Raw genomic sequence first — 72,089 nt, 5'->3', positions numbered from 1 at the left:
GTATTGAGTTTTTTTATATTTACTATGAGGGAAAATAATAGTGATTTAGTTTACTTCTATTTTTATTTTTTCAATTTATTGTATTCTTATTCTTTCTAGTAGAGCCAGTAATATGGGTTAAGTCTACGAGATCAATTCACCAACCTATAAAAAAGTGGCGGGTTGGGTTGGAAAAAATAAGTTCAATTAGATGCAGATAGTTTTGGCCTGCCCTGCATAATTTGTACCCATAGCAGGCTAACCAGCGAGTTAGTGTGTTAGCTCATTCTTATATTTTTTAAAAAAATAGAAAAAAAAGCAAATGAGACTTAGTTTAAAATGAAGCATTTAGAGCAAATATGTATGGAATTGCAGTATAAGTATTAGACATTTTTATGTTTATTTTATTAAGTTTAAATTATGGCAGAAAATAATAAAAACATACTGCTCATATATTTAAATAGTGATATAATATAATTTGAATGTGATCAAGATAAGCAAGGGTAGAGACAGGGGGACTAGCAGAGGCCACGGCCCTCTTACTTTTTGATTTTTTCTTAATAAAATATAGGGGTTGTAAATTTTTAGCACCCTAAGTTGCCATATTATAGAAGCCTTGAAACATTAGAAAGAATTCTCATTTTAATTTTATAGTAGCCTTTTATACATGTATAATCTAACTGTTGCAGTGATTTGAAATTATAGTTGTCATATAATATTTTTATTTTGAACAAGATAATGTTACAATTGCTCTTAAAATATTGATATCATTTAATTTTGATTTCATTTAATATTTTATGAAAGAAATTATAAAAATTATTACTAACAAACTTTACAAAGTATTGCAACAAAAATTCTAAGATATATTGAAGAAAGAACATATCAATTGAAAGAATTATAGTAAATTTAATAAGCAAGTAATAGAGTTTTTTTATATTGGATAGCACTTTAAATTCTAATAATGCATTTAATATTCAATACTTATGGGGAAGGTGAAATATTTGCCAATTTAATGATAGTTTATATTGAGAAGAAAATTTTAAAAACTCTTATTGTAAATATGATAATTAATTATTCTTATACCATGAAAAATTAATGAGAAAAATTTAAAAATGAAGATATATATTATTATATAATATAAATATATAAGTTAAAATATTTATGTTATGTTAGTGATATATATAGATTTAATTTTTTTTAATTATCATATATGCTTTATCATTTTGGCCCCAAACAAATTTTTCTGGCTTTGCCCCTAGACATAAGTATGGCTTGATTAGAATAACTTTTACTATTATTTGGACAATTAATTTTTATAGGAAATATATAATTTTTTTACCAAAAAATTAATAAAAGAGATAAATTTAAAATTTTTAAAATTAAAAAAAAACTTTTTCACTACCTGCTGTGGGTTGGCAAAATTACAACTAGGATAGGATGTGAGTCATGTCAACCCACCTTGCCAAACCCACAATCTGATGCGGATCAATGGGTTGATCTATATTACCAACTTTATTTTTTAACAACCAAACCAAATTTAAATAAGTTTTTAAAGAGAGAACTGAAATGGCAATTCATTGAATCCCTGTTCATTATTTCCAGCATGGTTACCAATGCTTCTTTAATTTACTTTTTTGGTAGTTGCACATATGGCTTTCTGGCTTTGATATTTAGGGTTAGGGTGTGTGAAGGTGGTGTTGTTTTAGCTTTATAGGCCCTTTGTGTTTTGTTTTATGTTTAGAAACCTTTGATGAACTTTTTCTTTATATTCAATTAAAAAAAAATGCTTCTAATCCAAAAAGAGAAAAATATGACACTTGGGATTGTGTTGTTTAAGCTTTTGCCACGGGGACCATCATTATCATTTTTACCACCATTACCACCCCCACCATTATTATTATTATTATTTTAAAATTTAAAATAGTCAATTCAAACATTAAAATAAAAATCCAAACATACGAATCCACGCACATAAGCAAAATTTTCAACCTGTAACTTCACTCACAATCCCAGGACATTACTGAAGGTACGAATAAAAAATCCCATGTTTCCTTTTCAACCGTTGGTAAACATCATATCAAAATGCAAAATTTATTATTTGTTGCCCTTCCTTCTTTATTCATCCCTCCAAGTTAGACAGGGACGCGACCATTTTTTAAGGGTTTTTTTTTTTTTTTCACTCTTCTAAAAGTCATTGGGTGTGCGTTGCTTTTTGCATATCAAGTAATATTGAGTATTATTAAGTTCAATTAGAAGTAGTTTACTTTAAAATTTTTTATATTAAAACATGCATATAGACTTGAGACTTTTTTTAATTAAAAACACTTGAGACTATTTTATTAAAAAAAAAACTTGAGACTTTATGTTTAAATAATTGCAATAAACGCAGATAAAAAAAACTACAATAAACGCTATTAGTAATTTGGCCAAAAAAAAAAAAAACTCTACTAGTAACAGCGCTTGTGGTTGTGGGCGTTGATTTGGATATTTCATGTTATTAGTGGTCAGGAAATCAATATATCAATATATATATATATATATATATCATATAAATATGTAACTGTACAAGAATACTTAATTGATCATTAAGTCAAAAATTAAAATGTCATATTTGAGATTAATTAATATCGAATTCAACTACTTTTAATCTTTTATCATCACATCCAAAAATAAAATAAAAATTCCAATGTTTTGTCAAAAAAGTTAACATTTAAAGATTCATTGGTCATAGCGTTGACATTTAATTTTCAGAAAATCAAAAAAAATTTCAAAAATAATTTATCATTCATGCTTTTTACAATTATAATCATACTTCTTAAAAAAATTCAATCATTTAATTAGAGTAAACTTAATTGAAAGAGGCTTACCTTTTTCCTTCAATGTTTAAAGAACTATTGGGGGAAAATACTTTTGATTCATCAAAAAAATGTTTTTATTTACATTTAACAATAAATTCAAAATTTTTACAATATCTTGAATAAATTATCAATAATATGTCATCTTTATTATCAGTATTATGAGTTGTAAGTTCACGAGTGACACATTTAAATTTTTAAAATATATGTTAAATAATACTAAATTTGAATATAATTTTGGGAACAAAAATTATGCATAATCAAATCAAACCTGAGAAAAGAAATGTAATATATTTAGTTTTTTTTAATTGTATTGGGTGTTTTGGACGTTTTAGAAAAGGTCCAAAGGAGCCACGTTAGCTGATTCCAAAGGGCGTCATTTCTATCCACAATAACTCAATAAACCGATGCTTTTGACTAAGTCCATCTTGAAATTTTGATGTGCTTATGAAACCAAACACTCTTGATTTTTCTTCTTGTTCGTTTTCAAATGTTCCTTTATCCTTATCGATACTACAAAATTACGGTCTTTGTTCTTTTCTTCGCTATGATGCTGATGAGAAAATATAATAATATGGATTAATGTGAAAAACCATGATTTTATAATTACATATGATAATCAATAAGGTTGAGTCTAATAAAAAGAATTAATTCGTCACAATGCAATAAACTAAAGTTTGAATTTTCATTAGAAGAAGTGCTCCACATTCAATGCCCAACTTGCTTTCAAGATGAGGTACATGTAATTAAGCAATTTAAAAAAGAGTTACATTATGAGAAGGTATCAAAAAGAAAAAAAAGAATTACTTATGAGAAAGTTGGTAAAAAAAATGAGAATAATTGATTAAAATAATAGAGACCTAACCCGTATTTTCAAAACCTACAATTAAATCTAATTTCTAAAACCTTCAAAAATATTCTGTTAAATTTAAATATTTTAAACGCTTAATTTTATTAATTAAAATTATACCAAAAAATTTAAATTATTAAAAAATTTATAAGTGATCATTCTCAAATTCACAGATAACTTTTCTTAAATTTATAAATAATTTTCTATTATTTATTTTAATAATTAATTTTTTAATTATAACTAAAAATCATGGTCTTTCATGATAATTAATTATTCAAAATCTTCAATTATTATTAATTCTTTTTTACAAGAGATATGATTGCTATTTTTTCAAGTAACAAAGGCGAATCCATGTAAGCAGTAAGAAAATACACACAAGACAATTATCGCCATTAAGTTTTTAATATTTTTATTGTTAAAAGTCGAAGGGTAAAAAAGTAGATGAATTGTCAAATTTATCATTATCATCATTAAATTAATCTATATATATATCTATATAATTGAAAAATAACAAGCACTCTTCTAAGCTTAACGGGTATGCATTTTTTAAAATACTATCATTATAAGCTATTCGCATTACTATTAATTTCTAAACATATTTTTTTTTAAAAAATCAACATTAACTCTAAAACTGACAAAAACGTTTTCTCTTATTTTGAAATATTTTCTCCAATGATCTCAAACATAACTTCTCAACTAACTCACAATTTATAAATTTTAATTTTGAAAATATTAAAAAATTTTAAGTATCATCACTTCCTTAATTTATCTGATTAGTATAATAGATTTTATCATTCTAACAACTATCCCTTTTAATTTCTATTACTTTAAATATTTTAAATTTTAAATTTATAGAATTTATATTTAAATGTGAAATTTTTGAATAATGAATAACTTCCTATCCCATGATATCTTTTCCCTACTATTATAACCTTTTTATTTTCAAATTTCAAAATTTGTGATGTATCATATATTAAAATTATTTATGTTTAAATCAATCTATTTAATTAGTATAATATATTTTCTTATTTTAATAACTACCCCTTAATTCTTATTACTTTAAATATTTTAAATTTTAAATTTGAAATTTATAAAATTTAGATTTAAATGCAAAATTTTTGGATCAATAATAACTTTTATATCCGATCATCTCTATCATTTAATATCATCATATTCTCCTTATTTTTAGATTTCAAAATTTGTGATGTATTATATTTTACAATTATTTATGTTTAAATTAAATTAATTAATTAGTCTAATATATTTTTTATTATAATAACTACCCCTTAATTTAACTCCCCCTAATTTTTAGGTCCATGTTTTTATACATTACTTCTCATGTTAACCTCTCTACATTTATTTTAACTTCCTTGACCTATGATCTCTCAATTTACAAGATGTGCCCCTTAATGCCTCCTTGAACTATCATGATGATTTCTCCTCCCATAAAAAACCTCCTCCTCAAATTGCTCCATCCTTATCTAGAGGAAATATAAGGCATTGGGGTAGCAACTATATGAAGGCAATTGTGTGAACATGAGGGGATTATACACCAACTCTTTGGTTCCTTCATAATATAACATTTCATGACCCCACTATAAGATAAACTAATATATGTGATTTGTTATCTTATTTAGGGCTATGCAAAAAAAACCTCAAACCCAGTCTGTTTGGTTTGACTCGACGTGACTTGATCCTAAAAAACTCAACCCGAACAAAAGACTAGACTGAACGGGTCAGACCACACATACGGGTCAGACCAGACTAGAGATTGATCTTTTGGACTAATTAGTCTGGCCCAGTCCAAGTTAATTTTTTAATATTAAATATTAAATAATTATATTATTTACAAAAAAAATCTTATTTAGCTAGGCTCAGTACCCTCACATGCATGCTTCTCGATCTCTGAAGTCTGAACTCTGATGTGATAGTCTCATTAGTCATTTCTCCATTTTGCTTGCCCTAGCTGTAACTCTCTGAACTTTCACTCATCTCCCTACCTCTCCTTGATCAGCCGTCGAACTATCTCCTCAAGCATACTGATGAAGAAGAACATCACAATCGCTTGACTACTTCACTCAGCCTTCCGATTCATCATGCATTTTCCTCCTTCTTCTCCAATGATTGCCTCGGCTACTAAAAGGTATTCATATTTTGTGGTTTTTCTTCTGGTTTTACTTTCTTTGTTTCTAATTTTTCTTCACTTAGCCTTCCGATTCATCATGCATTCTGATTTTGCTTGCTTTAATTTTGGTTTTTATTGCTTTGTTTCTGGTTTTTCTTCTTCAACGACTTCTTTAATGGTTTTTGTTCCATTTTTGCCTACTTCTATTCTGTTACTTCTCTCTTTTTGGTTTTGCTTGCTTTTCGGTAAGGTTGCTATAAATGGTGAGAGATGCACTGTTGTTTCCATTTTCAAAAGTTCACACTTCCACCCTTTCGGTGAGAGACTCTTCTGTTGTTGCTGTAGATTAATCTTTTGTTGCTATAAACTGCTTTGGTTTTGGAGGATCATTCCTCATTTTTGGTTGATATAATTTGATATTTATTACATTTTTTGATAAGGTTGCTATAATTTGATATTTGAACCTTATATTAGTATTTTGAGGATAAATTTTTGCAACTACTTGTGCTTATAATATTAATTCTTGGATTTGATTTGCTGGTGATCATGACATAGAAGTGGCTCTATATATGTCATATTTCTTTGAGAAAAATCTGACTCTATACTTGTGTTTGTGATTTTATAAGTTAACATTGTGTCTTGTTTTTCATATTAGAGACATGGTGGACGAAACCTCTGCATTTGCTAGTATTGACCAACCCTTTCCAACATAATTAATTGGTTTTAGTCAAAATGAAATGCCACCTCCTATTGGCCCAACTCCACCAACTCCTTCTTCTGTAGATGTTGATCCTGCCTTTAACCTTACACAAGATTATGGTCTAGAGAATATGAGTAGAAAGAGAAAAGAGCCTGAGAAGAAAAGTAAACAATCACAAGTTTGGGAGCATTTTGTGAAGTTACCTTTGGAAGAAATAAATGGAGAGGTTAGACCTTCTTGCAAATATTGTCATGGAACTTATGCTTGTGACCAAACAAGCATGGAACAACATCATTGAAAAGGTACTTTCCAAAATGTCCTAAAAACCCACATAAGGCTACCATAATACTAAAGCAATTAATGTTAAACTATGTGATGCCAAGTGGGCAAGGAGGAGGCTTAGTTTCTCATGTTTTCAACTAAAAATGATATAGAAGGGCATTGGCTGAATTTCTTATTTGTGATGAGATGCCATTCAAGATAGTTGAGAAGTATGGATTTAGAAACTTTATGAGAGAGCTAAAACCAAGATTTTGAATCCCTTCGCGAACAATAGTTGCTAGAGATTGTTGGCAACTATACCTTGGAGAAATCAAGATATTAAAGCAAGTATTGAAGAAATATGCAAATTGTGTTTGCTTGACAACTAATTGCTAGACATCTACTCAAAATTTCAATTACTTATGCTTGACTTGTCATTTCATTGATCCTAAGTGGAAGTTGCATAAGAGGATATTGAATTTCTACATGATTGAGAATCATAAAGGTGACACAATTGGAAAGACAATTGAGAAGTATCTATTAGAATGGGGAATTGAGAAGGTATTTACCATAACAATGGACAACGCATCATCTAATGACATGGCTTTGTCTTATTTGAAAAGAAGGCTTAGGAATTGGAAGGGCATGGTTTATAAGGATGATTACCTTTAATTGAGATGTTCTGCACATATTTTCAACTTGGTGGTTAATGATAGGTTGAAGGAATTGAAGAATAGCTTTGATGCAATCCGTAATGCAATTAAATATGTTTGTTCTTCTCTTGCTCGTCTCTAAAAGTTTAAAAGTGTTGCTGAGTTAGAGAAATTGGACACTGCTAGCCTTGTTTGCCTTAATGTCAATTGGAATTTAACTTACTTGATGTTGGAATCTGCTTTGAAGTTTCAAAAGGCTTTTGAACGCCTAGAAGATGAAGATGAAGATTATATGGGGCAACTCATTGTTCCAATTTGATTGGAACAAGGCACGTGTCTTTCTCAAATTTTTGAAGGTATTCTATGAAATAAATTTAATGTTTTCAAGTCATTGAATGTTACTTCTAACACTTGTTTCCATCAAATTGCTTTTATTCATAAGTTGTTGGAAGAGAACATTGTGAATGTTAATCCTTTGTTTATAGAAATGTCCCTAAGTATGAGAAGCAAGTATGAAAAATATTGGGGTCAAACCGAGAATATAAATCCTTTGCTCATTGGGGCTGTGATTTTGGATCCTCGGTACAAGCTTGCTTATGTGAATCATATATTTGAGTAGGTTTTTCTTGATCTTGAAGTTTGCAAGGCCATGAAAATTAAGATCAAAGATGTCTTGTACCACATGTTTGATGAGTATTCTAAAGGACTAAAGACTAGTACCCTAAGCAATGCTTCTTCTTCTTCACTTCCAGGATCATTAACATGTTTAATGCTTTTAGGCTAAGGGGGTATAAATCTAGGTCGTAGGTGGTTAGCATCTCAAAAAGAAAAAACCTCATCAGACCACAATTAGAATTAGATAAATATCTTTCATCTAATTTTGCTGATGATACCCCTGTTGATGATGATTTTGATATATTAGCATAGTGGAGAGCCAATTCTAGTGAATACAAGGTTCTTTCTATGATGGCACATGATGTCTTGGCTGTTCCAGTATCTACAGTGGCCTCTAAATCGGCCTTCAGCATAAGAGGACGTGTAGTGGACTCTTATAGGAGTTCACTATCACCAAAGATGATTAAAGCACTTATCTGTGCTCAAAATTGGCTGCTTCCTGGGTAATCCATTTTTGAATTTGCATCCATGCTTCAAGAATTTGATAATTTTCAGGAGACCAAGGGTGTGGTGAAGACTAGTATGGTTGCAATGATGATATTAACTATTTATATTTTGTATGAATTATTATATGTTTCAGTTGTATTTTTTTGGTACATTGTATTTGTTTTTTTATTTGTGATGTAATGTCATTGACTATTTATATTTTATATATTTTTTTAGATCTTTCTAGTGTTACTGATGTTGGAGAGAATGGTTGTGTGAGCGTCATTTGATGTTGAATGGCACTTATGTTTGTTAACTTTCAAACTTTCGGATATTTTGGTTATATTTTGGGCATATCTCACTAACTTTTTGTTATGTGAAGAAGCATGATGATAGTTTGATAGACTAATACTTATTTTTTGGCTAGCTAGCTATATCATGTGGTTGGCTAGAATATGTGGATAGTCATTTTTTTGGATAGACTATAGAGCTTGACAATGAAATGTTGAATTGTTGACCAAGGCATTGTTTGGAAACATCACGTTTCACATCCCAAAAGTAGTTTTTTGATTTTTGAAATGTGGAATGTTGTTTGGGATTATTTTTGCACTGAAATGTGCTTTGAAAAAGGGCTTTCAGAATGGCTTGAAACTAAAAAAATCAAAAGCTCACATTTATAGCTTTTCAAACGTGAATGTGAGTATGTGAGCTTAATAAGTGGTACCTAATATTACAATTGACCATGATACCCTCATTGTTTTTTCCTTCTTCTCGTGCAACTGGCTCTAACTTGAATAATAGCTCAAACATTTTGCTCCATACTTATCATAATTATGCTTTTAGTATATAAATTTCAACTTAATTTCCATTTGTTTAGTGGCCACGAACAGCAGCAGAAATTCAAGAGAAGAATTGCAATTTTAACTATATCACATCTTATACTCGGACATTTTTTTTCAGGGAGAAGAAATCATGGTTTCTCATCTCAATGGCAACAACAAGATAGAGAAGAAATCTCATGCTAAGACACAAATAGAGAAGCGAGAAGACATATCAGAACTTAACAACCATAAAGAAAAATAAACTCACAACTGTATCTCAACATTGGTGGTTTATAGCGAGCACGGTGTAGGGATGAAGAAAATGAAGCTTGTGACTGAATAAAGGAGGGAAAGACTCGCTAGCAAAATCCTATAGCTCTGACGACTTAACTCACCATATAGCAGCGGCACAACGAACATGGAAGACAGGACAGAGGCGAGAGAGCAACGATAGAAGGCTTGAGCTAAACAACATTGAAGAAGTAGAAGAAGAGTAACGACAGCAAGCTTGTAGTAAAGTTAAGGCCCTCACTGGCGATGCTGTGATGATAAAGAAGGGAGAAGGAACTGACAGAGGGTGGGAGGATGATCAAAGCTTTGTCTCTGTCAGTGGGTTCGAGAGAAATTGGAGAAGAAAATGAGGAGAAAATGACACGCATGAGTTTTATTTTCTGATGCAAATAAGGGCAAAACGGTAAATGTGACCACAAGTTAAATTTTTTCCAATATTAAATTTTATATTTTTATTCTTATTATTTAACATTCTAAATTTTATGTTATTTTAAATTTATTTCACATTTTTTAAACATTTCTATTATATTATATTTGTATAATAAAAATTATAAATTATCATAAATTAATGTCCTTTTTGGTCATTGTATATTCAAAAATACATTTTAAAAGTACAAATTTTTATTAATCCAAACAACTTTCAATTTGTCAAATTAACTTTTGAAAATATGTATCCAAACACAAATTTGGTTACAACAACTGACTTTCACTAAACTAACTTTTGCCAAATAAACTTTCATCAAACTGACTTTTGGTAAACTGAAAATCGAACACACACTAAGTAAGGAGACTATGGCGAGATATATATTTTCTAAATATGAATATGTTAATGGGTTTATTACTTTATCATATAGTTGTTGTTTTAGAAGATGGAGTTCAAATTCGCACACTCCTACTTTAATGAATTTATTATCTGTTGTTCTACAAGGTTATCATGAAGTTCTAGTTTCTAGCAATTTGTTATGGCCCTTTATTTAAAAAAAATTGGCCAAAATATATATATATATATATATATTTTCAAAAAAAAGGAAGGCCTAGTCCTTACATAAGGACGTGCATATGTTTAATTTATTTAAGCATGAAATCTTGCTATTTACATCAGGTCCAATTAAGTAGGATATAAGGGCTTTTTTTGTTGAAGAGAGTTGGATTCAAGAAACTAGATTGGTCCAGTAACCTGGTAGACCAGGTCCAACTCGATCCAGGTCCCAGGTCCAATAAGACTGGACCAGTCCTTGGACTGAAAATTCTAGCCTGATTTTCATTTAGACTAGACTTCAGGTTCGCATCCAACTCAGTCAAGTTTGGTATTTGTGCAGCCCTAATCTTATTGTGAGCGCATTGTTAGATTTATAAGCTATATACTAATACTATCAACTTTTGAAGGGCATGTTAAAATTTCTTGATGAAGTAGCGCATATGTTCAATGATCTCCTCCAACCTTTTTCTATTATATAGTGTTATTTTAAAATTTTTATACTTCATTCTATTTGTAAATCTCTTCTTTTTTAGCACATTGATAAATAGTATTGAGAATTTATTTGTCTTCATATCTATATATCGTAGGAAGAAGTGCCGGTTATGGTAGAAAGAAACCTTAATGCTTATATATTTCATGTCTTGATCAATGATACAAGTCTTTTATTAATGCACGTACATTATATTGAAAATCATTCTATTGATTTTTAACATCTTCATACCTTTCACTTATTTTTTTTCTTTGATTTATATATTAATTATCTCTTGAGTTCTCTTTGTCATTTTCTGTTTGCATGGTCTTATTTTGATATATAATTATCATTAAACTTGGTAGGCATAAAAATTTCTTTGCAAATTTTCTCTTAAGGAGGGGTTAAGTGCTGCATAACTTCACTTTCTATTTCTTGCTATATGCAGCTGAGGTTGTCTAATTAATTCTTCAAAATTATTAAATTATGTTTTATCATTTCACATAATTAATAATAATAATTTTTTTTGGATATAATGGAAAAACTTAATAATAATTATTTACATATGACTTATATTAAAAATTACTCTCTCCGTTAAAAATATGAATCATTTTTTAAAAAATTAAATATTAAAAAATGTAAGATATTTATTGTCTTTTTAGATGTAATTATTTTTTTTTAAGTGTCCTTATTAATGAATATTTTATATTTATTATAAAATATTGTAGGGTGTTTAATAAGAATAAATATAAAAAGATAGAATTAATTTTAAAATAAATAATTATTTTATTAAAAAATAAAATTTAATTAAAAATGCTTTAAGTGGAGTGAGTATTTTTATACATCATGCAATGAACGACATACTTTTTTTCTTTTGTTTGTTTGTTTGTTTTTTTTTTTTTTGGAGCAAAAATGAACGACATACTTACTAGTTTCTTTAACGGTAAGCAACCTTACCCCAGAATCATAGAATCTTGTTGAAGATTCAATCTCCCGCTAGATTCCGTCCACGTGTATGATATCCATTGGCCATTAATGGGACGCGCTTCTATGCATCTCCTTTAAGTACGCGTCGCCGTCCTTGTTTGGTTCTCAGGGATGGAGACAGATTCCGCGTCACCAAAAATCTGACCTTTTTTTATTATAAAAAATTTAATAATTTAATTTTCTTCATTGCGGCAATAATGGCGTGTGCTTATAAAAAGAAAAGGCTTGTGTGCTGTGTCCAATTCCACATATCGAATCGAATCGAATCGAATCGAATCGCTGCCTTTCTGTGTGTTTCTTTCATTTCTGAGGCTGACTTCGTCACTCGTAAAGATCATCGGTGTCGGTATTGCTCTCTTTCTGCAGCTTTCTTGGACTCTTCTCTTACTCTGTTATTGGTTCTCCCTTTGTTTCTTCGGTAAGAGATTCAGTTTTTTTTTTTTTTTTCCCTCTTTGATTTGATCATCCCACTTGTGTTTTTGATCTTTCGTGTTTTGACGCAACTTCGTTCTCAGTTTTCTGTAATATATATATATATATATATATTTTGGTTTCTTGAGGCTTTTATATAACTTCACTTTGTCGCTCCCTATCTGAATCTCTCAATCTACCCTGTTTGTTCTCTAGCTCCTGGGAAAGTGTCGATATAATCCAGGCACTGACTTTTATATATTTTATATCGGTTAATTTCTCCCAATTTCTCGTTCTTTTTTTCTTTCTTTTTCAGTTTGTTTAGGTTTTCTAATCGCTGTTTCTTGATTGAAACTCGCAAATCTTCAGGTTCTGACGAGTGACGAGTTAACTTTCACCCTGTATTAAGTCCCAGTTTCCCCTGTTTTTAAGCTCTGACTCTTCTATTCCTTCCTGGTAAGTTCCTCGAGTACCAATTCTGCCTCTTCTTTCCATAAATCTCACACCTTCTTTTTTATTTTGTGTATTTTCAATCTACGATGTTTCTCTCATCTGGACTCTTCAATAAAAACCTGTGTCTTTGGAAGTCTGATTCCCCTGTTCCAAGCTCTGAATTGAACTTTCTTCCCCTTCTTCATAAATTTCTAAAGTCAGATTCCAAGTGGATTTTCAGACTTCTTAGCTTTTAGTTTTCTTCAGATCTGATCGACGAAATGGCCAAAAAAACAATAGAATTGCTTAAAGGCTGTGCATCAGCAGAAGAGATAATGGAAGTTCTGACATCGGTGGCTTTGCAATTGGGAGACGTAACAGATGATATGGATGCTTTACAGATTGTGCCTTTGAAGGGAGCCATGACCAATGAGGTCTTCCAGATAAACTGGCCAACCAGAAATGGTGATTCCCTTAGAAAAGTTCTGGTTCGATTGTATGGTGAAGGTGTTGAAATTTTCTTCAATAGAGAAGAAGAAGTTCGGACATTCGAGTGCGTCTCCCAGCACGGCCATGGTCCCCGCCTTCTCGGCCGGTTCTCCACCGGTCGGGTCGAGGAGTTCATCCATGCTAGAGTATGTAACTTTTTTTGAAATGCAGGATACTTTTAACTAACTTCACAAGGATTAAGAACAGTAGTTGAAACTAGGATATAGTTGATAAGGATATTTGTGAAAAGGAAGAATTTGATGTTGACTTTTTCTGCCTTACATTTTGAATCAACTCTAGCTGGTAGAAAATATCTTATATTTTGGATCAGAAAGAGTTTATGCTTAATTTGAATGTCTTTTCTCAGAGTTATTTAGTTTTGTCAGGTTTTTTCTTTGGTGATGATTCTTAGCTTCCCTTCTTTTTGTTACCCTTTTCTTTTGGAGAAATGAATGGATAGAATAGCTTTAACCGTTAAGTGCCTTTGAATTTATTAGGAGAAGTTCCGTTGAGAAACAAAAGTATCATGTGCTCTTAAGCTCTCAAGGTTCTTTATTTACGATTCTTTTGTGTCCTTTATTCCTTCTCTTTCTTTCTCTTTTTGCCCCCACCTTGAAAAGCTCTTCTGCATGGGCTTCTTTCCCTTGCTGTGATTCCTGCATGTTTGGTAATAGACAATGACATGAATAGAAGGATAAGTTTCTTGAAATTGGAAGGGCAAACGATACGCTTATTCAAACGTGGAAATATCAGCCCTGGAGAAAGTCTGGCTGAAGGCTCTGTGTCTTCTGTTTTCCAGTGACCACTTGCATTGATAAATATTTATAGATAATTAATGAATTAAGGGACCACTTACGTGTGTGTGTGTGTGTGTGTGTGTATTGGCATATTTTGCAGACAAGGTTCTATGATTTTGGCATTTATAGCTACTACTGAACAAGCAAAATGACTAAATATTCCATGTTGCCTCAAGTATTAAGAGTGTGAAATGCCTTGGACAGTAACGAAAGAGATGAAAACCATGCTTGAAACTTAATTTTGTAAATAAAAGGACTGGTCATGGAATTGGACAGAAGATTGTCATGTTACTGAAACTTTAGAAACTATCATTATATTTCAAAGGCAGCTAGAAAAAATTCTGTAAGAAAAAGAAACTAACTGGTCAAAACCAAGTCAGGAAATCCTAGTCAACCAAAGAAAGATTAGACAGATTTTGATATTAGCTTCAAATTGATCATGTTGTGCTTGTGTGTGACTCGTATCATTTCTTCTATTTTGGCTTTTCAGACACTCTCAGCTGCTGACCTACGAGACCCGGAAATATCAGCTTTAATAGCATCTAAGATGAGGGAGTTCCATAATCTTCATATGCCGGGTCCAATGAAAGTTCAACTTTGGCAGAGGATGAGGTAATTTATAATACATCAGGTCAAACTTATTCATAATTTTCAAAGCAAAGCAGAATGCTAAGTTGACTTTTACTTGTACTTTGTCTTCTAGGAACTGGCTCAGTCAGGCCAAACGTTTGTGTTCCTCAAAGGATATCAAGAAATTTGGGTTGAAATATCTTGATGAGGAACTAAATGTCCTGGAGACATCATCTGAAAGGTGTCAAGAGATCGGTTTCTGTCACAACGACCTACAATATGGTAACATAATGATGGATGAGGAAACCAGATCAATCACTATAATTGTAAGTTATTTTTCTATATTATGGCTATCTATCATGTTCATCTTTACTTTTTTTTTTTTTTTTTGGAATTACCAGGCCACGGTCAAAGCCGTGCAAAGAACAAAATGCATGACTAAGCCCAGTCAGATAACAGAAGATTCCTGCACCTTAAGGGCGGGTTGTTAATGATCCTAGTATCAGACTATCATGATCAGCTTGATGAACAAGGCAAGCCAGTTGAAAGGAACTTGTCCATCTGTACTAGGATTATCTACTCTAGAGTTTGAAGCAGAAAAAACTGATACTTATCTGGCTATGATTTATGCTAAGAGAACAGTAGAGTGATAACCATTAGTGGTTCATGATCTATAGGATTTATGAACTTGAGCTATAGGTTCTTCTTGCATCTGTTATATCCTTTGAAGAACTTGGTTCTTATTTATATGATTATTTGCATGTGATACAGGATTATGAATATGCAAGTTACAATCCTATTGCATATGACCTGGCAAATCACTTTTGTGAAATGGCAGCAAATTACCACACTGACACGCCTCATGTGCTGGACTACAGTAAATATCCAAATTTGGAGGAGCGCAAAAGATTTGTTCGCAGTTATTTAAGTTCTGGAGGTTAGTCCTTGACCTAACACACACTAACCTAGTCCTTTCTTATAGGAAAGAGAGGCACATGCCTCCATGCGCGCACAAAAACATGTCTATGTTAAGTTTGAACTTGAGACCTCTTCCAAGTGAGAGAGGTGGTGCTGCCATTAGGATAGCTTGCCACTGACACCAATCCGTATCTATTGGTAAAGATGATAGTGCTGATGAGTTAAACCTAAAGTGAAATGAATTTAGGGTGCTGAATTTCAATATAGTTGACTTCTCTTAATATAGAAAATTTTAACTTAAAAAACACACACACACACACACACATCTCTGTACATGGTTCAAGGAAGTAGAACCTTATAATAACAAAAATAAGTCAGATCATATTGCTTAGTTATAAATGGTTTTTGAGACTTCTTTAACACTTTTTAAGTTATCCCTGAACTACAATTCTTCTGAATTTAATTCATGATTCTAACTTGTTTGGAGACTCATGGTACCCAGGCAAGAAACCAAGTGATGAAGAAGTGGAGCAATTAGTGGAAGATGTAGAAAAATACACTCTTGCAAACCATCTTTTTTGGGGCTTGTGGGGGCTTATTTCGGTAATCATCATCATCATCAATGTGTATATAGATACGTATGTATATAATATGCTCAAGACAGAAAAACTGAGATGTTTGACATTTGGAATTGCAGAGTTATGTCAATAAAATTGACTTCGACTACAGAGAGTATGCAAGTCAGAGGTTTAGGCAATACTGGTTGAGGAAGCATATTCTGTTGGACACAACTCACTCCGCAACATGTATGGATTTGTGAATAGAGAAGTCTGCTTATGTCTTTAATACGTTAGTCATTTTTAAGCTTAGCATTGTATTTGATGAATGATAGAGGAACTGTAAAGGGCATGATTTTCAGTATCTGTATATGATACACGCTCACACACACACATATGTATGTATGTATGTGTGTGTGTATATATATATATATATAATCAGCAATGAGTGATGTTTTGTTTAGTTTTTACATAGGATTTTCGTATCATTCCCTGTCTTTCTGAAATTGAAAAGGAAGAGCTAGATTTATAATAATCCCTAGTTATACATGTACATTTCTTTTTCAATGTAGAAAAAGCACCAGGCAAAACAATTACATCTACTGGATATCCCTATTCATTAGTTAAAAGAACACATTACCCTCAACGATAACCCAAGCAGGGACAGAATCACGGGGGCAAGCACCCCATGTCACCAGTTTTTTTTTTTTTAATTGCTTTTTTTTTTTGCAAACAATGTTAAAACTAATTTTTGCCCCTCCTTTATCATGTGATCTTGTATTTTGACCTCCCATAGAGTTGTTCTAGATCTGTCCTTGATCCCAAGCCTTCTTAGCCAACAAACATATCGGCAACATCACTCCCCTGTGATCACGAGTGATCCACAACATGCAATAGCATCTCCGAACCTTCTATAAGTTCCATTGACATTGAACTATCTAATAAAAATTAATTCAGTTGGTTAAAATTTTGCTCATAATTTATAAAGTTGTGGGTTTAAATCTCATTATTAATATAAAAATTTTATTGTTGGGTGATTTGTAAGTACTTTTATAAGTGCTATTTAAACTTAAAGTTATGTCATGATCTTCATGATCTTGATGAATCTTCAGATCTGATTCATCTAAACTTTTTGACTCTTTGTTAGCCACAAAAAAAAAAAAAAATGAGACATTGAACTTGATGAACCCCATGAATGGAGCCCACCATCTGGACTTTACCATTTTCAGGAAACATAATGCAAAGCTTAATGTAAAGGCTTTAAAACAATGCTTAAAATCCGCCCTAATGCTTGTACATGTGCTAGAGTTTCTTGGATATCCGCTACCCTATCTGAAAAACTCCCATATTCACGTCAAGCCATGGCTATCTGCAAAGTATAAAGAACCAAACATCCCACCGAGCTCCTTGTAGTATAGTCTTTTGGCTTAAATTCTAATCAATCCAATGCACATGGTTATCAGTATAGAAAAGAAAGTGACCTGCAAATTAAATTACGAGGAACCAGATTAAATCAACACTCCAACGCCATGTTACAATCGTGCAATGGATGAATTATATCTTCTTTCCTTTCCATAAAAGCCAAACACTCACCGCCTACAATGTATTTGCCAAGGTCCGTTGCGGGAAAAAATCCCAAAAATTCACTAATGTCCTAAACACGAGTATGCGTTAACATTACCAGAAAGAAAAAAAAAATATACATATATATATATATACGGGACTTGGCACTACTAACCTTTTTTTCTAGAGTCTTCACAAATATAAGTCATCTACAAAATAACAAATGCAACAACGCTGTATTATTCTTCTTCAATATAAAAGGGAGCCAATCTCCAATAAAATTGTGCAGATTTCATGAGACAGCAGCACGCATGACCAAACTTCTGGCATGAAAACTTTGCATTGCGATGTCCGGTTGAGGAGATTTAAATACTCATATAAAGTTTATTCAAAAATCTAGTTAATGGAATAGGTTCTACAATAAAATAATATCATACGAAAAAATTGAACAGCCGGAACCAAACCTATCTCATTTTCACAACTTTACACTTACAGTGTCCAAATTCACTTCCTAATGCACCTTCCCTTTTATGCTTGGTTTTAGTTATATATATATATATATATTGGACTTTTTCTTTAAGAAAATAATATTGTTATCGCCCCCCCCCCCCCGGGGTTTGGTAAATTTTACAACGGAGTTAAAAACAACAAAGGGAGAATTGCATGTTAGTTCCCTGCATAGTGAAATGACAACTTCATTGTGTTATTATTTTTCTGTGCTCAATTGTTGATGTACTTTGTGATAATTAATTGTGCTGTTGGGGGACAAAAATGTAGATCTTACAAAAGTAATGGCTAAATAATGCATTAAAAAATACGATTAAATATCATTTGTTCCCTCAAACTTTTTGTTTGTCTGTGTCCTGAACTTTGATTTTTAGTTATTATTGTCCCTGAACATTTGGAATCACTTGCCCCATTACCCTCGTCCATGCGCCTCACTGGTCTGTCATTGGGTCCCATCTTGCACACCTGGCTTTTTTTAATATTTTTTTAACAATAAAATATTCCACCTCCTCTCCCTCCTCCTCTTCTCCCCCCCCACACACTCTCTCTCTCTCTTCTCCCCTCCCTCTCCCTCTCTACTCTATGGAACACCCTGCTCTCTACTCTTTCTGCCATCACCATGCATCACTGGACTTGGCTTTGCTCCTTTGAGGCTTTCCTCGGAGGAGTGTCCTGCTAAGACCCAATGAAATTTAAATGGTTCAGATTAATATTTATTTTTATTTTTATTAAAATAAAAAATTATAAAAATGATTTTTTTTTTTAAAAACCTTGTTATCAATATATACAGTTTAGATTTAATATTAATGTTTAAATTTAATATTTAATTTTTTTATATAATTTTTTCACAGTTTGATATAAAATATTTAACTTGTAATTTTTTAAATATTTTTAAAAAATTCTTTTTAATAGATATTTGCACTGTTCAAAGGATATCCAAATAATCAATTTATAAAAAATTTAATATTAAATTTGAACTATTTATATTAAATCTTGACTGTTAGAGTATATCTGTCTAGATAATTAATTTATAAAAAAAATTAAACATTAGATTTGGACTATTAATATTAAATCTAGGCTGTTTAGATTGTAACAAGATTTTTTAAAAAATTATAATATAATTTTTATAATTTATTTTAATAAAAATAAAAAATAAAATATTAAATCTGGTCTGGACGGTCTAGATTTGGAGAGGGGCCTCAGGGGACGCTCCTCCAAGGAAAGCCTCAGAGGTGCGAAGCCATGAACTTCCATCACCATGAAGATTCTAGTACCCATAGCATCATCGAGAAGGTCCATGATGTTGCTCGCAGCCGTAGCATCGTTGTGCTCACCATCCACTAGCCTTCCTCCAAAATACAGCTCTTTCTCGACGGTTCAAAGGGTGAGACAAAGGCATGTTGCTCTAAACCAAGAACCAGCAATTAATGATGCGAGTGTTGGGACTCTGCCTTAGCAATGTATCAACATGCATGCGGATTAATCCGGTTCAGAATGATGAGTTAGCTTTTGAAGAATCAATTCCTGATGCTAATGATCATGATGATGATGATGATTCGGAGACAGATTTGACTCTGAAGCTCTAGACAGGGTTTTTAGTTCTTATTCTTGTTGATGTTGATGTTGTATTGTTGTTTTGGCCTGAAAATGTCATAGGACAATGAGAGCCGTGGATTGTGGGCTTAATGGTTAAAATTGACAACTTAAAATATTTTAAGAATATATATATATATATATATATGGTTAAAGCTTCTTGGTTCCCCGACCTATCCCTGGTGAATATAAATGTATTCTTAAAATACTTTAATTTAATTTGTCAATATTAACATTTAAGCTACTATTCACAGCTCTCATTGTCCTATGAAACTTTCAGGTCAAGTTGACAACACAACAATGTAACAATAACATCAACAGGAACAAGAACTGATAACTGTATATTCAAAGTCAAATCTATCTTTGAATCATCATCATCATCATGATCACTAGCATTGGGAACTAATTCTTCAATAGCGAACTCATCATTTTGAGCTGGTTGATCTACATGCATGTTGATACATGGCTAAGGCGGAGTCCTAGCACTCGCATCATCAGTTGCTGGCTCTTGGTTTAGAACAACATGTGCTTTTCCCACCCTTTGAAGCATCGAGAAGGAGATGGATTTTGGATGAAGGTTGGTGGATGGTGAGGGTGACGATGCTGGTGAGGAAGAGATCAGATGAAGGATCTAATTGTGTGTTTCATTTTTCAATAGCCTTATATTTATACATGTATCGCCATACATCCATATTAATAGTTATGAATATGCATTGAACTTGAAATTAGCACAAGACACTCCATTAATTACTGTACAGTGTTCTTATTCAATTTTTAATAAATAAAAAGAAAAATATAAAACATTTACTTCCCCCTTTTTTGAATGAAAAAGGCTAATAAAAATCATAACAAGGGGGAAAAAACTAGTAAGGATGTACAAAACCAATTCAAATGGATCACACCTAACCTGTCAAAACTGATTATAATTAAATTCGGTTTGGTTTGGTTTTTTTTTTTTCATGAAAAAATTGATTAGTTCGGTTCAGTTCAAGTTTTTGCTTCGAGAAACTTGAGCCAAACTAAACCAACTTTGTTATATTTATTATATATATATATATATAGACATATATTATAAATTTGCCAAAGTTTTTTCTCTTCAACAAGTTTGGTTATTTATAAATTATGAGCAAAAATATGTTACAATTAGCTAAATATTATCTATAATTGTTTATGATGATTTTTTAAATTTTATAATCAGGTGTTTTAAAGATAATATATTAATTTTTAATTGTTAAATATGCTAACTAATTGTATAAAAAAATTCTTTTGTGGTCTTTAAATTTTTCCATTGCAAGTAGTAATTAATGGTTAAAAATTATTAGTGAATATGAATATATATTGATGATTATAAAAAATATCTTATGAAAAAAGTTCAAACTTAATCCAAACTACTTAAAAACCAAACCAAATCAATTAAATAAAAAAATATAACTAAATAGATCACAAACTTTAATGAACCAATTGGTTTGGTTTTTTTTTCCTCAAAACCGAACCTGTAAACACCTTCTAAAGTGTTAAGGAGACTATGTGTTCTATTTATTTAATTCAGGAAGTCATAAAATTATTTTGGGATTTTGTAAATGTTGTGAATTGAATATCGTTGTCTTGCATAGAATTGACAAGTCAATTAATATATCAAAACATATATATATATATATATATATATAAAAATCATGATATATTTTCTTTTCTTAAGTATCGACATAAATAAAGAGCTCGGTCCGATCCAATTCACTCAGCCAAACTGCTTAAAAACCGGTCCAAACCGATTAGATGAAAAAACCAAACAGATCCCAAACTTTAATGAATCAATTGGTTTATCGAATCTATGAACACTCTTACCTGCTAAAGTGTCAAAGAGACTAGGTATTCCCGTTTATTTAGCTGTGAAAGTCATAAAATTATTTTGCAATTTCCTGAATGTTGTGAAATTAATATCGTTGTCTTGCACAGAATTGACGAGTCAATTAACATATCTATAAAAATCACGGTATTTTTTTTCTTAAGTATGGATGTAAATAAAGAGCTTGTTCTGATCCAATTCACTCAACCATATCAATCCAAAATTAACCAAATCATCTTAATTTTGAAACATAATATTTTGTTTCTATATATACATATTTAATTTTATTACTATTTAAAAATGATTTTCAAGTCCTACATTCACTTGTAGTGCTTTCTTTGGTCCCCATTCATTTATAATAAAAATAAAAGAATGTTTTTTTAATTAAGATGTATATATTATCACATTAATTACAAAAAATGTGATGTTAGGTCTTTTAACAAATGGAAAACTACCTTTTACATGTTGCATCTAATACATTGTACTTTTAATTGTAATAAGCGTATAAACATAATCTATAAATACTCAATTATAATATACCACTTCTGATATTGAACAAGAAGAAACTCTATATGCTAAATGCATCAGATTTTGAAAATTGTAAGCTCTAAGATCAAATGGTCGATTATGTGATTTTGATGTTAACAAAACTACGAACTTAATTGTTTTAGACAATATTAAATTTTGATCATTATCAAGCATATAGCTCTTTTTTTTGTCTTTAATTTATTCCTCTACATGAAAGTATGCTAGGATCGGAGATCGTCCTAAGTATTTATATTTATTAATTTATTTTATTTATTCATATATATATATATATATATTTGATTCAATTATTATTGACTAATTTGTTTTCCATTGTAGTAGGGTATTGAACAGTTTTTGGAGTTTTATAATGCTCCCATTTTCTAAAAATAAAGACTTTGTTAAGAGTTATGATTGGCAAAATATTCTAATACATTCATATTTATAAGAATTTATAGAGTTTTTGAAAATAAATTAATTGGATTCATAAATTTACATGACCTTTTGATGATTTTTTGTTTTGAATTGTTTTCTAAGATTAGAAACAAGTACAAGATAAGCTTAATTGTATACATTGTCCTTGTTGGTACGTGAAACTTTTGGAACTTGTTATTGGATGTATCAATGACTACTACAAAAAAAAAAAAAAGCTTTTCATGTTACTTTTTTTAGGACATTTCACATCCCTATCATGGAGGACATACATTTGAATAATATATAAAGTTAACTTATTTACATTACTTTTATGAGAAATGTGTTTTTTGAAAAAATCATGTTGCTTTTAGTCATAAAAGAGACATGGTTTCTCTAGAAAAAATATATTAAAATAATTTAAATTTAAATATTTAAAAATTAATGTCTATAAAAATAACATTAACTTACGTGTTAAGCTAACGTTTAACATTAATATTAACTTGTAATTCCTATTTAACAATGAGAGACAAATGAATTTGACATTCTTGGATGTTTGCAAAGCAAATAGCGTGTTTATATTATTTCCTTCTTTAATCTAAACCAAGCAACTAGCTTTGCCTTACAACAAAATAATTAGCATACACCAAAATAAAAAACATGCAAGAGAGCAACTAATATAGAAAATTAATATTCTAGATGTTACCCACAGTTAATTTCATTTTTATTTCATCATCTAGCTAGCCATGAATTTTAATCTAAAAAACAAAATACAAGAAAAATAAAATCATACTAGATTAATTTCTCTCTCTCTCTCTCTCACACACTCCCATGAGCAACTAATTACTTGTAATAACCCTAAAAAATGAATGATGATGATGATGATGATGATCAAATAGTAATAATAATAAAAATAACATATATATAATAATTTGTTTAGAGTATATTTTATTTATGTTTGGAATCATTATGACAAAGTGAAATATTGGTAAAGTAAAAGTGTGCATGTCACCCATCATTATTATTAAGGTCCCATGTTCAAATCCTTGATGTTAAATGGGATTTTATTTTTTGTTTTAGCTTCTTTAAAATTACTAAATTGCCCTCTCTTCAATCTGGTTGCTATTCTCTTGTCTCCTATCCAATTCACGCGTACAGAGCCAAAGAGGGAGCTAGAAATTTCGTCTCTGAAGCTTCAAGGTTCGGACCCAAAAAAATTGCTGTCTATCATCTTCCTCTCCTCCGTTCTGTTCTCATCACCGGTGGAAGTGGAGGCTTGTCACTGCTCTGATACGTTCAGGTCTTTCTTCGTGCTCCCTATCTCTGTTTGCTTTTCTTGTTGCTGCTCTGCCTTTGTCGTTCACATCTGAGTCGCTGGTTGATGGAAGAAATCAGGTCGTTGGAGTTGGTGTACTGATCGCGAGCCTGATCTGGTACTGAATCTGTTCTTTCTATCTTCCTTCTTTCTGGTTCAGACGAAAATCTCGTCTTCTCTTCCTATTCGGTCGACAGCTTCTTAATCTCTCCCTCCTTTATTCTTTTCATTCGTGGTTGGGGAACGAAGGAAGAGCTGGTCTGGTGCTGTGGAAGGACTAACTCGTGGCTTAGAGGCTAAATTATTGCTGTCTTCTTCTTCCCCTGTTCAGCTGTAGGTTCCGTTTTCCTTCTTCCCTATGTGCGCGCTGTCGGCTGCCTGAGGTGAGGAGTTTTGAGCTCTTTCATTTGCTGGCTCTGTTGTGCATGTGAATGGATGGAATGATGGAGTTGAATGCTGAAAAATTGTTCTCCTCTTTGCTGATGTTCGTGACTGTATGTGTTGTTCATGGAGGGAAAAATTTGAATTAAGTTGAAATATACAGTAGGAAAAGGAAGATGATGATAGTGTTGATTTAAGTTTTCAATTGAAAATAATTGGATATTGATATTGTAAGACTTATGGAAGCTGAAATCTAGAAGCAAAGATTAGTCTTAGCTTGCGAAAAATATGCCCATGAAGTGTTCGAAAGAATGTCTAGTAGGAGACGTATGAACATAGAAGCTATTGAATTATGAATGAACTTGTACATTTCAAAGCAATGTAATTGTAAAATTGTATGTAACTATTTAAAATTTTTGGCATTTATATGGATACTGATAAATTGTTGGATATTTTAAATTGAATGGTTAGAAATAATACACATAAGGTGTTTGATAAAAATTACAAGAGAAATTCTACCTCAAGTAAATAGAAAGGCATGACTAAAACAAGTTGGAGGAGATTAATGATGTGAATGATAATCCTTCGTCCAATTTTCTAAAGCATGAATGTTAGTTTTAAAATTTTAGATGATGGTTGGTTGAGATTGTATTATAAATTAAAAATTTATTAAAATTATATTTATTTATATTCTTATAAGATGTGTGAAAGAATAGGACCTTGACAAGAATTAAAAAATATTTTAAAAATTTAAAACTTTGACGAATAAGTAAATAACATCCCATTTAATTATTTATTAATAATCTTTTATTGAAATATTTTATTTTTATGAATTATGTTAGTTTTAGAGACTTTGAAACAATGATGAAGGACAATTGCATTATGATATATGCATTTATTATTCCTCAAGAAATTTATTTCTAAGATTGATGAAGGTATCTTTATTTATTGAATTTCGAAATTTCTTAGTTACACAATTAATGCAAGTTTTTGCATTCGCTCTGATGTATTAATTTTGCAAGTTTTAAGATTTGAAACAATTCATATGAGTTTGGTATTGAGAATGAAAATTTTATTTCAAAAATAATTATTTCTCTTGCATTTGAAATGTGATTTCTAAGAGGGCTCTAAACAAAATACTATTGTTAATGGTAATTTCATTAGCTCGTAACACGCGATGACTAATGATTGGCTAGTTTGTTTCATGGACTTTGTTCTCACGTTTGTTATTCATGGGTTTCATACCTGCATTTGGATTTCACGGCTATGAACAGGGTTTGGTTAGTATTATCCTTGTAGACTGTGTGTCCATGTTTGTTTTATAGCTCAGGCTACGTTTGGTTATTTACTCTTATGGACTGTGTGTCCACGTTTGTCTTTGTGGTATTAGTCACATTTGGTTATTTTACTCTTGTGGACTGTATATTTACATTTATTATCTATTCTGTTAAGTCCTCACACAATTCTAAATTTGGATAAATTTATATATCTGAAATTTTAATGGTTTCAATCGTTAGTATGTTATTTTGATCCACATATGTATAAATTATTTTTTCTTCTACCATGATCATATAAAGTGTTTTCAATGTTTTAGTTTAATCTCATTTTGACGGTTATACTTAAGATTTATAAAGTTATTGCGTATATTATATTGAATTCTTATCCTTCCAACTAATTTACCAAATTGATTGAATTTATTATTTTAAATTTTATTTTTGGGGATGTTATTTATTGAGAAATTTATTTTGGTCTCGAATTTGTTATCTTATGTGATCTTACTACTGACCTTTAAAGGGTAATACAGCTATATTGGGTAAAAATTTTATTTGGTACTATTACCTTTTGATGTAAATATTTAAGTCTTATGTATTTTTATTTAGAAGAAAGATTAGTTGCTCCACATAGATTATGTTAGGACTTTATTTTGATTTATATACTGTTTTCTGGCTAGAAGGAGTTAAGCTCCTAATTGATATTATATTTTGTAAAATTTTGTGTTGTAAAATTTTTAGGAGATCCTATTTGCTGGAGAAGTTCTGCCAAATTTTTTACAAAAATATTAAAGCTTTACTATGACAATTGGTATTAATGTTAGAATTTCCATATAACATGATTATTTATTTTTAAAATGGAATAAATTTTTATTTTGAGGCTTATGAGAATGCGTGATGTAATTTACACCTATGTCAATCACCCTCTATTTCGAGCGTGACATGACTTCACCAATATCCTTTGTAGAAAAAAATCCATTGTCGAAACTACACTCGAAATGAAGCAATATAAATTTTAAAAGTTGCTTCACCAAAAATTCCCTTTATCTCCTTAGCCTACTCTCTCTCTCTCTCTCTCTCTTTAATATAATGGAAAAATTCATTAACTTAGAGGAAAAACTGTTCAAGGTTCAAAAATATTAACGTTGAAGCAAAAATGAATGTAGAAGGTTCAAGCAGAGAGGTTAGAAATATTTACAAAGAAAAAGAGTTTGTGAATGAAAGTAACACTAACCAACTATTGCTCGCTCAGGGCAAAAAGGAGGAGAAGCTGTGAGTCTTGAAGCTGTCTATCGAATGAGGAGAAGAGGAGAAGAGGAGAAGAGAGAGGTGTTTGTCAAATGCTCGCTATTGAATGCTAGCCGTGGGTCTTGATGCCATGAGAAGGAGAAGAGAGAGTTGCTGTGGAAAGGAAAGGAGAGATTTATAGTGGGGAGGAGAGGAGAGAGGTGCCGTTGTCGAAGGGAAAGAGGGAGAGGAGTTAGGTTTTGTAACATCCTAAAAATTTTAAGACTCAAATTTATTTAAAAAATAAATAAATAAAAATAAAATAAAATATCTATAATTAAATTAAAATTTAGAATAATTTAATAGAGGCCCAGAGTTTGAATTTTACTAAGCAAAAGTTTAGTTTTATTTGATTTTTAACTATGGGAAAAATTACCAAAGTTGACCCGGGCTTTTGTGCAATAATAAAAAATGTTGGGCCCTTTCTTGTAATTTTTCCCAAACTTTTTGACCAGCATTTTAAAGAGCAAACAGATGCAGAAAAAGCAAAAAATGAACAAGGGAAGGAAACGCACAAACGGTAGAGTGAGAGAGAGAGAGAGAGAAGAAGAAAGGAGAAAGAGAGGGAGTTAGGCTTGGATCTAGGAGTCTTTACGACCGTTGCGAGCTCGGCTACACGATAGGTAAACTCCCTACTTCAATTCTCTTCTCTTTCTCTTAATTTTCTTCAATTTTTGGAAGAGAAGATTTTGGATTTTGATCCCAAAGGCTTTATTCTTGTAAGCTTTTGTTTCTTTAGATCCTAGGGAGCATGTTTTGAGTTTCTATATAGTGATATAATGTTTTGAGTGGATAATTGGATGAAAAGAGGTGTTTTGAACACAAAATAAATCCTGAGAAATTGGGTTTTTGCTCTTCAATGGTTTAAGCTTATTGATTTAGTTATAATTTTGCTATTTGAGCCCAATAAGATTTAAATTAAGGTTTGGTTTTCATTATAAGGGCTAATGGTGAAAGTTGGTGACACTAAGTGAAGGTTTTTAATTGATAAAAAATTATATAAATTGGAAATTAGCCTAATGATGGCTAATAAATGGTTTTGGTGGTTAAGTGATACTATGTGAATGGTTGGTTAAATATATGGACCATTGGGATGGATTATGGCTCATAGACTTAAGTTGTGTGGTATGAGTTATAGTCTTCATTGATGCTATTTGTCATGATAAGTGATGTGGATCACTTATATGTTGTAGAAAATTGTTGGTGGAACTTATTGAGAAGTAAGGAACAAGCCGAGCCCTATTTTGTACAAGGAGAACCCTTTTGGTACCAAAGGGTTGAGGTAATAGGGGAAATTTATATTTCTTATTACTTTGTTTTAGCTATTTTTGAATAAATATTACTAGTTATCATGCATTACATGTTTTAAAAGATTAAATGTGCTTTATAAGGGGTTATGGGGTACTACTTTGATTATAGTGCAAATATGTTTTCTAATTGTTTAATAACAATGTTTTTATGAAAATGAGATTTATAAATATTATACTACTTTAGAGTGTTGAATGGTCAATACTCAAGAAAGGTAGATAAGAGTAAAAGGCATGATCTCGGTGGGAGTTCACCAATGAGAAGGTGTGGATTTTTGATATTTTATGGCACACTGTCAGTACTCAGTGTTGTCTTACGTATTGTGGGCTCAGTGCACTAAAGTGGTTAGTGTATTGAGTGTTCGACACCTCTCAGTGGGGGAGGGAATCCAACATATGAAGTGTGAGGTTGAGTGCCTAGGCCAAGGTAGCCCTCACATGGAAAGTAAGTTGGGCTGGCTCTGGGAGGGAGTTAGCTTCAACTGCTTAGGATTCACGTCGAAGGAGCATAGGAGGTTCGGTGGATTAGATCATGCCTTAGATTATGTTTTGTGCCTGTGGAGGTACAAGTAGGTATAAGGTTTACCTGTGAGTTAAAGAGTGCCAGGGGGCATTCTGTTGGTCTTAAAAGGCCATACCGGCCTAGGTCATGCATTCATACATTTTAAATGGCTAAATTATATACTATGTTGAATTTATTATTCATTTATTTGATTATGGCTTATTTTGTAATAATCAATGTAGATTTCTCTGTTACTGAGACTGTGGTTGTCTCATCCCTTTCTTTTCAATATTTCAAGTCCAGGTGAAGGATCTAGTGGTGGACGGGGAAAAGAGCAGAGCTAGGGGTTTGCTTGTGATTTGTAAAGAACTGCAACCCCTTTCTTTTGAGCAAATATATTGTAATGTATTTAAGATTAGGGTGCCAGTAGGATATGATTATGTGTGTGTGTGTGAATATGTGTGGATTGTGTGCTTGTGTATGAATTTTTGTCTGTTTGCAGACTTGTGGCTAGGAAACTTGGTTATGGTGTGTGGTTTTGATGGATTTACTTAGTAGACTAAGTTTCTATTACAAGCAGATCTTTATTTTGATATATATGTGATTTTATAAGCAAATGCAAAGTGGTTGCATTGCAAATGGTGTGCTATGGGCAAACATACAGCTTGGATAGAGAGAGTGGGTGTGTAGGCCCCACAAGGAGCTCTGAGTCAGGTGAAAATGTTTAGCATATTTATTTATATAAATACATGGTATTTGGATTGATTTGTGACCACTCTTGTATGATTTGTGCATTTTGGGGGTTTAGGGTCCATTTTGAGAAATGGCACCCGGGTGGTCAAATTTTGATATATGAGGTTTTTCCATCATTTGAATGTTCTATCAGGTGTTTTTAGTCTTATTTGATGTGTCCAAAGTATTTCCACAGGTTTGTGACCATTAGGATGAGATTTGGACAATTTTGAAAATAGTTTTTTACCAAAAAGCTGCACTTTGCATCCGGGTGTCCAAATTTTAATCTGACCGTTGGATCTTTTTGAAATTTGGTACACTTATAGTACTCTTTGAATGTGACGTGTGAGCTTTAAAATCACTTCGATCGCAGTCGAATGACGGAACGGCGCCTCCTGGAAGTTGGCTCAGGAGGGCTGTCATGACAGCAATAAATTACTGTCATGACAGCATCTTTTTATTCCATTTTCGTCTAGCTTGCTTCCGTGCGCTATAGGTAGAACCTATAATTATTTTTAAGGTTTTAAATGATTTATTTCTTAAGTTGGTTAGAGGATCAACTCATTAACCACACTTAGTTTGTTTGAATTATGTGATTTTTGGATAACACTCAAGGCAAGTGTTACAGGTTTCAAAACATAGAATGATGAAGTGAGGGAGGAACTCGATCTAATTTAAAAAAGTTGACTAAAATTCATGTTGCTTTTTTCAAAAAAATGATGTGATTTTAATCCAATATCCACGCCACTTTCTCTAAAAGCGATGTGAATTAGATAGAAAATTAATATAATTTAAAATATTTTATTTTCTATAATTCACATTACTTTTTAAAAAAGTGACGTAGATAATTTATTCATGTTGCTTTTTTAGAAAGCGATGCAAAAAATGTCTAAAAAATTAATAATTTAAAATAATTTATTTTTTACAATCCATGTTACTTTCTAAAAAAGTGACGTGGATACATACGTCACTTTCTAAGAAAATGACGTGTATAATGTCTAAAAATTAATAATTTAAAATATTTAAAAATTAATAATTTAAAATAATTTAGTTTTTATAATCTTCATCAATTTCTAAAAAAGTGATGTGAATAAATTATCCACTTTATCGACGTCTTTTTTTTAATAGAAAGTGACATGGATTATGTCCAAAAAATTAATAATTTAAAATAATTATTTTTCACAATTCATGGTATTATCTGTAAAATGAAATAGATTTAAATTTTGATGTCACTTTTATGAAAAGTGACATTGATAGTTTTACATATTCAATACTTATTTATAAAATTATCACTGTCTCTATTTTTTATTTCAATTTACAAAAAGTGACGTAAATTGAGGGTTGTAAAATGTATATTTTATAGTAATGCTACTTGAAAAATTAGATAGATAGATATAGTTGTAAAATTATTTGTTGTATTGGTTATAATAATATATTTTGTACTTTTTTGTGTATAGCTAGATTGATAATAAATATTTAAAAAAATAATACAAGAGGTGGCATTTGTAAGTGAAGAAAATGCCACCCATATTATTTAAAAAAAAAAATAAATTAGAGATGTGGTGTTTAAATAAAAAATAATTTAGAGAAGTGGCGTTTCTTCTGTCTGTTTAAAAATAATAATAAAGAATAAATTCAAGCAACAAAGGAAATTCCACCTATTTGTTTGTTTTTTAAAAAATAAGAAAATTAATTTAGAGAGGTGGTGTTTTTTTTAGGAGAAAAGGCCACCTTTCTCCTTTTATTTTTTAAAATTCAATTAAAGAGGTGGCATTTTCAAAACTAAACACTACTACTTGTACGACAATTGTGTGGCGTTTCATTATTGAGACTTATAATGTTTTGTAAATACTACAAAATTAAAATTTTAAATTCCATCAAAGCTTCTTTTTTTGTAGTGAAAAACTACAAGAAAGGTCTCATATAAGAAACTTATTTATAAATAAGTTTTAAGAATTCGTATAAATATATTCAGGTCTTATGGAATTTGGTTGAAATTAATTTAGAGATAATTAAATTTTTAGTCCTTTGAGTTTTTCTCAATTATCAATTTAATCCTTGAAATTTAATTTTATCAATTTGGTCTTTTACATTTTTATAAATTATCATGTTAGTTTTTTATGTTTTAGAAAAACAAATTGACTTTCAAATTAATCCAATATGTAATATAATTTAATGACTTGACATGTATGTATGATTAAATAAGAACAAATCAGCCCTCAAATAAGTAATGACCTAGAATTTAATTGAAATTCAAATTAATGATAAGGTATTTTGAGATATATATCTATATATATATATATATATATATAGTATTAATTTATTAAGGAGGTGAGTTAGCCTACTGGTAATTGAGCTATTCTTTCATAGGGCAAGTCTTAGATTTTAGACCCTTTCAAGGTAAGGGGAGAATTTTTATTTTAACCAATAACTTAGCTAAATTGCCATTTTGCCTCTTGGTGTTTTATGAAAAAAAAAGGAATCCAGAGACAAGATATCGAGAAGCTTCTACTTTATTTAGGGAGGGAGTAGACTGGCAGAGAGGGAGGAAAAGAGAGTGCGCATGAATCCTCCCTGTTGTTCTTCGGTCTTCCTCCGTCATTCTTCTTTGGTGTCGACAACCTTGAAAGAAGGTCTTCTTCTTCCTCCTCTATGTGCTGTCACGTGGAAGCAAGGGGATTCATCTTTCTTCTCGCTGCTTCCTTTCATTAATTGATCACCATCATAGGTTATCACAAGCTCATCCAATCCCTATTCTTCTACATCTTCGACGATGGGCCTTCAACTTCGGGTTGTGGTATTCATTCTTTGTTGCTGAAGGTTCGATGCTTTAGTTGTCTCCTTCCCCTGTTCAGCACCAACTCCCCTTCCTCCATCGTCATTGTTGCCTGTGGTGGGTATGAGGGAGCTCATCCTCCCATCTTCATCTCTAATGATTTTGTATGGTGTATATATATATATATATGTTAGTTTTCCTTGCTTGCTTGTTCGGTTGAAACTGTATTGTTTGCAATTGAAATTTTTCTGAGCTTAAATTGATTTTTGATAGGGAATTGGATTGGAAAAGCATGATGAATTTAATGATGGATGTATGGAATTTGTTGGGTAGGAGATTGAAGCTGAACAAGTTGTATTAAATGACTTATAAGTTGTGCACACAATGCATTTGATATAAGGCTTGAGAGAGAATCATGTCCTAATAGAATAATTAACTATGGCTAAAGTATTATGAAGAAATTGTGATATAAATGATGATATTTGGGATAATAAATCATTAACTAAATCTTTGTAAAATTGTGATGGGGGTTGTCTTCCACACCAACCTTATTAACCTACTTGCTTAGAGCTTTGTAGAAATTCTTAGTGTGTATATAATTAGTGCATGCTTGCATGTGTGTACATATGTGTGCCTCTATGTATGTCCATGACCATGAATTTGTTGATTGACTTTTAGTACATACACAAGAGCTGTCCAGTTGCCTTGCTTTTGTAATGTAGACCATTGAATCTTATTCATGACACTTAGAATAATCTATGCAATGACTAAATCTGTGTATAGAAGATATTAATTTTTATATAGGAAATTGAGATCAAGGACTTACATATAAGTGCTGAAAAAGTAATATGGGGTCGATGACCATTGTTTTATTTAATTATTTATTCTGGATCTACAGCTTATTGTATTTATTTAAACCTCCAAATATGTAAAATAAAATGCTATGGTTTCAAATTATAAAGTTGTGGAACGAGTGCAAGTGTAAACAATGGTATTGTTTAGTTAAAATATGTTAGTAGATTATTACAACTTGTGCACTAGAAAGGAATGCGAAGGATATGAATTTATTTGGAATGAAAATTAAAAGATTGGGATCCAAGAGCAATGCGAGAATATATTATAATAATTAAGTGAATGAACAATTATGAGTTTTTATAAAATTTTAAAGGTACAATTATTATTATATTGGATTTTTAGGAATAAATCTTGTTGTGAGGAATGCTAAGGGGTAAATTATGGTGTTGGGACTACCTCAGATAAGTGGATAACATCTCAATAAATTTATTAACAAAATTATTTTTATTGGAATATTATTTTTCTTTTCTTTAAATAGATTTCATGTACTATTTCTAGTGTTTAATATTTTGATAGTTTTATTGCTTTAACTCTTGAAGGTTGATGAAAAAGCTTTGCTAGCTCTAATAATATTCCTTGATTTGGTGAAGGCAAATGTAGAATAGTGAAGAATTTTATATTGACGAGAATTGAGGTTTTAAAACTTTCATGCGAATTTGATGTTGAAAGTACAAAACTTTATTTTGAAAATGAAAAATTAATTTTTAGAGGACTGTACGTAGAACACTAGTTGCTAGTAACAATTCCGTTAGCCTTTAGTGCATCATGGTCAATGACTAGCTAATTTGATTTTCATAAGCTTTTTTCTCACATTTGTATTCGTGGGTGTAAAACCTGTGTTTGTTCTCATGGCTTTAAGCTGCATTTGATTAGTATTACCTTTATGGACTATGTGTCCACGTTTGTTTCATGGTTTAGGCTACGTTTGGTTAGTATTACCTTCGTGAACTGTGTATTTACATTTGTCTTGTGGCATAAGTTGTGTTTGTTTATTTACTCTCATGAACTGTTTGTCCACGTTTGTTATCTATTTTGCAAAGTCCTCAAATTTAATTGATTGTGAATATATATATACTTGAATGATTTTAAACAATGATTGTCACTATTTTTATTTACTTCACTTATTTTATTTTACAAGATCAAGTTTCAAGGTTTTGTTATTATAATTTTACTAGTTTGGTATTTTTGAAGTGATATAGAATTTTTTAATTTCCAAGTTCAACTATCATATTGATGTTCTTTTTTAATGGTGCACTTTAATTGATGACTTTATTATTTTGAATCTTTTAATTTTATTATTGGAATGTTATTTACTAAAATTTTTTTTGCCTAAAATATTGCAGACAGCTGTAGACCTCCAGAGGATCATTGAAGGGTATATTTTCAAATTGAGATTAAAGCATTAATTTGGTTAAATTTCTATTTGTTGTAAAATTTGAATTTATATAATGTGATTTGAAAATTTTATTTTAAATGCTCCACATAGACTATACTTAGGATTCTTATATTAATTAATTATTCATTTGTCCATTAATAAGAGCAAAACTCATTATTGCTGCATGTGCTGAAATTGTTGTTGAAATTTTTGGGGGACTCTACTAAATTTCCAAGGAAAATTTTATGACTTTTGTTATAAATAAAATAAAGAGCCTTACTTAATAGCATGAATGTGTTAAAATTAAAATATAGCTGGTATTAAGGCTAAGGGATGTATGTTCCTATGCATATTCTGAGCTGATGATGCCTAAATTTTGGGGCATGACAAAATAAGTTTGTTTTTTCTTCCTCAAATAATTACACTTCTTTTCAATAATCTACATGGTTATTATCAATATTTTGTTATTCTTTTCAGTAGATTTCAAGAGTATTACCCTTTTTTTTAAAATAATAAGGATAAAATTGATAATTGAGTCAAATTTAAAGGACACAATTGATAAAAATTAAACTTGAGGGACTAAATCAATAAATGAGGCAAACTTGAAGGAATAAAAATTTCACTATCCCATTAATTTATCATGTAAAATGATACAAATGCTCTTAAACTATAACCCTTTTGACTAATGTTGATTGGTGTTGACTGACCATTGGCAGTCGCTGACTGATCATTGATTAGTGTTGACCAATCATAAATACTTTTTTAAAAGTACTTTTATCAAAAGATTAACAAGTAAATATTTAAAATTTACCAGTAAGACTTCTTGCATTTACAAGTCAACCTTTTGCAATACTAATACTTTAATATTTACAAATTTACAAGTTAGATTTGCAAATTAAGATGTTTAACTTGCAAGTGTGTGAAATTTAACTTGCAAATCTGCGAAGTTGACTTGTAAAACATTAATATGTTAATATTGTAAGAGGTCAATTTGTAAATGCAAAATTAATGACCATCAGTGATCGGTCAATGCCAGAGAAAGGAGTGGAAGCCTAGCGGCATTTGTGTTATCTTACATGATAAATTAATCATAACCAAGACTTATGGGACCTGCTTGTATTTTCACACAAATTCATGGGACCTTTTTTGAAATAAATTTTTTATTTGGATCCATTTGTATATTTTTTTCTTATTTGTTTGATGGTAGAAAAGGAAAGAATACCATGCTTTGGTTATGAATGGAGAGAGGACATGATAAGAAAACGGATATTGCTAATGATTAATTGAGAAGATCATTTGGTCAAGCTTGATCATCTTAACAGAATATTTTGGAGAATTTGTGTAACACTTGCCCCGAGTGTTATCCAAAAATCACACAATCAAATAAACTAAGTGTGGTTAAGGAATTAATCCTAAAACTAACTTAGGAAACAAACCATTTAAAGCCTTAAAAAAATTTATAGATTCTACCTATAGCATGCGGAAGCAAGCTAGACGAAAGTGAAATAAAAAGATGCTATCATGACAGCATTAAATTGCTGTCATGACAGCCCTCCTGAGCCAACTTCCGGGAGGCACTGTTTCGTCATTCGACCTCCGATCGAAGTGATTTTAAAGCTCACACGTCACATTCAAAGGGTACTATAAGTATACCAAATTTCAAAAAGATCCAATGGTTGTATTGAAAATTAGACATGTAAAAAAAATAGTTATTTTTGCTGTCATGACAGCTAAAAAGCTGTCATGACAGCACTTCCGGACTAACTTCCGGAGTGCACCATTTCATCATCTGATCTCCGATCGGAGTGATTCCAAAGCTCACATGTCACTTTTAAAGAATACTATTAGCATACTAAATTTTAAAAAGATCCAATGGACGGATTGAATTTTATGCAGGTTACAACATCAATACTGTAGCTGTCATGACAGCAATTTAATGCTGTCATGACAGCACCTCCAGACCAAATTCCGAAGTGCGTCGTTTCTCCGTCCGATATCTGATCGACGTGATTCCAAAGCCCACACGAAGCTTGTAAAAGGTTTTACTTGTGACCTAAATTTTAGAGAAATCTAACGGTTGGATTAAAATTTGGACACCCGGATGCAAAAGTGCAGCTTTTTGGTAAAAACCATTTTCAAAATTGTTCAAATCTCATCTTAATGGTCACAAACCTGTGGGAACACTTTGGACACGTCAAATAAGACTAAAAACACCTGAAAGAACATTCAAATGATGGAAAACCTCCATACATCAAAATTTGACCACCCGGGTGCCATTTCCCAAAATGGACCCTAAACCCCCAAAATGCACAAATCATACAAGAGTGGTCACAAATCAATCTAAATACCATGTATTTATATAAATACATATGCTAAACATTTTCACTTGGCTCAGAGCTCCTTGTGGGGCCTACACACCCACTCTCTCTATCCAAGCTGTATGTTTGCCTATAGCACACCATTTGCAATGCAACCACTTTGCATTTGCTTATAAAATCACATATATATCAAAATAAAGATCTGCTTGTAATAGAAACTTGGTCTACTAAGTAAATCCATCAAAACCACACACCATAACCAAGTTTCCTAGCCATAAGTCTGCAAACAGACAAAAATTCATACACAAGCACACAATCCACACATATTCACACACACACACATAATCATATCCTACTGGCACCCTAATCTTAAATACATTACAATATATTTGCTCAAAAGAAAGGGGTTGCAGTTCTTTACAAATCACAAGCAAACCCCTAACTCTGCTCTTTTTCCTGTCCACCACTGGATCCTTCACCTGGACCTGGAAATATTGAAAAGAAAGGGATGAGACAACCACAGTCTCAGTAACAGAGAAATCTACATTGATTATTACAAAGTAAGCCATAATCAAATAAATGAATAATAAATTCAACATAGTATATAATTTAGCCATTTAAAATGTATGAATGCATGACCTAGGCCGGTATGGCCTTTTATGACTAACAGAATGCCCCCTGGCACTCTTTAACTCACAGGTAAACCTTATACCTACTTGTACCTCCACAGGCACAAAACATAATCTAAGGCATGATCTAATCCACCGAACCGCCTATGCCCCTTCGACGTGAATCCTGAGCAGTCAAAGCTAACTCCCTCCTAGAGCCAGCCCGACTTACTCTCCATGTGAGGGCTACCTTGGCCTAGGCACTCAACCTCACACTTCATATGTCGGATTCCCTCCCCCACTGAGAGGTGTCGAATACTCAATACACTAACCACTTTAGTGCATTGAGCCCACAATATGTAAGACAACACTGAGTACTGACAGTGTGCCATAGAATATAAAAAATCCACACCTTCTCATTAGTGAACTCCCATCGAGATCATGCCTTTTACTCTTATCTACCTTTCCTGAGTATTGACCATTCAACACTCTAAAATAGTATAATATTTATAAATCTCATTTCCATAAAAACATTGTTATTAAACAATTAGAAAACATATTTGCACTATAATCAAAGTAGTACCCCATAACCCCTTATAAAGCACATTTAATCTTTTAAAACATGTAATGCATGATAACTAGTAATATTTATTCAAAAATAGCTAAAACAAAGTAATAAGAAATATAAATTTCCCCTATTACCTCAACCCTTTGGTACCAAAAGGGTTCTCCTTGTACAAAATAGGGCTCGGCTTGTTCCTTACTTCTCAATAAGTTCCACCAACAATTTTTTACAACATATAAGTGATCCACATCACTTATCATGACAAATAGCATCAATGAAGACTATAACTCATACCACACAACTTGGGTCTATGAGCCATAATCCATCCCAATGGTCCATATATTTAACCAACCATTTACATAGTATCACTTAACCATCAAAACCATTTATTAGCCATCATTAGGCTAATTTCCAATTTATATAATTTTTTATCAATTAAAAACCTTCACTTAGTATCACCAACTTTCACCATTAGCCCTTATAATGAAAACCAAACCTTAATTTAAATCTTATTGGGCTCAAATAGCAAAATTATAACTAAATCAATAAGCTTAAACCATTGAAGAGCAAAAACCCAATTTCTCAGGATTTATTTTGTGTCCAAAACACCTCTTTTCATCCAATTATCCACTCAAAACATTAGATCACTATATAAAAACTCAAAACATGCTCCCTAGGATCCAAAGAAACAAAAGCTTACAAGAATAAAGCCTTTGGGATCAAAATCCAAAAATCTCCTCTTCCAAAAATTGAAGAAAATAAAGAGAAAAAGAAGAGGATTGAAGTAGGGAGTTTACCTATCGTGTAGCCGAGCTCGCAACGGTCGTAAAGACTCCTAGATTCAAGCCTAACTCCCTCTCTTTCTCCTTTCTTCTTCCTCTCTCTCTCTCTCTCTCACTCTCCCGTTTGTGCGTTTCTTTCCCTTGTTCATTTCTGCGTTTTCTGTATCTGTTTGCTCTTTAAAATGCTGGTCAAAAAGTTTGGGGAAAATTACAAGAAAGGGCCCAACATTTTTTATTATTGCACAAAAGCCCGGGTCAACTTTAGTAATTTTTCCCATAGTTAAAAATCAAATAAAACCAAACTTTTGCTTAGTAAAATTTAAACTCTGGGCCTCTATTAAATTATTCTAAATTTTAATTTAATTATAAATATTTTATTTTATTTTTATTTATTTATTTATTTTTTAAATAAATTTGAGTCTTAAAATTTTTAAGATGTTACAATTTGAATAGTAGATGAAGATATGAAGAACATGATGTATCAAAAAAGAAGAGATTACAAACTATACTAAGTTATTCTATTATGAGCTTTTGTTGTAATTAGTTCAGTTAAAGTAGGGTTTGAAACCCTATAGGTTTTGTTTGCTTAATTCTATACTAGCAAGCTTGCTGTTAATTATGGGTTAGTTGTTGAAGAGTTTGAGGTTAAAAAAGGGGAAATCACATCTAAGGATCTCTTAAAAATATTATTAACAAACAAGGAATAAATGATTCTAAAATTGCTCTGTAGAAGTAAATGACCCAAATGAAATTTAATTATGTTGTGAAAGGACAAAACTACCCTAAATATTTTTTTTTTAAAGTCTACCACCATAGTCGCTGGAGGTGGCTACCAAAGATCCTTTGTCTTTAGTGAGGTCATTAGCTGTGAAATCTCTGATCGCTAGTGCACTTTAGTTATAATAAGCAAAAAAATAAATATATGTAATTTTAACAATAGGCCAATTATAAGTAAAATATTCAATCATTTGAAAAATAACAAGTCCCTTTTCATTTTAACAAGCATCAATTTTGTAATTAACTTTGAGTGTTCTAAAAGTTGCAAAAGCCCTTTCATAAATTCAAATAACTACTACAGAAGTAGGATTTAATAGAATATATGCTAATAGCATTTGATTGAATAAGAGCTACTAAAATCAATTAGGTAACATTTATAAAACAAATTAAAATGCTATCTCTTGAGAAGGAATTATGTTAAATTTAAATATCAAGTAGCGTTTATGAAAGAAACTCTATTGTTGGTCCATTTAAGTAGAAATGCTATTACTTTTATTTTTATTTTTTAAAATTTAAATATCATGTAGCGTTTATGGATGAAATGCTATTGGTTTACTTTTCCCTTTTTATAAAAGGGAGAAACACAATTTTTGATCCTCATAATTTTGATGTGTTTTGTTACTATAGTCCATGCACTTTGTTTTTGTTGCTTTAGGTCCTTATAACTTTTTTGATTTGCAACATTAGTCTGTCTATTTTTAAATATGTTTAAGGAAATGATGATGATGTGGCACTAATAATATTAAATTATCTAATGTGTAACTAACAATGTAAATTGAATGTTAAAATAAGAAAGAAAAGGATAGATTGCTTACAAAACATGGAGTAATGAAGATTAATTGGTGTGGTGAACAGAATTAAAGTATAGGTGATGTATATGGAAACAAATGAAATAAAACCTAACCTCTGTTTGACAAGTGGTGAAATAATGTTAGTTACATATAAGATAATTTAACATTGTTAGTGCTATATTATCATCCCTCTGAGCACATTAAAAATAGAGGGACTAATATTATAGAAAGTAAAAAATAGAAGAGCTTAAAACAATAAAAAAAAAGGTGTAGGAACTGACAACAAACATGATAAGACTATAGGGACTAATAGTTATCTTTTCCTCTTTATAAAATAGGGTTACACTGTTTTGTTTTTAATTATTTTTTAAAGATAGGGGCAGGCTTCTCACTTTCTCTTTCCGAATCATCATACTTTAAACCCTAATCTCTCATCGTCGTGGCCGTCCTCTCTTCCTCCGTTGCTCCCCTCATCCACAAGCAGCGCCTATTAATAATTAATGAATATAGATATATTCAAATTAATTACATATTACTTCTAATATATTTTTAACTAAGAGTAACAAAGTCATCAATAAATACCCAAAAATCACCGGCCATTAGATTATAATCATAATGTTTAATACTATCCTAGTCCTATTTATAGGGTAAATGGAAGATTGATTTTAGTTTTATTTATAAGACACTTCACTATTTTATATATTCATTTTTATCTTTCTACCCTTATTGAATACTAGGAAAAATTATTAAAAATAATTTATTTTGTCCTTATAAAAGAGTAGAGATTGAATCTTTTAAATTTTAAAATAGAGCTAATGAGATTTAAGGATTTCTTTCATTTCAGTGAAATATGCTGTAAGTCATTTAGAATATTATGTTCACCCGATTACATTGGGTACTAAAAAAAATTACCACAATCACAATATTGTAATATAGCAGTCGCTGTGTCCTCATCCACTAGATATATTTAATATAAAAAATTAAAATAATAGTATAAACAAGAAATATAATATAAAATTAAATATGTCTTTTGGGTGCTGCAAAAAATTGAAAATAAAATCCACAATATTAGTTACTAATAAATAGTTGGATTCTTTCATAATGTTGTGCGTTGATTCTACAACAATTGATTATTAACTTTTGTATATGTATATGTAACGTATTAAGCAATAAATTAATTTCAACAAAAAATGTGACTAGTGATATACCATAGATAATAGATTAACATAGAAATTAATAGCATAGATTACCAAATGTAAATGGGAGACTCAGACATTGCACCAATTAAGCAAGTAACAGAAGCATGTACAACATTGAAATATATATATATATATATATTTTGTTTGTGACAGAAATAGTAATATAGTTTCTGCTGTGCAGAGGATACATTGCGAATCCAGAGTTCATGCTACCAGAAATCACATAATCCAATTTACTCTGTAATCATAATTATCATTTGTGTCATCCAAACGCTACTTAAATTATTAAATCAACATGTATTACTCATGTTGTACCATAAATCAAGATCCCAAACCCAATTATATTCGACATGCTTAATCTCACAAATCTAAACCATTTAATGATGTGTGTGTCTACGTACATATATATGTACGTCCATGTGTACATGTGTGTGTGCAGGTATGTGAAAAAGTGATTTAAACCATCCAATCTTGGTTCATTTAAAGGATCTATACAAAAATCGCCTAGTGGCATATAAGCTCTACTATTACTGAGAGGTCGTGGGTTCAATAATCCTGCTTTGTAATTACCTTGGGTTGTTAATGTTTGTCCCTCCAATTGGGAAAAAAAAAAGCTCGCTTTACTTCCTAAATAGTGACTACACAGTAGAGTTGAAAATAAAGGTGGAGCCTGAAGGGTTGAACTTGGAGGCACTATTTAGATAAAGGTTTGAACATGAAAAATGAGTAGTTTTTTTTTTTTTTGTGAAACCGAGCTTCTTGGCCCAACCTTGATAGGCTCTAAAAAAAGGGTTTGACTCGAATGGCCCTTCAAGCCCTATTTCTCAAAAGATCAACTACTTTTCAAGTATTTTGCTATCAAAATAATTGATATTGGTTCTTTTGCCATTTATTTTAACACAATATTGACAAATTTTTTATTAAGTTCTTAAATACGGTTACTTTGTAATGTCTATTTCTTGATTTTGATTAACATTGTACTCTATGATATACAAGTTTTTTTATTTATCGAATTTGATAAGGTTGATTTGGATTGAAAATTTTAATCTTCATTTAAAAATTTGATAAAGATTCTGTATCTTTATTTATATTTATTTATTTTATTAAATTTTTATTTTTTAATTTTTTAAAAAATAAAACGTATTTACAGGCCTGGCTCTGAACCCTTCAAATAAAAGTCGAGCTTTAAAAATTGATCATTTTTTAAAAAATAAGCTCAAGGGCCTAAGCTTTTAAGGGTTGGATCTGCCCATTTTCCCACCTCGACTACACAGTCAATGATTTTAAAAACTTTGGCTGCACTTCTGGGAACCTGCCACATTTTAGTGAAAAGCTGTACCCATTTTCATTACTTGATCATCCTGTCATCTTAAGACCTCAATATTCTTCCTTATGCTTCAATAAGTCACTTGAAATCCAAAATTTTGGACCTCAAGTAGAATATAATTTTTGAAATCCAACGTAAACTCCGTAAACCCTCTTTTTATAAAAATCTATATGAAACACCTAGAGCGCAATGATTAAACACTTAAGCACGGTTGCTTTCTGGCTAGAACCTCCACTTGGCTAGAAATATTTAGCCTAGGTGATAGTATGCTACTCATTGAATACATAGAGGATTCCTTTATTTAACTTTTTAGTCTTGTAACTTTAGCTATATATTCATTGAAAAATAGTGAAAAAATTCCTTTTTTTCCCAGAAAGCTTGCTATGTCTATTTTTCAATTCTAATCTAGGCCGCATAACAGTGGAGGACGTACATACATTTAGGGTGGGCAATTTCTCCCCATAATTTTATTGTGATACCTTATGCAAATATGAATTAGGTTTTAATTTTCCCCCATTGGTATGTTAGTTTTGAACCTACTGATTGAAAGAGGAACAAGGAAAAAGAATAAATAGGGAGGAGATAGGTGACAATAACCTAAGTCTGGGTTGTGTAGAGTTTGTCGAAAGAAAGAGGAAGTATGGTTGGATCTAGAATTTTAGACTCAAGATATTAGGAGAAGTGAAGTTGACAATGGGATTATGAAAATTTGGATCAGTGGCTAGTAATTAAGAGAGCATTGAGATTTTAGAAAATATTTAAGTATTAAGAACTTTAATTTCAAACCTTTTTATTCTTATGTTGTTAGTGCAATCATATATTTTTTTTTAATATTTTTATAGATTTTTACTAAAATCATTTATATAGTTTGAACTAATTTTGACCTCCTTTATATATTAAATTAGTTAATTTTTTTAGGAAATTAAGGTTTTATATTAGGAGAGGTCTCATTATTATTTAAGCAAGTGATTAGGATTTAAAATTCAAGTTTGGCACGGGTAAAAAATACACACTGTCCCCATTAGCCTTGGGTTCTAAATCCCTGACTGCCACTGCCACTGTCACTGCCACGTAAGGTAACATTTTAACTAACGGCAACTATTTCAATTGAAAGATTTTAAACTAAAAGTTCCTTTTTAACCTTGGAGTACAAGAGGTGTCTTTTGGCTTCCCTTACGTGCCTTCTATCAAAAGTGTGATGTATATAACGGAAATTGTTTGTGATGTGTGTTTTTCTCAACAAACTCTGTTGGGCGTTTGTTGGGAAGATCTTGCAAGAGTGAACCTTAATTTCGATTTTGATGTTTGTTGTTTATATACATTAAACATAGTGAAATGACAACCATTTTTTTTTTTTTTGCCATGAAATGATAACCGGTCATGTTGTTATTTTTCTATACTCAGTTGCAGTGTAGGAGCCACATACATGTACATGTGAGGGAGGAAATGCACCCTCTCACATGAGAAAAATTATAGATGTAGCATGAAAAATTTACAACCTTATACCTTATATTTTTAATATTTTAAATTCTCTAGACTTAATAAAAAAATATTTCAGGATCCAAATTTAATTTCTATATCAATCTTCTCAACATATTTTCGGTAAAAAAAATCTCAACATATTGTGCACAAATAAAAATATGTGCAATTTTACTTATGCTATTATATTTTTTGCCTAATGTAATTAATTTTAAAAAATTAAAAAATTATTTTAAATTATATTATCCTGCACCCCTGACTTAGGGTCTTGACTTTGCCACTGCTTAGTTGTCAATATATAGTGTGATAATTAATTATATCGTATGGAACAAAAACGTAATTTTGCCAACAACAAAGGAAAATTTATTTAAAAAAAAAATCCCAAATAAGATATATCAGAGATTTCTTTGGGCACAAAAATTGGACATTTTGTTGCCAAAAACGTTATTGGATCTTTCGAAGTGGCCTTCTTAGTTACTCCTCAACTAATTGGGCAAGTCAAGCCCACAATCCTTCAAAGGCCTATTTCAGTCTTGTCAGAAGGTATTGGATCTGCTAGCCTTCAAGGAAGTTCACAACAATCTCCTTACTTGGATTAAAAACAATATCTTTCCACAAATTCTGATACGCATTGCCATTCAGAACAGCCTCAAATACCTTAGTAGCATCAATACGATGCAATCCCCAGGAAAGCTCATTATTGATTCGACGTATCTTTGAAAGTTGCACTTGAGCCAGTGTATGAGTGTTCTTTTTCATTCTTTGAAGAGCGTCTTTGAGCAACTCTTGCTTGTAACTATCGTCAACATTAAGATCACTCTCAACCTTAAAATACTCGTCCAATTCAACAGCACCAATTGCTCTTCTGATTCCAGCAGAATAGTCAGCCCCAGGCATGAAGTACTCTCTAGTCTCATCCACAAGCCCTGCGTCCACCATTTCATCAACCCTTTTGTCCAGATACGGAAAGAGGACATCCAGAGACACGTCAAGCCAGAGGAAGCAACAATCATATTTGGAACGAAAGTCTAAGGTGGGATCTTCCACAAGGCATTCGAGGTAGGTGTTGGAGCCTCCGACGATGATGGGTATGTGTCCTTGTTTGGTGATATGTTCGATTGCAGAGATGACATGGTCGCAGAAATGGGTGGGATTGAAGTCAAAGTCGGGATCTTCGATGATTCCGAGGAGGTGGTGGGGGATTCCTCGTCGTTGTGATTCTGGGATCTTGTTGGTGATGATGTCCAAACCCTTGTAAACTTGGATCTTGTCAGCGTTAATGATTTCAGAAGGGAAATGTGAGCCTAGGTCAATCGAAAGCTTGGTTTTTCCTGTGCCTGTCGATCCCATTATGAACACAACCTTATTCTTGCAAGGAGTCATATTTTTGTTCTTGACCTTTGCTAATAACCTTGAAAAACAAATAAACAACATAATAAAGGTTGATTTAATAAAAAAAAAATTCAAGAACCATTTAACTGCTTCTCCATATTGTACCAGAAGAAATTGACTGTCTAAAATGAATATTTTCTCGATGAAGAGAGGAAATTGCATTTAAATAAAACAGATATATAAAATTTCAAGAAGAAAATTCATTTTAAAAAAATAAGTATAAAACGCATGAAAGAATAATTTAGATGGAAGAGGAGGGAGGAGGCATTGAGAGCAAGATAAATCACCTGAAACTTCAGGTGAAATGCTGATGAGGAAGAGATCAGATCAAGGAGATAATTGTGTGTTTCATTTTTTCAATAGGCTTATATTTATACATGTGTCATCATACATCCATTTTAATAAATTGTGAATATGCATTGAACTTTAAATATAGTACAGGATTCTCAATTAATTACTACACAATGTTCTTATTCAACTTTTTGTAAATAAAAGCAAAAATATAATGCATTTACTTCTTCTCCCCTTTTGAATGAAAAGGCTAATGACAACCATAACAGGAAAAAGAGAAATAAGGTAAAGTGTGAAAGAAACTATGTATTCGGTTTATTTCATTCAAAATATTGTCATAACATTTTTTGGCGGTTTAGTAAATTCTATGAAATGAATATCGTTGTCTTACACAGAATTGACAAGTCAATTAGCGCATCAAAATATATACTAAAATCGCCATATTTCTTTTTTAAGTATCGATATAAATAAAAAGCTTACTGTGTTCAATTCACTCAACCAAATCAATCCAAAATCAACCAAATTATCTTAATTTTGAAGCTTAATGTTTGATACTATATATACATATATATAATTTTTTTACTATTTAAAAATGATTTTCAAGTCCTACACACAAATTATGCATTTCAATTGAGAAAAATTCACTCACTGTAGTGTTTTCTATATAGGTTTTGGTCCCCATTCATTCATAATACAAATAAAAACATGTATGTGCATATGCGTGGTTCAAGGAAGTAGAACCTTATAATGACAAAATAAGTCAAGATCATAATGCTCAGATATTCATGGTTTGTGAGAATTATTTGACACTGTTCAAATGCCTCATTCTCTAATTTCAACTCTACAACCACTTACAAGACTTGTAAGCAATAAAATACTAAGGAAAATCTTAGGATAAGATTTTTTTTAGAAGTAAAAATAAGCATTTCATATCAAGAACTTTCAAAAGAGTAAAATAGAATAGATTGAAAGCTCATAAACAAGTGAAAACAGAGAGCTTTTCAAAAATATTCAATATAGTTGGTAAAACAATAAATACAAGAAATTAATCTCTTACCCACGCATTTAAATGATATTTTATATAAAGTATGGGGATGATTCTAGCTGTTAGAGATTTCAACCATTTGTTTGAAGACATTAAATTTCGTGTTTAGGAGCAGGAACTAAGTTAAATCACTTTTTTGTGTGAAATACATTAAATACTAAAACAACACGTTGCCCCCAACAATATCCCTAGCCTCATTAGCTGACAAACATACTGGCAACACTACTCCGTTGCGATCAACTTTGAATTAACTAATAAAGATTGATTCAATTGGTTAGAATTTGGCTCATAATATATAAAGTCGTGGGTTCAAATCTCATTGTTGATATAAGAATTTTATTTGTGAATAATTTGTAAGTGCCTGTTTGGATTTCAATTGGGTATAATAGATTATAAAAATAATTAATTAAGTGATAGATTTTAATCATAATTTATTATGTTATAACGCAATCTGTTTGGATACTGTTTTTTTAAAATTATTTTAACATAATTGAAGATGTTTGGATAATTTAATCAAAATCAATTTTAACTATATAAATTATTATATAATTTAATTCTTAAATATCACATATCAATTTTTTGAGAATATAAAATTTAAATTTTATTAAGAAAAGAAAGAAAAGGGAAGAGAGTTTGGTTTAATTTTTATTAAATTATGTGTTTTTTAATAATTTTTTCTTGAGCCTTTTTTTGTAACTTTCCCCAAAATTTTTGGCAAGCGTTTTTGCAAACACTCGATTCTCAGCTTTGCGAAAAAAATTAATTTTTTTTGAAAAAATTAATTTTTTGAAAAAGTTTCCATTTGGATAATTTAATGCAAAATTGATTTTTTTTTCTTGAAAAAATTGATTAATATGCTATCCAAACACACGCTAAGTATTTCTATAATTACTTTTTGAACATAGAGATATGTCCTAGCTCTAGTGAGTCTTCAGACCTAATTTACCTAAAAAAATTGAACTTGATGATGAACCCCATGATTGGAGCCCTCCATCCAGACTCTACCATTTTCAGGAAACTTCACGCAAAGCTTAATATAAAGGTTTTAAAACATAGCTTAATATCTTCCCACACACAAATGCTCGTACATGTGCAAGAGTTTCTTGGACACCCACCACCCTACTCAGAAAAACTCCCATATTCTTGTTAAACCATGGCTATCTGCTGAGAACAGAGAACCAAGCATCCCACTAAGCTCCTTGTAGCATACTCTTTTGGACTAAATTCTAATCAATTCAATGCATATATGGTTATCAATAGAAAAAAGTGCCCTGCAACTTATGAGGAACCAGATTAAACCAACACTCTGACGCCGTGTTTACAATCACGCAATGCATGAATTATATCTTCTTTGCTTCCCATACATGCCAAACACTCACCGCCTACAATTTATTTGCCAAGTTCCATTGTGGGATTAAGTCCCAAAAATTCACTAATCTCTTGAACACAAGTATTTTTAACATTACCAGGAAAAAAATAAAATTACGGGACTTGGCACTGCTAACCTTTTCTCTAGAGTCTTCACAAAAATCATAAAGGGATGCCTTAATGATCCCATCTTCATTTAAGCTTGCCTCAGCAAATAAAAGTAAGTCATCCCAAAAAAAAAAAAAACACAAACGCGACACCACCGTACCATTCTTCTACAATCTAAATGGGAGCCAATCTCCAATAAAATTGTGCAGAGTTCATGAGACAACAAAACCCGTCACTAAACTTTTGGCATGTACAACTTCCTGTTTTGACATCCAGCTGAAAATATTTAAACACCTGCATAAAGCTTATTCAAAAATCTAACTAACGGTATAGGTTTCACAGCAAAATAATATCATACAAAAAAATTGAACACCTAAAACCGAAACTGTCATTTTCAAACCTTTACACTTACAAGATGTCCAAATTCACTACCGAACGTGCCTTTCCTTTTATGCTTCGTTTTTTTATTATATATATATATATATATATGACTTCATCTTTAAAAAAAAATAACATTGCCCCCCCATGTTTGGTCAATCAACAAGGTCAAGGCTCAAGCAAATTTTACAACGGAATTAAAAACAATAAAGGGAGAATTGCATCTTAATTAGTGCCCTACATAGTAAAATGACAACCAATTATTTTTCTATGCCCAATTGTCAGTGTACTTTGTTGTAATTAATTATGTTATTAGGGTCAAAAATAGAATTCTTCTAACAGTAAAGGCCAGTATTGATTTATTAAAAAAAGTTAAATGCCACTTTTGTCCTCAAACTGTTCACGGTGGTTGCTATCTGCGGGTGACTTGGATTTGATTTTGAGTCATTATTGTCCTTCATGGTTAAAACCACATGTAACGTTACCCCACTGTCCACTAGGGGCCCCATCATTTTGCACAAATGACATTTTTAATATCGTTACAATAAACTATTCCACATCCACTCCCTCCTTCTCCCTCTCGCCTCTCTCTCCTCCCCATATTCTTCCTTTCTCTCTCTCCAATCTCCATCTCCCTCTCTCCTCTCTCTCCTCCGCATCTTAGCTTCATGCATAGTGTCACGAAGAAGGTCCCGTGTGTGACTCCTTGATGAAGCACCCCCCTCTCTACTCTTTCTTCAATCACCATGAAGATTCTAGCACCCATTGCATCATCGAGAAGGTCCACAACATTGCTCGCTACGATAGTATCGTCATCCTCACCATCCACCAGCCTTCCTCCAAAATCCAGCTCCTTCTTGACGGTTCAGACTTCAGAGGGTGAGACAACCACGTGTTGTTCCAAACCAAGAGCGTGCAATTGATTATGTGACTGCTGAACTCTGCCTTAACCATGTATCAACATGGTACATCAACCATCATAATGATGAGTTTGCTGCTGAAGAATCAGTTCCTGATGCTGATGATCACGATGATGATGATGATTCGAAGACAGATTTGACTCTGAAGTTCTAGATACAGAGTTTTCAATTCTTGTTTTTCTTGATGTTAATGTTACCTTATTGTGTTGTCGTCTTGACCTGAAAACTTCAAAAGACAATGAGATCCGTGAATAATGTGGCTTAATGTTTTATATGACAACTTTAAATATTTTAAGAGTATATATGTGTGTGTGTGGTCACAACTTCCTTCTTCCCTGATCCTCGACCTATCTGTGATGAATGTATACTCTTAAAATACTTTAAGTTGTCAATATTAACCCTAGTAAAAAAAGTTGTCAATATTAACCTTTAAGCCACCATTCACAGCTCTCATTGTCCTATGAAACTTTTAGGTCAAGACGACAACACAAAATTGTAACAGTAAGATCAACAAGGACAAGAACTGATAACTCGATCTAAAGCTTCAAAGTCAAATCTATCTTCGAATCATCATCATCATCAGCATTAGGAACTGATTCTTGAGCAGCAAACTCATCATTTTGAACTGGTTGATCCACCATGTTGATACAAGGCTAAGGCGGAATCCCAATATCCGCACCATGATCATCACTTATAACCTTTAGAAGAAATGCTAGTGAGGAAGAGATCAGATCAAGGAGCTGATTGCGTGTTTCATTTTTCAATAGCCTTATATCTATACATGTGTCACAATACACCCATATTAATTAGCAATGAATATGCATTGAACTTGAACTATAGTATGAGATACTCAATTAATTGCCATACAATGTTCTTACTCAATTTTTAATAAATAAAAGGAAAAACATAACACATTTACTTTCTCCCCCTTTTTTTTAATAAAAAAGGCTGATAAAAACCCTAACAAGAAATAAAGAAATAAGCTGAACTGCTAAGTGTCCAAAAGACTATGTGTTCTCATTATCTTGCACTGAATTAACAAGTAAATTAGCGTATTAAGACATATCTGTTAAAATCATGATATTTTTTCTGAAATGTCAATAAAAATAAAGAGCTTGTACCGATCCCATTCACTCAACTAAATCAATCCAAAATCAGCAAAATCATCTTAATTTTGAAACTTAATGATTTTTATTATATATGTGTGTGTGTGTGTGTGTGTGTAATTTTATTACTGTTTAAACATGATTTTCAACTCCTACACACAAATTATACATTTGAATTGAGAAAACTTGCAGTGTTTTCTATCTGGGTTTTGGTCCCCATTCGTTCATAATAAAAATAAAAGAAATTTTATCAAATAAGATGCTTACATTTTCACATTCATTACAAAAACTGTGATGTCAAGTCTTTTAACAATTGAAAACTAGCTTTTACATATTGCATCTAATACTTTGTACTTTTAATTGTAATTAAGCGTATAAACATCATCTATAAATACTTAAACACCATCACTCCATTATAATCACCACGTTTGATATTGAAGTAGAAGAAACTCTATACTAAATGCATCATATTTTGATAATTGTAAGCTCTAAGATCAAATGGTAGATCGTGTGATTTTGACGGTGACAAAACTATGAATTTGTTTGTTTAATAATCTATTTTGCTTGACGTATTGCACAAGACTCTATGTGATGATAACACAAAATTTGAATATTAATGCATGGGATTATATGTTGGGAAAATTACAAACATGTCTCATATCATAGGAAACTTATTTATAAATAAGTCCCACAAATTTGTTAAAATATATTCAAGTCCCGTGGGGTTGTGTTGTAATTAACTGGGTTAAAGTGCATTTTTTCTAATGAACTGTTCTTTGAGGAGCACCTAGTTTTTTAAACTATTTGTCATAGCAATTTCAAAAGTAATTAAAATGTGGCATGTTTTTCCCTGACGTTAAATACCCCAATGTTGACTGTTAAAAATGTTGACTGAAACTTAAGTTGGTTGAATTATGCCACTCATCTATTTGGTGGATCTGATTTAAGGTGAATTTTTTTCATGAACCATTCTTTGAGGAGTACCCAATGTCCTAAACTATTTATCATATAGAAATTTTATCCTTGAAGTAATTAAAATATAAAATATTTCTGAACTTGTCTGGTATCACAGGAGGTATTTTTTGTCTAACTTATGTCTCAGTTAGAGTTTTTTGTCTACCACGTGGCATTTTTAATGGTCAACCATTGGGTATTTAATGTTAGGGTAAAATATGCTATGTTTTAATTAACTTAGAGGTGAAATTGCTACAGAAAATAGTTTAGGACATTGGGTACTCCTTAAAGAATAGTTTAAAGCTAAAAATGCATCTTAACCCTAATTATTTTAGAGATAATGAAACTTTTTGTCCTTCAAGTTTACCTTAGTTATCGATTTGATCCTTTAAATTTAATTTTTTTTTACTGATTTGGTCCCGTACATTTTTTAAAATTATCATGTTAGTTCTTTTAGTTTTAAAATACAAAATTGCCTTTCAAATTAATCTAATGTGTGATATAAGTTAATGGCTTGGCATGTATATATAACTAAATAAGAATAAATTATCCCTCAAATAAGTCTGTCTTTTTTTTTCCTTACGTTTGCAATATTAATACTCTAATATTTACAATAAGTTAAACTTGTAAATTACGATATTTAACTAGTAAATCCGTTAAAGTTGACCTATAAATATTAACATGTCAATATTGTCAGAGGTTGAGTAAATATTAAAATATAGGAGTACAAATTCAATAGAAATATTTTACCAAAAAAATATTTTACCTGTCAATGACCACAAGTGATCATTCAATACTAGTGAAAGGAGTGCAAGTCCGAAGGAAATTGTGTCATTTTACACGGTAAATTAATTATAACCAAAATCCATGAGACTTGCCTCTATTTTCACACAAATTCATGGGAATTTTTTATAAATGACCTATTTTGTAATTTTTCTTGTTTGATTGTAGAAAAGGAAAGAATATCATGATTTGGAAATGAATGGAGAGAGAGGGCATCAACATAAAATGGATATTGTTGATTAATATATTGAGAAGATCATATGATCCAGCTTCAACATCTATAGAAATGTTTTGGAGAATTTGAATTAAATCTTCTTTATTTTTCCATAGAGGAGATGGATGTTAAAATTGATCATAACTTTCACAGCAGAATTCAAGAAGTTGATTTCTAATGTCCTCATACCTTGGAGGAGCTTGTTGGATTTTCATTATACTTGGAATATCTGTGTACCCTCTAAAGAACTGTTTAAAGCATATACCTCTAGGAAGTATTTGAAGATCCTTAGTTTCTCTATACACATCAAATCCAACAAGTATATCCTTGGGAGGGAGATTGCTTCCAAGAACTTTTGTCCAATAAGTGCATCCAGGGTAAAAAAAGAGATCACTTAGACACACAAAAAAAAAAAAAAACAGAGAGAAGAGATTGCGTGCTATGCTAAATTATTATAATTTTATTGTATTATGAGCTTTTATTGTGAAACCATTTAGTTGAGTTAAAATTTTGTTTGAAACCCTGTAAGTTTTGTTTGCTTAATTCTATACTTGCTAGCCTCTTGTTAATTATGGGTTAATTAGTTGATGTAGAGTTTGATGTTAAAAAGAAAAGGAAAATCACATCCAAGGACTTCCCAAAAAAAAAAAAATCTTGAACAAGGATCGGATGATTTTGAAATTGCTCTATAAAACCAAAGAACTTAAATTGAATTTAATTATGTCGTGAAAAAACAAAACCACCCCTTATATATATTTTAAAAAAGTCTGCAGGCTGAACCTCCCGGTGACCAATTAAATCATTAAAGGTGTCTAGGAGGAGTTTGAACCCTAGATCCTTTGGCCAACCAAAACGTTAATGACTATCAGACAACCAATGCACTTTAGTTAGATAATATGAAAAAAATAATATATGTAATAACTTTAATAATAGGTCAAATAATCATTCAAAAATAACAAGTCCCCGAACGTTTCATTTTAACAAGTGCCAATTCTGTAGTTAACTTTGAGCTTTCTACAAGTTCCAAAAGCATTTTCATAAAGTCAACATTTTTTTGGTCTGTTTTCGTAAAGTCAAATCACTACTATAGAAGTAGAATTAGTAGCATATATCTAATAGAGTTTGATTAACTAACAGCTACTAAAATAAATTAAGTAGCGTTTATAAAACAAATTAAAATGCTGCCGCTTGAGGAGGAAATAATGATAAGTGGTAGCATTTTAAAGCAGAAACTCATATTTCTTTTAAATTTAAATATCAAGTTGCATTTTAGGGTGGGCAATTTCTCCCCTTAATTTTATTGTAATACCTCATATAAATATGAATTGGGTTTTAATTTTCCTTTACTGGTATGTTAATTTTGAACCAACTGGTGGAAAGAGGAACAAGGGAAGAAAAAAAAAAAAGGGAGGAGAGAGATGACAATAACCTAAGTTTAGGTGAGGAGTTGGGGTTCATAGGAAAGAGAAAATATAATTGGATCTAGAATTTTAGATTCAAGATACTGGGAAGAGTGGAGTTGGCAATGGGATCGTGAAAATTTGGATCAGTGGCTAGAAAGAGCGAGCATTGAGATTTTAAAAAAATATTTAAGTACTAAGAACTTTTTTTTTTCAAAACTTTTTATTCTTATGTTCTCATTGCAATCATATATTTTATTTTTAATTTTTTTTATATTTTTACGAAGATCATTTTGACCTCCTTTATATATTCAATTTGTTATTTATTTATTTATTTTTTTTTTAGAAAATTAAGGTCGTAGGTTGCGTCCTTGGTTCTTGTCCTTCACGGACGTAGGGCAGTGGGTGAGTTGGAATATAGGTCGGCAAATGGAGGTGGAGGGTGTTGACTGGAAGGTATGCTTTGGCATTGCTTGTCAAAACATATGGTTATGTGCGGTTTCTTTAGATCGAGCAAAGACAATGGCATGTGAGGCATTGGTCTGTGAGTTGGTATGGGTCAGTTACTTACAGGGTTGGGTTCCACCGCGGGAAGGGTGTGTCAAGATAAACGTTGATGGGGCTTTTAGCCATGTCACGAGCTCGATGGCAGGAGGCGGCATTATATTGCCCGTGACTCGAAAGGGCCGGCGTTAGGTGGGTTCATGGTCAATATACGAATGGGGAGTTTGTCTTATGGGGGGTTTAAGGTGCTGTAGGACGATGGAGAGATCGAAACGGATTGCACTGAGGCGGTGATAATTAATTATATAAATGTATGGGGCAAAATTAGTAAAAGAAAATTTATTAAAGAGAACAATCCCAAATAAGATATATCAGATTTTTCTTTTGGCATAAAAATTGGATCTTTCGAAGTGGCCTCGTTAATCACATCTCAACTAATTGGGTAAGTCAAGCCCACAGTCCTTTAAAGGCCTATTTCAGTCTTCTCAGAAGGTATTGGATCTGCTAGCCTTCAAGGAAGTTTTGAACAATCTCCTTACTTGGACTAAAAACAATATCGTTCCACAAAACTTGATATTCAAAACAGCCTCAAATACCTTAGTAGCATCAATACGGTGCAATCCCCATGAAAGCTCATTATTGATTCGATGTGTTTCTGAAAGTTGCACTCGAGCCAATATACGGGTGTTCTCTTTCATTCTTTGAATAAATACCATCTTTGAGCAACTCTTGCTTGTAACCATCGTCGACATTAACATCGTTCTCAATCTTAACATACTCGTCCAATTCAGAAGCACCAATGGCTCTTCTAATTCCAGCAGAATAATCATCCCAAGGTACAAAGTATTCTCTAGTCTCATCCACAAACCCTGCGTCCACCATTTCATCAGCCCTTTTTGTCCAGATAGGGAAAGAGGACATCCAGAGACACGTCAAGCCAGAGAAAGTAACAATCATATTTGGAACGAAAGTCTAAGGTGGTATTTTCCACAAGGCATTCGAGGTAGGTGTTGGAGCCTCCTACGATGATGGGTATGTGTCCTTGTTTGGTGATATGTTCGACTGCAGAGATGACATGGTCGTAGAAATGGGTAGGAGTGAAATCAAAGTCGGGATCTTCGATGATTCCGAGGAGGTGGTGGGGGATTCCTCGTCGTTGAGATTCTGGTATCTTGTTGGTGATGATGTCCAAACCCTTGTATGCTTGGATCTTGTCAGCGTTAATGATTTCAAAAGGGAAATGTGAGCCTAGGTCAATTGATAGCTTGGTTTTTCCTGTGCCTGTTGATCCCATTATGAACACCACCTTATTCTTGCAAGGAGTCATAGTTTTCTTCTTGACCTTTGATAATAACCTTGAAAAACAAATGAACAACATAATAAATATTGATTTAATAGCTGGTTCTCCATATTATACCAAAAGAAATTGATCGTCTGAAATGAATGTTTTCTTGATGAAGAGAGGAAATTTCATTTAACCAAAACTGATATATAAAATTTCAAGTATAAAATTCATTTTTTTTTTAAAAAAATAAGTATAGAACGCGTGAAAGAATAATTAGAAAGAAGAGGAGAGGGAGGAGGTATCACGAGCAAGATAAATCACCTGAAGCTTCAGATGAAATGCTGATGAGGAAGAGAGATCGAGGAGCTAATTGTATGTTTCAATTTTTCAATAGGCTTATATTTATGGGTCGCCATACATCCATATTAATTAGTAGTGAATATGCATTGAACTTGATATATAGCACGAGATACTCAATTAATTACTACAAAATGTTCTTGTTCAACTTTTAATAAATAAAAGGAAAAATATAGCTTATTTACTTTTTTCCTCCTTTTGAATGAAAAAGGCTAATGAAAACTATAACAAGAAAAAGAGAAATAAGCTAAAGTGTCAAAGAGACTATGCGTTCTGTTTATTTAATAATTCAAAAAGTCATAATATTTTTGGCGGTTTCTTGTGAAATGAATATCATTATCTTGCACAAAACTAACAAGTCAATTAACATAATCAAAACATATATATTAAAATCGCCATATTTTTTTAAGTATTGATATAAATAAAGAGCTCGTTCTGTTCCAATTCCCTCAACCAAATCAATCCAAAATTAACCAAATTATCTTAATTTTGAAACTTAATGTTTGATACTATATATATATATATATATATAATTTTATTACTATTTAAACATGATTTTCAAGTCCTATACACAAATTATACATTTGAATTGATAGAAATTCACTTATTGTAGTGGTTTTTATATAGGTTTTGGTCCCCATTCATTCATCTGAAAAATAAAAACATGCATGTATGTAACTTACGCACGTACATGGCTCAAGGAAGTGGAACCTTATAGTAACAAAATAAGTCAAGACCATACTGCTCAGTTATACATGGTTTGAGTAATTCTTTAACACTGTTTAAATGCCTCATTCTCTGAACTACAATGCTTCTGAATTTGATTAATGATTCTAACTTGTTTGGAAACTCATTTTACCCAGGAAAGAAACCTAGCCATGAAGAAGTGGAGCAATTAGTGGAAGATGTAGAAAAATACACCATCTATTTTGGGGATCGTGGGGGCTTACTTCGGTAATCATCATCATCATCATCATCTTTGTTGCATAGTCTTTTGGGCTAAACTCTAATCAATCCAATAAAACTAATTCATGCCTTAATCGTTCCAGCTTCGTCTAAGCTTGCCTCAGTGAATAAAAGTAAGCCATTCACAAAAAATAAAAACAAACGCGACATTATGAAGATTCCATCGTCCACAGCATCATCGAGAAGGTCCACAACATCGCTCACGGCAGCAGTACTGTCACCGTCCCCGAGCCTTTCTCCCACAATCCATCTCCTTCTTGACGGTTCAAAAGGTGAGACAAGAACGCGCTGTTCCAAACCAAGAGCCTCCAACTGATGATGCGAGTGTTGGGACTCCGCCTTAGCCATGTATCAACATGCATGTGGATCAACCAGTTCAGAATGATGAATTTACTGCTGAAGAATCAGTTCCTGATGCTGCTACTGTTGATGATGATGATTCGGAGACAGATTTGACTCTGAAGCTCTAGATAGAGTTTTTAGTTGTTATTCTTGTTGATATTGATGTTACCTTGTTGTGTTGTTGTCTTAACCTCAAAATTTCATAGGACAATGAGAGCTGAGGATAATGTGGCTTAATGGTTAATATTGACAACTTTCACTACAATAGAATAAGCTAAAGATGGTGCCATATATTTAACAGTTGTAAGTTAAAAACGACAAATAAAAAAAACGTTAAATATTTGAAGGTTGTTTCAAAACAACCATCAAGTATTTAAGTATATATTTGACGGTTATATTATAATAGCCATCAAATATATCTTTTATCTCATATAATTTTTTATAAATATCTTTAATGCTTGTTTTAATATAACTGTCAAGATTAAGCGTCAAATATATAATTTAAATAGAAAATTAAAAAAAATTAATTACTTAGTGCTTTTTCTTGAAGAATTGTCAAGTACGTCTAGCTATTATTTGATATTTTTTGGTAACAAGCATTAAGTAAGGAATACTAGACGATTGTTATGAAATAATCGTCAAGTATTTTCTTTTAAATTTATGCTCTAGAACCTTTCATTTTTACATATGTGCAACTTTAACATTTTCAAAAATGCTCCCAGGCTGCTCGAAAATTATTTTCCATCATAGAAACTACCTAAAAACACGAATTAACACTTGATTTTTCTTCGGTTTTGCATGTGGGTTCCAATTTCTAGGGTTCGTGCATGGTTCTGTTCATCCAAGCTTCATTTTTGATGTTTTGGGTTTGTTCTCCATCGTACTTATGTAAGTTTAATTCTCTTTCATCTACTTAATTCTTTTTTGGGTTTGGTGTTTAGGGTAAATCCAATTTGATATTTCCCTCCTTGCTCATCAGTTATGCAAAACGTAGTCTTCTCTCCCTCTCCACCTCCTCTTCTTCTTCATTCTCATGCTCTACCTCTCTCAAATATGTTGGCCTATCCTTTTTCCTTGTGGCATTGTTGTCAATTGATTGTAATTAGGGAGTTGATTGGAATTAGTGATTGGAATATGAAATTTTTGTTCATTGGAGCTATTCTTGTGATTGGATGTATAGCTTTTGGTTTTAGGTTCTTTGTTAGTTATGACATTAAATTTAGGATTATATGAAAATTATTTTACTTATGGGCATTATATAATTTTGTTGAAAATTTGCTTCCCTTATTATGGTAATGGTGATAATCTTGTTGTTGGATAACTTGATTAGGTATGATTGAGTTATATTGGATTTTAAGGATGAAATTTTTGTATCAATTGTTGCTGAATAATTTGATTGGGTATAATTATTATATGAGCACTTGCATGATGAAATTTTTTAATAAAGAGAGGACTCAAAACCTGAGAAACTCTTTTTTTTTAAGCTATTATGCTACTGAATTTTTTAGAATGAAATTTTTGTATTAATTTTTATTGGGTAACTTAATTGAGTATAATTAAGTTATATGAGAACTTGAATGATGAAATTTTTTAATTAAGAGAGGGCATAAAGCTTGGAAAACTCTCTTTTTTAAGCCATTATGCTGCCTAAATTATTTTAATGGTTAACATTAAAATGTAATTATTAATTTTAAACAAGATTAAAGAGGAAATGTGGAAACATATGATTAGTGACTTATTGATTGATTGATCCTTTGTATCTAACTCTCCCACTGTCTAGGAGTAGTCAAAGTCACCAATCATATTTTTTTCTTAATCTTTCTAGGAATTATGGATAATGAATGGATGTATGCTAATCATCTATCTAAGGAATATTGAGATAGGGTGGCAGACTTCATTAAGTTTGCAGTTAAGCACGCAAAGGACCCTACTAGAATTGTTTACCCATATTTAAAGTACGGCCTTTTGAAGCAGGTTAGTCCAAATATTTGTGAAGAATACTTAGTAATTAATAGGATGGATCAAAGTGGTAAGTATTAGACAATGCATGGCGAGATAAGGGATGATATTAGTGAAAGTTGTGCATTATCTCCTGATGATTTTGACATATGTACACTTGAGGAAGATTGTCTCGAAAATATGGCCAAAGTAATTGAAGAGGACCTTGAGGATTGTCCAAAAATGTTTAAAAAGTTGAAAAGTGATGTGGAGATGCTATTGTAAGCTAGTTGTAATGAAAATTATGTTCTAGGACTAATTATTGTACTATGCATATTGTTATTTAATAAATTTCTCTTTTATTATCATATCAATTGCATGTTCACTATAATAATTGTATCTAAGGATAAACTACAATGATTATCCTAAATGTCCCTGGTCGGTCATCTATGAGGGATCATAGATGAAACAAGACCAATATGAATTTAAAGAATTATAGAGATATAAATCAAAGTTACAAGCACTTGAAAGAGTATAAGGTATTGGATCGACTAGCTATGAGAAAGCTGAATGGTATAATTCATAACCTCATCGTGTGTGTAACCATAGCACTATGCCCTTTGACTTGAGATCATCATGGATTCCTACTTGATAACCATTGAACTTTGACCTAGTTAAAAGCCACCTTTGACTAGGTGATCATAAAGGCTATGATTGAGTTTAGTCATATTCATATAGAGAAATATGAGTGGTCAATATGAAATTTGTCCCTTATGTTAATTAAGAGATATTACTGGGCCCCTCAATAAGTAAGATTGAGAAAATGTACGGCCATACTATAATGAAAAGGGTTTCTTCATTGTTATATCAGTCCACTCAAAGATCAAGAAAGTAATGGTTAGGTAAAGGAGAATGACAATTCTATGTCTCATACTTGACCGAAATATCACATGACAAAAGGGATGTGATACGATTATATAAAAGGTTGCATTGGATTATTGATTCAAATATGAATTGGGTAGTTGCAATGTCTTACTAGAGACCACTTGTGACTTGTGGGCTAATAGCGTAATTAACCTATTGCCAACTTCATATGGGCTTGTAGGGTCACACACAAGAACAGCCTAACTCGATTTATAATGTTCAAGTTCAACGAATCTGAAATATATCTAGATTCAATGAATGTAATATAGAGTGAATGAATTATATATATATATATATATATATATTAGTTGAATATTTATTTGATAAATACATACACACACATATATTTATATGAAATATAAAATATAAAATATAATTATATATATATATTTTGAAATATATATATTCATGTGTGTATCTATATATATCTTATGTATATATGCATATGATATATACAATTAAATATATATATATATATATATTTGAAATATGTGTGTGTGTGTGTGTATTAGTGTGTGTATATATAATATAATATGTATTTGTGATATATATATATATATATATATATCATATCATATCATATCATATCATATCATATTGTGTTAGTTTTAAATTTAATTTCATATGATAGTTTAAATTTAATAACTAACATGATATGAGAGAATATCATATTAGTTTTATAGTTTGAATTTATAAGATAAATTCAAATTAAATATGATATTATAGATTTTATTTATGAGATAAATTTAATCTAAATTTCGGTTGGCTCTTCAAGAGAAAGGCAAAAACCCTAATCTATATATAATAGATACAAGGGGACGTACACAATAGAGAAAGTTAAAAAAGTTTTGATGGCAAAACACTTTGAGAGTCACAAAACACCCTAAAGAAAAGAAAACTGATGTTAAAAGACGAATGGACATTGAGAGCGCTAGCACATTGTTCAAGTTGAGAAGCTATTTGTATGGATATCAGTTAAGTGAGTAGATCTATGTTGTCAACTCCTGAGATCCAAACTCTTGAAGAGAATGCACGTCCAGAACTCGCAACTAAAAGGTAACTCTTCTATCCACCTTGACTTAAATGAGTTCGTTCGATCCACATCAGGATAAGAAATTTAAAATATTAATGTTTCACCGTGCCTCCTTATCCAATAGGATATAGTGCATCAAAGTTATCAATAGTGTTAAAATTGCACAACGTGAAGGAAAAACAGGGATAGAATGATGTGAGCTTCACTGAGTTGCTTGGGTATTTAAAAGTAGAATTACTTCCAAAGGAAAATGAACTTTCTTGTCAAACATATGACATAAAACAAGTGCTATGATCAATTGGCATGAGTTATGAAAAGATAGATGCGTGCTTTAATGATTGCCTTTTATTTAAAAATGAATATGCATCATTAACCAAGTGCTCTAATGATTTCCTTTTATATATGTGTGTGCACGTACGTGTATTAACTTGTTTATATTTTCACCTAAGTCACCTTTATACTTTATTCATGGTTCCTGGTGGCCTCGAGTCGAGGTTGAAGTTGATTAATCTTTATGATGTCTCTCCCCACAATGATATTACCAAGTAAGCTCTTAAAGATCAAGCAAGAATGCTTTCGGATCAATTCTAGTAAAGGGAAGCATACAATAATACTTTCTTTCTCGCTCCTTACTGTCAAAGGTGAGTTGCTAACACTTGTTACGAGTAAATTTTTTTATATTTATTTGTTTGCTAACACTTACTATTTCTTGTTAGAGGGTACTGAATGCTTATTTGTTTGCTAACACTTACTATCTCGATCCACTTAATGGAGAACTAAACAACAAGAAAGATATGGTCGTACTTTTTAACCAATAAATCAAATTATATTTTTTTCAATTGTTATTTCTTGTTATTTTTAATTTTCATATATATATATATATATATATTTCTCACATTCATTCCATACTTCCTTTTTAGAGCTGTGGTGTTATATCACACTGCAACCAATAAGAATGTGTCCCCTAGAATGAGGACATTCACCTCTTTTGATGAATGGGTTACCATTAAGGTTTTCACTTAATTGACCAAGTTTTTTAATCAAGAAATCATGACATATTATACAATTTCATTGATATATATGTGGTTTTTTTACAATGTCCATTCTATTCAGATCAGATTAATAATTGTGGTTATTACCTGATGAAATTCATGAAGGACATAATCACCCATGCCCCTACCACATTATCAAACAAGGTATATTAAATTTAATTACATTTAAATTATAAATTTTAACCAACTTTAAATAGAAAACTATTAACTTGAACTTGTTGAGACTATTTGCTTATAGTACTTTAAGGATGTCTACTGCATTTGTTATACGCTGTACATATAAAGGAAATCCTTGAAGAGGTGGCCTAAATAGTGTTTAATATGTAGGTAGTAGCAACGGTTAGGCTGGCCTGATAGTTAGTTAATTAGCCATATATATTTTTCACATTAAATTTTTCTTGGCCAATTTTTATGCCTAATGCTGGCCACTTAATTAGTTTTGAAAATTTAATTAGCTTGAAAATTAGGGTTTATAGGGCTATAGGTATAGGAATTTAATTTATTGTCCTTGAATAGTATTTTTTATAGAAACATTCATTGTATTATTTCTAGATGTTGGCTGGCTAATTTTATTTTCTATTTTGTGTATCTTTATGTAGGAAGGCTGCTTGAAAAGAAGCTCATCCTTTAAAAAAAGTACTACAAATACTTGATGACTATTTATAAATAACCGTCAAATATTAAAAAAGTTGACAATTATTTACAAATAACTATCAAGTTATTATGGCAAGAACTAGGTAAAAGGGGGCCTAATTTTTGTATAATTACTTGATAGTTATTTGTAAAAAACCATCAATTATTTTCTTCTAGAAAGACTTATGTTAGCATTGTTATTTACAAATAACCATCAAGTACCCCAATACTTGAAGGTTTATAACCATTAGGTAAGTATATATGATGTCCCTCTAGTTGACGGTTAAAAATCATCAAATATAGGCTAAAATAACCATCAAGTAATAAGGTCTCACTACTACAAAAAAGAGAATATTAGACGGTTATTTTTGCCTATATTAGACGGTTATGAACCATCCAATATGAGACCGTCATATATTGATAAAACAAATATTGAATGATTATTAGAACTGTCCAATATATAATATTGGACGGTTCAAAGACCCGTTCAATATAGTATTAGAATGGGTTATACAAAGAAATATATATTAGATGGTTATTTTAAGAACTGTCCGATATATGGATATATTGGACGGTTATGACCAGAACTGTCCAATATAGTGGCACATATTGGATAGTTTTGATAATAACTATCCAATATTTTCATTATATTGGATAGTTATAGTAAATAATAATCCAATATATTGCATTTTTTTAATATGCTAGCTGCATTTCTTGCAACCCTCCTGCAAGAATATAATGTAAATACAGACCAATCCAATCCAATTCAGTTCAATCCATAATTATACTAAACTAAATTGAATTATAGTTAACTAATAATTTTATTAAAATAAAAAAAATTTGTTACCTATACAATTGTTTAACATAGTAGTAAGTAAAACAAAGTTGTTTGCTAGACTAAACCAAAATTATTCTAAATTATAAAAACTAAAATGAAAAACTGTAATTTACTTATTTCTGGCCCACAGCTGAAAAATGTACTCACACCATTCCTCAATAACTTATTTGATGTGACGATCCCTGAATTCTTCACAATATGAATTGGGATAATACTATAATAATGTAATATGCCAACAAAGTTAATTATTTTAACAAATTAAAATTTATAATCACATATAATTTAATGTAAATAACATACATACTGTAAGGGGGATTAAAGTCATCCCATGAGTAATGATGTCTTTATGAAATCTTATAACACAACATCCACAGTCCTCGCTATATGCTATTTGTCATGGGCACTGCATAGAAAAACCAATAAACATGTTATTGAATTAATTAGAAAACCAAAATTGATTGTTAAAATTAGTAGTTAGAAGTACCTTTATTATCTTTCAATTAGGGTAAGCTAGATCATATGACTTATACCTTAATGATACAGGCAAGTTCTTTTCAGTGTGATAAAGCACCACGACCTAGATAAGAAAGAAAATAAGTTAAAACTAAAAATTTAAAATGAAAAATCTAAAAATGTTAATCAAAATATAAACTTACAAATTAAATAATTCTATCATATCTGGCCTATTATCTAGCTGCCTGCTAGCATAATCCAAGTAGTAAAACTTTACAGTTTTAATAGCAATCAACATAATGCTGATTAGCATCCAATGGCTCCTAAAACAATTTGAAAACATATGTTATGAAACTTAAAATGGCAAGATAAATTAAATAAATTAGGATACCACTAAACTCAACCTTATACATAAAGGTACCAGAAATAATGTCCCCATAGTAGGGTTTTTTGCCTCAAAGTACTTTGCAAATGTTTGAGCTTAGCTATACCGCACCTCAATGGTGATGTTGCGATTAACAAAGACATCATGAGGACACACAAAGACAAATTTTGATGCAAGATCACTAGGGACAATAAAATTTTCATATAGGTACCTAAATGAAAAAAATAAACAAATTATTATATTATATTAAGTTTAAAATATAATAAAAAGTCATATAAACAATATGTACCTCATATAAAAATTAACCACATTTTGGCTAATCAAAACTCGCTTGAGGACTTCATTAACCATTTCAAACCTAATCACATCGTGTTGTTCTCTGTCTTATATGCTCTGGTCAAAGCTGATAAGTACTGTAGAATCAGCAAACAACTTTGCATATGCCTTAAGTACACTTTGGTAAGTTTTTGACAATTGGTTTGGCAAGGCTGTCTCAAACTTGGATAATTGGCCCGATTGTCTAGTAATGCCCTTCCCCTTAGACTGTGCACCAATTATATAGTTAGAGACCAATTATGTGACATATACATAAAAAGGTAACTAACATACCTGTTGATTTTGTACTTCATCTTCTACATAGAAGAAAACCCTGGGCCATGCAATAAAGTTGCCACTTACTTCTCCAACAGTAAACGCATTTAAGGTTGAAATAGGCAATGGGTAGTTGGCATCAATGGGTTTAAGAATCAACCCTCGTAAATAGTCTACTGGCATTGGCACATTGTGTATGGTATTTTTCCCAGGGATATTAAACACATAACCTCTTGTCACTTTGTGTCTACCAAGGCTATTTGCCACAAAAAAGTAATCGTGCTCGCCTTAAATAAAAATAAGTATAAGTTAATAAAATAATGATCAAGCAAAGTTAAGGAATAAAAATAATATATACCTCAGGAATTTGACCAGATGGCTAGGCCACAATGCAACTATCTATCTTGCTAGGACTTATGTGCTCAAAGGGCGACTTCCATAATCATTAGCCCTAAGAAATGCCTCAATCATTTTTTTATTGTACTTCTACTTGTTGTTTTAGAGCATTAAATTTAGCTAAAGAAGGCACATCTTTTGGAGTCTTTTTTTTGCCACTATTTGTTTCCTTGAGACCCCCATGCTAACACCTCTAACATGACCTGAGTGATCTGGATTTCCAAATGCCTTTCTAAGACATCTTCATCCTAGGGAAGTTCACCTTTAGAAACTTCTTCTGAGATGACACTCTATTCATCGTAATTTGAAAAACATAAGTTATTAAAACAACAATTATTAGCATGTTATTCAAAGTTAAGAAGTAAGTTCTCAAACATATTCACCCACATAGTTGCCATCTTTATCAGTCTGACCTAATATAAAGAGTCTAGCCGATGATATAGAGCTCTCTGGTATGCCCTCTTCGTCAATCTATACATTAAAATACATTAGTGACATCACATATTGCATATCAATTAATAAATTCAAAACATATCAATTTCTCAACCTCTCTAGTATTTCTAGACAATCCCAGAGTTCCTCTTCAACAGCATTAGTCATCTCTTCAACACAATCATCCTCGTCTATATTTATTTTGAAATCATGTGACATGTATGTATTGCTATACTCACGATTTCTATCAATCATATCCCTCGACTCACCATGCTTATGCCAACATGTATAAGTATGATCAATTCCAAAACACACTAAATGATCTTCTAACTCGCTCACACTAACCTGCTTCAAGAGGCCACATTTTACACAAGGGCATACAATACTATTATGGTCTGCCTCATGCTCTAGTGTGAATCTAATGAACTCTTTCACCCCATCGACATATTCTTTTGTGGCTTTATTCACAGACATCAATTTCTTGTCCATAAAGTCTCTCAATCTAATAAGAATTGTTGAGAAAAATGATATTAGTGACTCAATCATATTGAAAGAGTTAGTTTAATGAATATATTAATTACTAACTCTATCAATTATGAGCCACATGCTTTCATACACACACACAAACATAGACATATATATCATCCCTCTCTAAGATAATTAAATTTAAGATAATACTTACAATTATATTAAATTAATTATAAGTATTTTATCTTATGTGAAAACATGCCAACAAGTGAATTCTTTTATTTATAATTTATAAAAAATTAAGAATTATTTTATATTGGTTATAATCATAAAAAATTATTTTTTATTTATAATAATAAGTAATATATATATATATATATTTCAATATTAACATTAATATACAAGCCCAACTATTATAAAAATTATATGTCATTAATTTAAAAAATTGATTTCATTGAAATTTTCTATCCCTATTCAAAACAAATAAAAAAATTTTCTTGTATAAAATATTTCCTTTTAATTTTAAAAAAAGTTTAAAAAAAGGGCCCTTAAAATTCTAAACTATTAATTTTAAATAAAAATTCGGCAGCATAATGGCATAAAAATAAAATTTTTCCAAGTATTTTGCCCTCATTTCAATCACATTATCATCATCATCAAAAACAACAATATCACATGTTATTTAAAATTACAAATTACACATAATTTTAAGTAAGTTAAAAGTACTCATATACAATTCCAATCACTATGAAACTTCATATACTACTCAATCATCAATCAAAGAATCAAATGATAAAATTTTTTCACTCAAACTAGTTAAATATTGTTCAAACAAAAAGTACATAAAAAATAGACAATAAATTTGGATAAAAATAAAAACTAAATATAACTCTCTTCTAATCATATATTATTAGTCTAACACGCATTTTCAAGTGACCCATAACTTAAATTTTATGTGGGTTCTTGCCAAAGGTCATTTGTTTCTATGAAGGATTTTACTTAACAGCTTGCATGCGACACTAATAACATCCAAAATCAATATAATTTAATCTAACAAAACAAAAGCTTAATCAAGAATCAGTAACCCATACAATAATGAAATACAAAAACCAAGTTAAATTGTTTCAGAGAGCAAGAGATTTAGAAGAAATGAGAAGAGAAAATGAGAGCACTTACACATGAGAGAGCAAAGCACGAGGAGAGACAAGATCTTCGGTGGTGGGAGATGAGTCTTTGGTGGCAGAGCAGGAGAAGAGAGTGGTAGGAGACCAAGAGAGCGCTTGGAAGAGATTAATGGCCACAATGAGAGGAAAGGAGATGCTGAGACGGTAGACCAGAAGAAATCAGATCTGGAATGGAGAGGAGGGACGCCAAAACTGATGATATAATGGACATATTGGATGGTTAAAATATTAACCGTCTAATATTCATCAACTTTATTAGACGGTTATTCATAATAACTATCCAATAAAGTCTTTAAAAAAGAGGGAAATTGTTCTAAAAATAACCGTCCAATATATCTCTCATATTGGACGGTATTTATTGAACCGTTGAATATTTTAATTTATTGAATGATTATAATTATAACCGTCCAATAAGGCCCATCATATATACCCATTTCTATAGTAGTGCCTTTTATGGTAGTTTTTTCTTTTTTTGCTAAAGTTAATATTGACAACTTAAAAATATTTTAAGAGTATATATATATAGATATATATGGCTACAAATTCCTAGTTCCTTCACCTATCCTCAGTGAATATATACTCTAAAAATACTTTAATTTAAGTTGTCAATATTCACAGCTCTCATTGTAACTTTCAAGTCAATATGAATCTTTCAAGTCAAGATGAAAACACAATAATGTAATATTAACATTAATCAGAATAAGAATTGATAACTCTATATAGAGATTCACAATTAAATTTATCTATGAATCATCATTATATCATCATCAAGAACTAATTCTTCAGTAACAGGCTCATCATTTTGAACAAGTTGATCCACCAAGTTGATATATGGCTAAGGCAGAGTCTTAGCACTCACATCATCAATTGCAAGCTCTTAGTTTGGAACAACATGTGCTTGTCTCACCCTTTGAATCATCAAGAAGGAGCTGGATTTTGGAGAAAGGTTGGTGGATAGCCAGGATGATGATACATGGCTAAGGTTGATGGATGGCTATGATGATGATACATGGCTAAGGTAAAGTGCCAACACTCACATCAACATATTGTTCGATGGTTTAGAGGGTGAAACAAGAACATGCTCTAAACTAAGAGCCTGCAACTAATGATATGAGTGTTGGAGCTCTGCCTTAGCTATATATCAACATGCATGTGAATCAACCATTTCAAAATGATGATTTTCTGCTAAAGAATTAGTTCCTAATGCTGCTGATGATGATGATTCAGAGGTAGATTTAACTCTGAGGCACTAGATAGAGTTTTTAGTTCTTATTCTTTTTAATGTTTGATTTTACCTTATTGTGTTGTTGTTTTGACCTGAAAATTTCATAGGACAATAAGGGCTATGGATAGTATGGCTTAATGGTTAATGTTGACAACATTTTTAACTAGGGTTAACATTGACAACTTAAAATATTTTAAGAGTATATATAAATATATATTTTAAGAGTATATATATATATGGTTATAACTTCTTGATTCCCCAACCTTTCCTTAGTGAATATATACACTTAAAATACTTTAATTTAAGTTGTTAGTATTAACTATAGTAGAAAAAATTGTCAATATTAACCTTTAAGCTACTATATTCATGGCTCTCATTAGCCTATGAAACTTTTAGGTCTAGTTGACAATACAATAATGTAACATTAACATCAACAAGAACAAGAATTGATAACTCTGTCTCTATCTAGAGCTTTAATGTCAAATCTTTCTTTGAATCATCATCATCATCATGATCATCAGCATCATGAACTATTTCTTCAGCAACAAACTTATCATTTTGAACTGGTTGATCCATCATGTTGATATATGGCTAAGGCAAAGTCTTAACACTCGCATCATCAATTGTAAGATCTTGATTTGTTACAAAATGTTCTTGTCTCACCCTCTGAACCTTCGAGAAGGATTTGGATTCTAGAGGAAGGTTGGTGGATGGTGAGGGTGATGATGCTAGTAAGAAAGAGATTAGATGAAGGAGCTAATTGTGTGTTTTGTTTTCAAAAGCCTTGTACATATACACATGTCGCCTTACATCTATACTAATTACTTATGAATATGCATTAAACTTGAAATATAGTATAAGATACTCAATTAATTACCATACAATGTTCTTATTCATTTTTTTAATTAATAAAAGGAAAAATACAAAACACTTACTTTTTCTACTTTTTGAATGAAAGAGGCTAACAAAAACCATAACAAGAAAAAAAAAAGGAAAGCAAGGGTTTCAAAAATGATCTAAACTAATCATATTGAACCAAACCAAACACAAACCTATCAAAACCAAATATAAATAAGGTTTGATTTTTTTTAGACAAAAGTAATTGATTTGGTTCGATTTAAGTTTTTTCTTTTAAAAACTAAAATCCAACCAAACTAAATTTTATTATATCTATTATATAATATTTTTTACAAATTTGCCTAAGTCAACGACCCTTAATAGTCGGTCAATACTAGTAAAAGGAGTGAAAGTTTAGGGTATTTGTGTCATTTTATATAGTAAATTAATTACAACCAAGACCCACGAGATCTAATTGTATTTTAGATAAAGGGGCAAAAATACCCACGAAGTAGTCAGCCAGGGGCACCCAGTATCTTAAAGAAAGGAAAAGGTATGAATACCCATAACGTTAACTTTAACCTAACGTAATTAATTTTGACAATTAAATGCTAACTATGCATGTCACGTGTTAGTCATTACTAATGTAGATTAATAAAGAAGCAAAAATACCTATAAAGTTATTGATTAAGAGCAAAAATACCCATAACATTACCAGAGTTAGTGTAAAAGTGACTAATCTATCAAATTTCTTAAATGTTAATCGCTTAACTAGCACTTAAGTAGAAGTTGATCAATTTTCACTAACATGGATAAAAAAATTCCCAGATGAAATTCTCTAGAGGTTAATCAATCATTGTATGAATATCATGTAAGAAAATACTGTTTTGACTGAATATCAAATTAAATTGCTTGTTTATTTGTAGTACTGGTGAAAGCCATTTAAAAATTTTGAACCTATCATAAATAAAATTGCTTAAAGTTGTGACAGTGTTCTTAAGATAAGGCAGTATAAGAGGTGTGCTCAGTCTTGATCTTTAATTGTGCACAACCTATCTCATTATGTTGAATCTTAAGTTTTGCAGACAAGAAAAATGAATAAAGAAGGAGGGAGAAAGGGGGTAGGATATGTGGTGATGGAAAGAAACCATGTGGCATAGATTTTAACATCATGGGATGATCAATAAACCTTTATAAAAATTCATCTAGGAATATTTTTGTCTACATCAGTGAAAAAATAGTTAACTTCTACTTAAGTGTCAGCTAAGCAATTAATATTTAAGGAATTTGATGGATTGGTCACTTTTACACCAATGCTGGTAACGTTATAGGCATTTTTGCTCATGATTGACTACTTCATGGATATTTTTGTCCCTTTATTAATCCATGTCAGCAAATATTGATATGTAGCATACACAATCAGCATTTAATAGTCAAACTTAATGGTGTTAGCTCAAAGTTAATAGTTTGGTTGCTTTTACACCCACTTATATAACATTATGGGTATTTATATCCTTTTTCTCACTTTAAGATACTAAAAGCCCCTAGCTGACCACTTTATAACTATTTTTGCCCCTTTACCCTTTTATTTTTACTCAAATTCATAGGACTTTCTATAAAAAAGTTTTTTACATGTGATCTATTTGTAATTTTTTTTATTTTTTTAAGGTAGAAAAGGAAAGAATACCATGATTTGGTTACAGATGGGAGGAAGGATATCATAAGAAAATAGATATACTTGACTAATTAAGAAGATCATATGATCGAGCTTCATCATCTTAACAAAAATATTTTGGAGAATTTGAATTATAGATGAAGACATGAAGAACATGACGTATCCAAAAAAACAATAGATTGTGAGCTATTTTAAGTTATTAATGTTTTTGTATTATGAGCTTTTATTTTAAAACTATTTAGTTAAATTAAGGTGGTGTTTGAAACCTTTTAGGTTTT

The 72,089-nt window shown here is 31.2% G+C and overlaps 2 protein-coding genes, 1 long non-coding RNA gene and 1 pseudogene across 8 annotated transcripts; 2 read left to right on the top strand and 2 right to left on the bottom strand.

The window, feature by feature from the left end:
• The first annotated feature begins 12,307 nt into the window (after nucleotides 1-12,307).
• LOC129284837 (probable choline kinase 1) lies at nucleotides 12,308-16,715 on the top strand. 6 transcript variants are annotated; one of them, XM_054920362.1, is made up of 8 exons: nucleotides 12,308-12,417; nucleotides 12,852-12,938; nucleotides 13,172-13,549; nucleotides 14,691-14,812; nucleotides 14,904-15,096; nucleotides 15,542-15,707; nucleotides 16,191-16,291; nucleotides 16,386-16,715. In XM_054920362.1, exons 3-8 carry the CDS (start codon nucleotides 13,196-13,198, stop codon nucleotides 16,506-16,508), a joined length of 1,059 nt encoding a protein of 352 aa, XP_054776337.1. In that variant the 5' UTR covers nucleotides 12,308-12,417; nucleotides 12,852-12,938; nucleotides 13,172-13,195; the 3' UTR covers nucleotides 16,509-16,715. The 6 variants fall into 6 exon arrangements, with proteins under 6 accessions (XP_054776337.1, XP_054776321.1, XP_054776305.1 ...); XM_054920346.1 differs by having other exon boundaries at nucleotides 12,309-12,417; nucleotides 13,182-13,549; XM_054920330.1 differs by having other exon boundaries at nucleotides 12,311-12,489; nucleotides 13,182-13,549.
• Nucleotides 16,716-23,842: 7,127 nt separating this feature from the next.
• LOC129295764 (uncharacterized) lies at nucleotides 23,843-28,843 on the top strand. The gene is made up of 3 exons (XR_008589621.1): nucleotides 23,843-24,385; nucleotides 26,907-27,564; nucleotides 28,135-28,843. It is a non-coding gene; the product is annotated as an uncharacterized LOC129295764 (long non-coding RNA).
• Nucleotides 28,844-38,709: 9,866 nt separating this feature from the next.
• On the bottom strand, nucleotides 38,710-45,717 carry LOC129315342 (adenylate isopentenyltransferase 5, chloroplastic-like; the record flags this gene model as incomplete). The annotated part of the gene is made up of 2 exons (XM_054959010.1): nucleotides 44,911-45,717; nucleotides 38,710-38,718 (listed from the first exon to the last, which is right to left on the bottom strand). Coding segments are annotated over exons 1-2 (816 nt in total), but the record flags the coding sequence as incomplete, so codon positions are not given.
• A 9,584-nt stretch (nucleotides 45,718-55,301) lies between these two features.
• LOC129315274 (adenylate isopentenyltransferase 5, chloroplastic-like) lies at nucleotides 55,302-57,753 on the bottom strand (annotated as a pseudogene).
• Between the last annotated feature and the right edge of the window lie 14,336 nt (nucleotides 57,754-72,089).

The sequence above is a fragment of the Prosopis cineraria genome, unplaced genomic scaffold (genome assembly GCF_029017545.1).
Source record: "Prosopis cineraria cultivar Desert tree isolate PC_DT_omini unplaced genomic scaffold, ASM2901754v1 PC1, whole genome shotgun sequence".
NCBI lineage: Eukaryota > Viridiplantae > Streptophyta > Magnoliopsida > Fabales > Fabaceae > Prosopis > Prosopis cineraria.
Note: the sequence above shows the minus strand (reverse complement) of the source record. Positions and strands in the feature narration are given on the sequence as shown.

Coding starts and splice junctions, on each gene's coding strand:
- LOC129284837 (XM_054920362.1), top strand. CDS start 13,196: ATGGCCAAAAAAACAATAGAATTGCTTAAAGGCTGTGCATCAGCAGAA. Junction 14,813..14,903: donor CAACTTTGGCAGAGGATGAG/GTAATTTATAAT, acceptor TTTGTCTTCTAG/GAACTGGCTCAGTCAGGCCA. Junction 15,097..15,541: donor CCAGATCAATCACTATAATT/GTAAGTTATTTT, acceptor CATGTGATACAG/GATTATGAATATGCAAGTTA.